Source organism: Hippopotamus amphibius, chromosome 10 (assembly GCF_030028045.1).
Source record: "Hippopotamus amphibius kiboko isolate mHipAmp2 chromosome 10, mHipAmp2.hap2, whole genome shotgun sequence".
In the NCBI taxonomy this organism is placed as follows: domain Eukaryota; kingdom Metazoa; phylum Chordata; class Mammalia; order Artiodactyla; family Hippopotamidae; genus Hippopotamus; species Hippopotamus amphibius.
This window is the reverse complement of record NC_080195.1, coordinates 95,744,991-95,817,079: the sequence shown is the minus strand read 5'-3', so window position 1 is coordinate 95,817,079 and position 72,089 is coordinate 95,744,991. Positions and strand designations below refer to the sequence as shown.

Sequence of the window (72,089 nt, the reverse complement as noted above, 5' to 3'; positions counted from 1 at the left end):
CTGCTTTTTTATTTTCTCTATCTTTCTGTGGCTGTGGTTTTCAGTTCTGCGAGACAAAATACTGCTGCTACTTCTTGCTACTGATGTCTGCCCTCTTGTGGAGGAAGCTATCTAGGAGGCTCCTGTGTGCTTCCTGATGGGAGGGACTGATGGTGGGTAGGGCTGGGTGGGTGGAGCTCAGTAAAGCTTTAATCTGATTTGGTGGGTGGAGCTCAGTAAAACTTTAATCTGCTTGTCTGCTAATGAGTAGGGCTGTGTTCACACCTTGTTGGTTGTTTGACCTGAGGCCACCTAGCGCTGGAGCCTATAGGCTCTTTGGTGGGGCTAATGGCGGACTCTGGGAGGGCTCACACCAATAAGCACTTCCCAAAACCCCTGCTGCCAGTGCTCCTGCCTCCTTGGTGAGCCACACCTTCCCCCACCTCTGCAGGCAACCCTCCAACACCAGCAGGTAGGTCTGGTTCCGTCTCCTATGGGGTCACTGCTCCTTCCCCCTGGGTCCTGGTGAGCACATATTTTTGTGTGCCCTCTGAGAGTGTAGTCTCTGTTTCCACCAGTCCTGTGGAGGTCCTGCAATCAAATCCCACTGGCTTTCAGAGTCTGATTCTCTAGGGATTCATCCTCCCATTGCTGGACTCCCAGGTTGGGAAGCCTGATGTGGGGCTCAGAACCCTCACTTTAGTGGGTGGGCTTCTGCAGTATAACTGTTCTCCAGTTTGTGAGTCACCCACCCAGCATTTATGGGATTTGATTTTAACACGTTTGTGCCCCTCCTACCTTTTCATTGCATCTTCTCCTTTGTCTCTTGATGTGGGTGTCTTTTTTGGTGAGTTCCAGGGTCTTTCTGTTGATGATTGTTCAGCAATTAGTTGTAATTCCAGTGGTCTTGCAAGAGGGAGTGAGCACATGTCCTCCTACTCCGCCATCTTAATCCTATCTCTTGTATGCACTCTTAAGTGATACTTCTCATGTATTATGCCCATTTTCAAACTGGATATTTTTTAAATGTTTTGTATTGAGAGCCCTTTAAATCTCAATTTTGATTTTTATTATTTCTCATCTTTTCTTTTTCTCAGTATTTTGTTTCCATTTTTCTTTCCTTCCTTTAGATTACTTAGACACTTCTAAGATTCTGTCTTCATTTGTTTATAGTATTTTCAAGCATACCACTTTATGTAATTTTGTCAATGATTGCCCTAGATATTACAATATATACGTGTAATATCACAGCCTATAGTAGCTATACTATACTGTGCAGCATACTGTTTTACTACTTGAAGTGTAGTATTAAAATCCTACTTCCATTTAGGTCTGTATATTTGCTCCACTTTAAAAATATAATTGTTCTAAACATTTCCTCTATTTACATTTTGCACCACATTGAATATTAGAATTTTTGCTTTAAACATTTAGTGTAATCTAAGAAACGCATGAGGAAAAGAAGAAAATATTATATTTACCTCTACTTTTGCTTAACCCATTGTTATTTTCTTCTGAAGTTCTAAGCCTCTTATGTTATCATTGCCTTTCTGTCTTAAGAGGTTGCCTTAGCAGTTATTAATGAAAGATCTCTTTGCAGCAATTTCCTCCCTACCCCCCCATCACAGATTTGGGAATGCCTTGAATGCTCCTTTATTCTTTAAGTATAGAATTCTGGGTTGATAGTTGTTTACTTTCAGTACCTGAAAAACATTGCATCACTTCTTTTTTTTTTAATAAATTTTATTGGAGTATAGTTGATATGCAATGTTGCATTAGTTTCAGGTGTATAGCAAAGTGAATCAGATATATATATATCTCCACTCTTTTGATTCTTTTCCCATATAGGTCATTACACAGTATTGAGTAGAGTCATTACACAGTATTGAGTAGAACTCCGAGTAGATCTCCCTATTCTACACAGTAGATTCTTATTAGTTATCTATTTTAAATATAGGAATGTGTATATGTCAATCCCAGTCTCCTAAATTATCCCTCCCCCCGCCCCATTTCCCCCTTGGTAACCATAAGTTTGTTTTCTACATCTGTGACTCTATTTTTGTTTTGTAAATAAGTTCATTTGTTCCTTTTATTTTTTTTAGATTCCACATATAAGTGATATCATATGATATTTGTCTTTCTCTGTCTGATTTACTTCACTCAGTATGACAATCTCTAAGTCCATCCACATTGCTGCAATTGGCATTATTTTGTTCTTTTTTATGGCTGAGTAGTATTCCATTGTATATATGTACCACATGTTCTTTATCTATTCATCCATCAATGGACATTTAGGTTGCTTCCATGTCCTGGCTGTTGTAAATATTGCTGCAATGAATATTGGAATTCATATATCTTTTTGAATTACAGTCTTCTCCAGACATATGCCCAGGAGTGGCATTACTGGGTTATATGGTAGCTCTAGTTTTAGTTTTCTAAGGAACCTCCGTACTGTTCTCCATAGTGGCTGTACCAATTTAAATTTCCACCAACAGTGTAGGAGGGTTCCCTTTTGTCCACACCCTCTCCAGCATTTATTGTTTGTATTTCTTTTGATGATGGTCATTCTGACCAGCGTGAGGTGACAACTCACTGCAATTTTGATTTGCATTTCTCTACTAATTAGTGATGTTGAGCATCTTTTCATGTGATTTTTGGCAATCTGTATGTCTTTTTTTGGAGAAACGTATATTTAGATCTTCAGCCCATGTTTTGATTGGGTTGTTTGATTTTTTTTGATATTGAGATGAGTGAGCTGTTTGTGTATTTTGGATATTAATCCCTTGTCACTCACTTCATTTGCAAATATTTTCTCCCATTCTGTGGGTTCTCTTTTTATTTTGTTTATGGTTTCCTTTGCTGTGCAAAAGCCTTTAAGTTTTATTCGGTCTTGTTTGTTTATTTTTGTTTTTCATTACTCTAGGAGGTGGAATGAAAAAGACCTTTCTGTGATTTATGTCATAGAGTGTTCTGCCTATGTTTTCCTCTAAGAGTTTTATAGTATCTAGTCTTACACTTAGGACTTTAATCGATTTTGAGTTAACTTTTTTGTATGGTGTTAGAGAATGTTCTGATTTCATTATTTTACATGTAGCTGTCCAGTTTTTCAGCATCACTTTTTGAAGAGACTGTCTAGTCTTCATTGTATATTCTTGTTTCCTTTGTCATAAAGTAGGTGAACATAGCTGTGTGGGTTTATCTTTGGACTTTATATCCTGTTCCATTGATCTATATTTCTGTTTTTGTGCCAGTACCATACTCTTTTGATGACTGTAGTCTTATAGTATACTCTGAAGTTAAGGAGCCTGATTTTTCCAACTCCATTTTTTTTCTTTTTTTTTTTTTTTCCTCAAGATTGCCTTGGCTATTCTGGGCTTGTGTTTCCATACAAATTGTTATATTTTTGTCTAAATCTGTGAAAAATGTTATTGGTAATTTGATAGGGATTGCATTCAATCTGTAGATTACTTTGGGTAGTGTAGTCATTTTTACAGTATTGATTCTTCCAATCCAAGAACATGGTATATCTCTCCATCTGTTTGTGTCACCTTTGATTTCTTCTAGTTTTCTGAGTACAGGTTTTTTCCTCAGGTAAGTTTATTCCTAGGTATTTTTTTTTGACGTGATGGTAAAAGCAATTGTTTCCTTAATTTCTCTTTCTGATCTTTTGATGAGCACTAGTAGTTTTCTCGTAGCATCTTTAGCACCCTGATACCAAAACCAGACAAAGACATCACAAAAAAGAAAATTACAGGCCAATGTCATTAATGAACATAGACACAAATATCCTCAAAATCCTAGCAGACTGAATCCAACAACACATTTAAGGGATCATACACCATCATCAAGTGGGACTTATCCCACGGATGCAAGGATTCTTCCATATACATAAATCAATCAGTGTGATACACCACAGTACCAAACCGAAGAATAAAAGCTATATGATCATCTCAATAGATGAAGAACAAGCTTTTGAGAAAATTTAACACCCATTTATGATAAAAAAAAAAAACTGTCTAGAAAGTGGGCATAGAGGAAACATACTTCAATATAATAAAGGCCATATATGACAAACCCACAGCAATCATCATTCTCAACAAAGCATTTCCTTTAAGATCAGGAACAAGACAAAGATGTCCAGTCTCACCACTTTTATTCAACATAGTTTTGGAAGTCCTATCCACAGCAATCAGAGAAGAAAAAGAAATAAGAGGAATCCAAGTTGGAAAAGAAGTAAAACTGTCACTGCAGATGACATGATATGGTACATGTTACCGAACACAAGCTTATTCTGCTTGCTGCACGGCAGGCCAATAAATCAGGAAAGCATTGTTGAAACAAGGATTAATGATTTTAATCAGAAAGCTAGCAGACCAAGAAGATGGCAGAATCCAGTCCAAATTCAGGCTCCTTTTGTATACAAGAGGGCAAGGGGGAGGGGACCACTGTGGCACTGATCAGTGGCTCAGGAGGACCACTAATGGTTGCTGTTTGAGAGTTGCTCACTAAAGATCACTTGCTTGGGGGAGGGGCTCACTGTGGCACTGACCAATGGCTGAGCAGGTCTGCGATAGCTCGGGCCTGCCTCGCTATTACACCCTGAGTAGAAAGGTGCAACACCAGAAAGCAGCCAGGTCTGAAGAAGTACCAGGTCACTCCAGCAATATCATCTTCCAGCTCTCAGTGGAGTGTGGTGCGCAAGCTGCAGAGACCATGGTGGCCACATGGAGGCAGTTGACAGGTCCATCACTGGGATTGCTGTCTGAAGTGTTAGAAGCCATGGGCTCAGCCTGCCACTGGCTTCCCTGATCAATTCATGAACGATGAGGTGGCCCAGCTGCTGCTGTCCCCAGAGCAGAGCTCCTGCTTACCAGCTTGCACAGTGGGTTGGTGGAGGGCACGGGGTCAGTCTGGTGGGCTAGGCCCAGCCCTCGTGCCACAACTGCACATGGGCAGAGCCAGGCAGGCAGGAGGGAAGGGCCCATCCCATTTCAGGTTTGGACGAGGGAGGCCGCTATTAGACATAAAAAAACCCTAAAGATGCTACCAGAAAACTACTAGAGCTCATCTGTGAATTTGTACCACTTTTTTTGGTCTCTGTGGTGTGTGATATGAAACCCACTGTCATTCAACTTGTTTTTCCCTTACAGATAAGGTATCATTATTCTATTGCTGTTTTTAAGATTTTATCTTTGTCTTAGCTTTTTAGCTGTTTAATGATGACATGGCATAGTTTGGGTTTCTTTGGGCTTATTCCATGTGGATTTTCTCAGGATCATAAATCTCTAGGTTTATGTCTTTTGCCAAATTTGATGAGTTTTCAGCTCTAATTTCTTTTAGTAACTTTTCAGCTTCCCTTTTTTCTCTTGTTGTCATAGTATACCAATGACACAAACAAGAGAGTGTTACATTTATTGTTACAATCTCACATGTCCCTGAGGCTTGCCCTTCTCTTTCTTTCTCCCTCCCTTCTTCCATGCTTTCTCTCTGTTGTTCAGATTGAGTAAATTCTATTGATCTATTCTCAAAAGTTGACTGATTCTGTTCTGTCATCTCTGCTCTCCTAAGGAATCCATCCAATGAGTCTTTTTTTTTTTTTTTTTTAATTTCTGTTACTTTATTTTTTCTGTTCTATATTTTCCACTTATTTTTTATAATTTTAATTTACTGGTAGATATTGTCTACTTTTTAATGTTTGTTTCAAATAAAATTTGTAATTATTGTAGCAACTTCATCATGGCTGCTTTAAAATATTTGTTAGGTAGTTCCAACACACGACTCATATGATTGATCTCATTTTGGGCATCAGTTGATTATCTTTTCTCATTCTGTTTGTGATTTAATGGTTCTTGGTATGACAGGTGGCTTTATAGAGTATCCTTAAAATTTTAGAAATTGTATTAGGAGACTGGATCTTACTTAAATCTTGGCCAGCGTCCCTGATCAGGTTTAGTATGTAGGTTCTAGAACACTTTTGAGGCTGTTGATTCCAATCTGAGATTCTAAGGCCTGGCAGTGTTACTCCAGTCTGCTTTATTCTCAGTGCTTTACTGGAGCACTTACTGAGTCCATGCTGGTTCTGTCTGTGTTGTTGGCAAGGTGCTTTCCTTGGGCACCACGTTGTTGCTGAGAGGTGAGGTAAAAGCTCGACTTACACAGGAGAGCATGTCCTCTGACCAATCATCCAACCACTGAGTTTCTGTAGCTTCTCTATCTATTCTGATGCCTCAAGGGAGGGAAGCAACTACATAAGTTGCTCCCTGACATGGGGAGGGGAAATGCCTGGCATGGGTGATCTTATGCTGCTTGTTGGATGGCAAGGAGTACCTGGATCAAGATAACTTTGTCACTGAGTGGAGAGCCATTAGGCACTGGGCTTGGTTCACCATTTACTTCTGGGTAGAGGTCTGGAAGATGATGGGCCTAGGTTGCCTCCATAGCTTGGGTCAGAAAAAAACTAGGCCTTATGGTAATTCAGGTTGAATCCAATGTGCCTGCCTCTTTCTGCCTATTGTAGAATAAGATATGGTTCTCCACACCTGGTGTCAGTGGCTCTGTGGCAGGCACGGATCAAGCTTACCACAATCACTATGTGTTACATGGAGAATGGATTGTCCCATGTTGTCGCTGGTGATATTGCCTGCCACTGAGAACACAGGAGAGCTGCCACGTCATCTAGTATGAGGCAAAGGATGGATTGGTTTGCTTGGAGTCCACTGACTCTACAGTTGCAGAATGATGGCGTTTAGTGCAGCTAGTGGAAGGAGGGAAGAGTGAGGCATCAGCCTAATTTGCCCCAACTGATGTTGCCCCTGAGAGTAGATTAATCACCTCTGCTGGTGGCTTTTCTACATGGGAGTAGGTCACTCTAGACAGGATCTGCTGGCACCAATCTCTATGGGAGGCTTGGGCTTACAGTTTCACTGGATATGGTAATAAAATGTACACCCCTTCCAGATCTCCTCTGGGCTTTATTCTGGTCCTTAGGTCAAAGAGACTTGGCCTCTCTTGGTTTTGTTGTGTTTGTTTTAATTTATTTTTATTGCAATGTACCTGACAGATACCATTATATAGGTTTAAGGTGTACAACATTTTGATTTGATACATATATATACTGTAATATGATTACAATAGTATTGTTAGCTGACAACTCTATCACATCACATAATTATCATTTCTTTTTTGTGGTGGAAACAATTAAGATCTAGTCTCTTAGCAACTTTGAATGTTATAATACAGCATTGTTGTGTATAATCACTATGCTGTGCATTAAATCTCTGGAGCTCATTTACCAATTAATTTCCAGTTTGTAGCTTTAAACAACATCTCCTCACTTCTCCCACTCTCAGGCTCTGGTAACCACCATTTCTACTCTTTTACAGGTTTGGCATTTCAAGTTTGCATACACACCCACACACACATACACACACACATATATGTATACACACACACACACCATATGATACTATATGGTATCATACAGTATTTGTATTTTTCTTCTGACTTACCTCACTTAACGTGATATTTTCAAAATCCATCTACCTGTTGCAAATGGCTGGATTTCCTTCTTTCTCATGACTTAATATTATTCCATTGTATGTATGTGCATGTGTTTATGTATACAATATGTATGTATTTCATGTTTATATTATTTATGTTTACATACATATATACCTTCTTTATCCATTCATCTATTGATGAACACGTAAGCTGTTTCCATATCTTGGTTAATGTGAATAATGCTGCAATAAACACAGGAGTGCATTTATCAATTCAGTATCCCTTTTTAATTTCCTTTGTATATATATCCAGTAGAGGAATTCCTATATAATATGGTAGTTCTATTTTTATTTTTTTGAGGAGCTTTCATATCATTTTCCATAGTGGCTGAATCAATTTATATTCCCACCAACAGTGTACAAGCGTTCCCTTACCTCCATATCATGGCCATTCTTGTTGATGGCCATTCTAAACAGGTGTAAAGTGATATCTCATTGAGGTATCGATTTGCATTTTCCTGATGACCAGTGATGTTGAGCCTCTTTTCATGTACCTGTTGACCATTTGGTTGTCTTCTTTGGAAAAACAGTCTATTTAGATCCTTTGCCCATTTTAAAAATCAGATTGCTTCCTTGTTTTTTAACTTAGTTATATGAGTTTTTATATATTTTGAATATTGACCCCTTATCCAACATATGGTTTGCAAAATTTTTATGCCATTTTATGTTGCTTTTTCATTTCCTTGATTGTTTCTTTTGTCTTGCAGAAGTTCCTTAGTTTGAAGTACTTTCACTTGTTGATCTTTGCTTTTGCTGCCTGTGCATTTGGCATAAAATCCAAAAAATGCATTGCCCAGAATTATGCCAGGCTATTTTTGTTTTTTAAAGTATAATTGACTTACAATATCATATTAGTTTCTGGTGTACAACATAGTGATTCAGTATTTTTAGGTTATACTTCATTTAAAGTTATTATAAAATAATGGCTTTATTTCCCTGTGCTGTATTTATTTTATACATACTAGTTTGTATCTCTTAATTTCCTACCCCTATCTTGCCAGACTATGTTTCTTCAGGAGTTTATAGCGTCAGGTCTTTTTTTTTGATCTGTTCTTTATAAATTTTTATGAGTTTGGAGTACTCTCAGGATCCTAATTTCATGAATATGGAAGATGAAACGGGAGTTAAAACAAAAAACAAAAGACAGGAATATTACCACAGTGTCACTGTTTAAGTCTTGAGCATTCTAGCATTTTCCCCTTTTTGCCCCACATGTCAGAGTCCTTTTCTGTTTTTCTTTTGAATTATTTTCAGGGTACTTAATTGAATTTGTGGTTAGACACATCAAAAACTGAGTGTGTGCCACCCGGTCTGAGACTAGACACCTAAGACCAAGTAGAATTCATTCTAAATCCAAGTGTAGCACTTCTATTAGGTCCTTACCTTCTCTTGTCTTTCTAATCACCATTCTTTCACTATCTTTTTTTTTAATCATAGTATACTCTTTGGTTTTCATATGGTCCATTATACTGAGAGCTTTATTAATCTTCTCCACCTCCCCTGATATACACATCATGCACAAACCATTTTTTTTCTTATATCTCCAGAGACATTTTTCCCAGAGCCACAATCCTCCTGCTCCAATATTGACTGTTCTATCCAGCTTTCCTCCTGAGGCTTTCCCTTAGGGCATTCATAAGTTTAGTCCAAAGTAATAATACATAATCTTATTTTTGTCCTTATTTTATTAGAGAACATTCTTAATTATCTATGTGAGAATAAAGTAGATCCAAATCACATGTATATGTATAATTTCAATCCTCTTCAATTTACTCTTTTGATAATGTCTTTTATTTCTTTTTCTTTCTTCCCCCCTGAATATCATAATAGATACATACTTTACTTCCCAGTTCTCTAATTCTCTCTTTATCTTACTTTTCCTCAGTGTTTTATTTTCCATCAAGGTATATCTTTTACTTGACATTCCAACTCTTTGTTTTATGACCATTGCTATTTTATTTTTCCTATTATAATTCCTGTAGTATTGCTTTAATAGTGTCTTGAAAGTTGATAAATAACCCAATGGAACTAAAAGCCTATCATAGAAAATAAAATACACACTTCTGATGCAAATAAATCAAAGATGGATATCAAACGTATAGTAAAGTGGAAAATGGCAACAAGCAGTAACAGTCATAAAATGATAGTGATAAACTTTATTACGTTTGAGTCTAGAGTAGGTCATCTGAAAGACAAAAGATACAATAGACTGTTGTGTCAGTTTCTGCTGTACAACAAAATAAATCAGCTGTATTTATACATATGTTCCCATATCCCCTCCCTCTTGAGCCTCCCTCCCACCCTCCCTATCCCACCCCTCTAGGTCATCACAAAGCATGGAGTTGATCTCCCTGTGTTAAAGCAGTTGCTTCCCACTAACAGTGTAAAGCTATTATATGCCAATAAAGATCAGGAAAAAAATTACAATAGATAAAATAATAAGCTATATTTTTTTGCATCTTATGGAATTGGTCAGCAAATATAGAATATTTCAAATATTTGATACTCAGTGAATGGGTTAATGAAGTTTTTATTATATTTATTTCATTCTTCAAAAAACACCATTGTATTGACTTATTTTGGCATCTAGTAAGCAGAAATATGTCACATTGCTCATATTGATAAGGTGCATCATAATATTTTAATATGTAATGCTTTATTCCTTTTAAATATATGATACTTGTGAATAGAGGATATTGAAATAAAACTAAAAACTAATGATAACATTTTGTTGAGTCACCTTTATAAATAATGATTTTTGTGGCCGTTTGCTTATGTTTTTGCTGTTAACATTTTCCCATGTCAGTAAGTTTGTTTGAACACATTGTTTTTGATAAATGTGTGCAATTTTGTCATATATATCAACCTTACTTTTTTCCCAATATTATTTTCACATTTTAAAATCCTTTTTATCATCTCCAAATTTTGCATTATAAATAACAATCAGAATTACACAAATTATAATGAAACATATCCTATAATATTCATAAACACATTGGATAAAACTTGTTTCATGCATATTGGTGTATTTGCCAGAGATTATAGGACAAAGGAAATGTTATCTTGCTTTAAATTTCTTGGTTTATATGCAAAGTACCAGGTTATGCGTGCTTCTATGTCACCACACCACCATCAGAATTGAATATAATTACATGTAATTGTATTAGGAAAACAACACCTTAATTTAAATCACTTCATTGCATTTTCTATGTATATAGATGTAAAAATATATTTATTAAAATATATTTTAAGATACAATTTTAATTGTAACTATTACTTCCTGAAAATAATTTCAGGAAAATAAATACATAAAATATCTAATCCACAGTATTCAAAGAGAATTCTTACTAGTTTCCTTACCTGAGCAATCATGTATTTAGTCAGGAGTCGAGTAAAAGTTTATGGTGGTATGCTTCTGTGTACAAGGCTTTTTTTTTTTTTTTTTTTTTTTTTGTACAAGGCTTTTTAGAATACCTGGGCATGAAGTTTTTTGGTTCATTTGTAAACATTTGTACCAGAGATGCAAATTTTCATAATTAAATTAAAGAATTTTACCAGAGAGATAATGAAAAACAGTAGCACTCTCACATCTCTCACCTAATTTACATTTTCCAGAGGTAAAGACTTTATAATCTTTAGCTAACTTCTGTTTGAATTTGTCCCTATTTCTCAAAAAGTGTATCTTAATGCTTTTTGGTTTGTCTCTTGTGGGATATTTCTACTAAGGGAAACTGAGTTTCCACTAAGGAAAAATACAGCTAGCTCCCTTGTAAGTGTCCCCACATGTACACAATTCCTCATATATTTTTGATATAACTGTATCATAATTTTGTGCTACTTCAGTATTACGTGATAACATTGTAAGGACCAGGTAGTTATTACTTATAGATGTAAGTCTATCGTATTATTTTATTCCCTATGTGTACAGTTTGTATTTTCTCTAAATTAATAATACTCTCATTTACTCTTTGCCTAATTTTCTACTTATCTGCAATAAAATAGACCTTAACTTTCCACCTGTATAACTCTCTAATTAGTGCTTTCAACTAGTTTAGCAATTTTGTCTTTTTCTTGGAGAAAGTCCTATTCTAGTCCTCCTTATTGTTTCTTTGTAGAATCTATTGGTGTTTTGCATGAATCATCTAATTAATATTCTTTTTGTGGTACATTGATGTTATTTAATTAACTGTAATATTGCTTTTTTTCTTTTCCCTGAATTTTCTTTCTTTTTTGTGTGTGTCTGCTTGCTCTGGTATCTGTGTTTCATATTAAAGGTTTTCTGCAAATGTCTGATGAGACTGGGCTCTGCATATTAAAGAGTAAGACCGGATCTTAGCTAATTGGAGTTCTATTTGGGTTAATAGAGTTTGTTGATTTTTAATTGTATTGTGATCTTTCCATACCCAAAAGCTGTATTTCTGCATTTTTTTTTTTTCTTTCTCTCTTAGACAGATAATTGTTACCAGAGAGGAATTCTTCAGTGTCTTGTGTGAGATTTTAAGCCTGGCTACCATGTTCTCATAGTGGAAGAAAGTGTCTTGGGAGAAATTCTTATCTGTATTCCGAACATAGACTTTATAATTATTTACATGTTTAAAGTATAACATCTTTAATCTCCACTGTGTCTTAGAATCCCTTCTAAGATTTTCTGTTTCAGTGTCTCCAAAGAGGAAATTTATAGTTTACTCTTCAAGGGGCAAAGGGTAATTTACCAGTTGAAAAGGATGGTAAAGAGTATTATGAGTCTGTTTTCTGCTTTTGTATATTTTATATGTTTTCTCCTTCTGTCAGCTTCACAGGCACCCCAAAATTTCAGAGGTTCTTGGCTACTTGGCTCATCTAATTCCTTAGCCATTCTGAGAATTTCAGCATTATTCACATTTTTGCATAATGTTATTTATTTGTTTATTTTTATTAGCTCTGTATTTCCCTGTTTCCAGATCTTGTTTTCCTTTTCTCATTTTCTTAGTATTTGAGATTATCTATTGTTTAAACCCACTTATTTTACATAAGTTTGTTTTTAAAAGAGCAGCTGTAAACTGGTATGTTCATTCCAGAATGCTTAACCAATGCCCTTACACTTAGAGTGTTTTACTGATTTTTTTAAAACAATAATAATCTACCTTATTCTAAGATTGTAACACAATAAATGAGGATTTTTATGGGATAAAAGATACTTCTTACTGTAAAGAATGGTTATTAATTCATTGGGAGGTTTAACATCAGTTGCATTTCCATATCTTCCAAAAATCAAGTGAACTATAATGTAAGAGATACTAATTCACTTAATAATTAATTTATTCATGACCATTTGATCATCTAATTAGCAAGCACTAAGGAAATGCTATAGATATATTAGTGTAGAAGGCATCTCCCCTACTTCCTAGAGCATATACTCTGCTATGATAGGCAGTCAAATAAATTATTATGTTATAAATTTTAAAAAATGTAGAATGCAGCATGTTATGAGTCCATATAGTCTGGCTACTCAATCAGTTTTAAAAGGTATTAAATGCTTAATTATAAAGTAACTTTTAAGCAGATACTGAAGTGGCAAATTAGAGCTAGCCAAAATAAAAATACAGAAAGACTATTTAAGATAGTAAGCAAAGCATGCAGAATCCAGAAAGAACATACTATTTTTTCTCATAAGGAATACTTATAAGACTATATCATGGAATACATATGTGTGAGAAACATGAAAACACACTGAGAAGGTAATAATTATTTTTAAAATTATTATTTTAAAGTAATGAGAAGCCCTTTTATTATAATAAGCACAAGGGTGATAAAATTACATTTTTGCTCAGTAAATATTGATGTTGTGTAGCTAGGAGAAGTATGAATTCATTGTAAAAATGTATTCAGTAAAAAGCAGCAATTATAGTGGTCAGGCCACAGGATTTGGTGATTTGGGCCAAAACAGTGGAATAAAGAAAAGTAGATGAGAACTGTAGGTTATTATGAAATGGAATCTATAAGGATTTTTTTGGGGGTACAAGGGATGAAGGAGAAAGCATCAACAAGGATGACTCAGCTTTCTAGTTTGTGCAGGGATGAAGGCAAAGATGATATGAAGAAGGAGCAGCTAGAGGGGCAGAAGGACAATCAGGAGAGTGTAAGGACTGTGCATCCCAGAGAAGAGTGTAATCTGAGATGGAGTAAGAGGTCTGCTAATAAGTCAAATGAGAAAAGCCCTGACACATATCTGTTTGACTAGCCAAGAGCCAGTGACCCCAATTTTCAGCAATCAAATGACTGACTGTGAATTCATTTTCTGCCTCCTACATTTTCTCTCTCCCCAGTGTTTTATGTCAATAAATAAAAATACAATAAGTAATTAAGAAAATTTAGTAACATAAGAAAAAGAGGTTGGTGATTGACTACTATTGTCTTCATGCATATTAGGCAAATGTGGAATATATTAATATTATTTTAGCTTATTTGTGCATTAATGAGAGGCCTAGCTAGTTATTTTCTAATGACCCACTTTCATTAACTGATCAGCCCTGAGAATATTAAAACGCTGTGGTTTTAGTTTGAATGCTAATATTCCTTTCAGACATTTGAAACACTATTTAAATTATCATTTCTACATTTCTAGTTGTTCAGAATTATGACAAATAATCAGCTCATTCCTGAGCATGATGGGTTTTTTTTTTTTTTTTTTTGCCCTTAAGTAAGAAGAATTTCTATGGTTAAAGGAAAAAAAACAAAAATCAAACAAAAAAATCTATTGAGACATAACTTCAAAATATGAAAATCTAGAAATGCAGTGAGATTTAGTTAACACTTGTAACAATGAAATGGGAAAATCACTAATCAAGCCAATAATTGATACAGATAGATTAAAAACAGACATCTGTAACATTAGATTTTTCAAATGTGATTCTATCCTTAATCAGCCCCCCCTTGCCTCCAAATCCAAAAGGGACATTTATGAACAGATGATGAAGCATGACCACATCATATCTTGTTATTTTACTCCTACATTCAATATAGAATGTTGCTGGCCTATAATTTTGCATGGAGAGGCTTGATGCCATGCAGGCAATATTAACCACAGTAGGCAGGTTTGCCTTCATCTATTTCAGGGCCACAAGATTAAATTTTGAATCAAATTCCATCACTGTAAAGAAAACAAATCCTAAATACATCCAACAGCCAAAAAAAAACCTTAGGAAAATGTGAGTGTAAACCACTTGCATTCAGAAGTCAACTTCAATGAAAAATTCATCTCAGAAAGAGAATACCTAGTCAAGGCAAGATGAGATACAAATATTCTGGACTATCATTGCTGCTAAGTAATAGAAAAAGAAAATAGATGAAATAGGAACCTTAACTGGAAGCCCAAACTTATCCTGACTGACTGACAGATTGATTACTGATTTGTCTGATTTTTTTCCCCTCTTTTTTCTTTTATAATCTTAATGGGATTATCATCTGAGCCTATTGTCTTCCAGAACTGTGGCTAACTTCTAGGGGTTGGGATGGGGCAGGAAGAATTATGGAGTGTCAGAGAATTGTACACTATTTGGAGACATTTCCTTGTTGGAATCACTGTTGTGTTGTAAGAATCAATTCTGATGTTGCTCCCAAAAGCCTATCAATGAATAAATTAATCATAAGGCTTATTTTAGCTACGATAGGCATCTCTTCTAAAGAGTCACATAGTACAGGTCAGATTAAAAAAAAGAGCCAATTTCTTGTCCCTGCAGAGACACAAAAGTCCTACAAAATATTTTTCACTTTCCTTATACAGGTAGATGTACCCTAAAAGTCTTCATTCTCGGTCTATCTTAATATTCTGCTTTAATAATAAATGTACTTCCCCATTTTCAAGTTATATTACTCCAGAACTGTCTGTCATTATGCCTTCATTTTTCAAAATGCCAAATAATTAAATATAACTGTTTCCTCACCAGTCCTCAAACTTCTTTAAAGAGTTTTCAGTAGTCTCATTTTTTTTTCAAACTCATTCTCTTCTCAAGCTACTGTACTTTGATATTCATTTGTCCCTTGTCATCAACATTATTTCCTGATCACCGATTGCTTCCATGTTGACAAGTCCCTGTGGCCTCCTTTCTGATACAGTATTAGTCAACTTCCCACCACTATTTGATACAGAAGATAGCTCATTGATCTTGAAATATTTTATTATACTTGTTTCCAAGACACCAAAATTGTACCTTCCCTTGTCTTCCTTTACAGTGTTTATTTCTAAACACATTAAGCACTACTTTGCCATGAAAGCTAAGCATATGTTACAACTCTTAATACTATTCCATATGGAATATAATACCCTTACAATGTAATATAAACCCTTATAATAATATATATCAATATTATCCTTATAAACTATATGTATATTATATAATACCTTATGTAATACCTATATATATAACATACCTAATGTAATATAATATTTGTCTGAATCAACATGCATTAAAATAAAAATTTAATACATTTGCAAATACAAGAATTCTAAATCAGAAGGAAAGAAGTTAAGGTAGAATAATGAACACTGAGCTCAGTAGATACTGTCTACATGTTTTCTACCTTTATAAAATTAGAGCCTGATAATAATCTTAAGTATATTGTTAAAGTAATATAGTTTTGCCCTGATACCATTAGCCACAATACCAAGAGGTAACTGCTACTAGTTAGCCTCAATTTCTCATTTTCAAGGTAACACTGATGTTAATTTAGTTTTCTGCTAAGTTTGTAATTAGAATTCTTGTTCACATTATTTGAGGGTTTTTTTTTTTTAAGTTTGAGTTATATTCATATCTGAATATCTAATCTTAAAGTAGTAAAAGCAGAAAATGTTGATTTAAAGCCTTAATCCTACTGCTTAGTGCATGTAATAAAAAGTAATGTAAAAAGATACTGTATATAAACAACATTAAATATTTTTGTTATACTTTTTCCTTTTAACTTCCAAAATGAACTTTAAAGGTATAAGAACCATGAATTTCCTTACTAGAAGGCTTTTTTTCCTTCAAATTTCCTGTTAGGTTTACTTTGGTGTTCCTCATATCCAGTGATAAATGTAGTCACTCACTTCCACGTGCTATAAAGGTTATTTCTCCAGTAATGGTATTTGGCTAAACTGGTCCAGCATCCTCCGTGTAGATCATACTCGGCAAGCTTTTTATGAACAGTCTCTTTATCTGGTACCTTATCCGTTGGAAGGCAGATATTAAATATTGTAGTTGGCTCATGCGTATATAATCCTGCAGAAAAAGACCCACTCTGTGAAGATTTGAGTGGCATGGTCACAGAATGTAGAGAATAAAGTATGATAGGTCTTGTAATCTGTAAACTAATCTTTATATCCAGAAAGAGCTTGTGTTTTCATATTTGCACTTCATACTTTATACATTTGTATTGTGGCACCTCGGAAAGCTATAGGGGATAAGAGAGTTGGTGGAAGCCTTGCCTTACAGATGTGAGTTAGAAATTAAGTTCTTACAGTTGATCAAAATATTTAGCAATGTAAAAGTGTTTACTCCTTTCACCAACACAGCAAACTCAGGTCTGTAATCCATGTTTCTCTTTCCTCAGGTTGATATAAAATGTCTTGTTTTTAAATTTTATCTTTCACTCCCATCTCTTCCAGCTAGGAAAATATACTTCATCTTCATCACTGAATGTTTGTCCTGTGTCCCAAGCTTGTTCCAGATGCTTTCTTTGTCTTATAGCCATTTTATTTTATTCAAGAGAGAGAGAATTCAATATCTTCATTTCTCATAGCTCTTCTTACACCTCTAGTTGTAGGAGATATGAGAATCATGACTACATAATTTCCTACTAATCCTGCTGCACAAAATGGGATGGCAGACTAATAGGTACAAGTGTAGTTATGGGCAAAGTTTTGTCTTCAGTAGATTATATAGAGAAGTAAAGCGTACAGACCAGTCACCAATTTAAGTGTGTTGCTGGGCTTCATCATTTGACTAAGGTCTTGTCTCTCCAGCCATTTTTCTATCAGCTTCAACACAAGGGAACAGTGGTAGCCAAGGCAAGGTGGCATTGGAGAATGTACCTGATAGATAAGGCTCTGCTCGAGGCCCTCTGGAGCTCTGTGAGAGTTTGGGATTCTGTTTATTGAAATAAAGTAGCTCTGTTGACCTACAAAGCTGGACAAGACCTTGAGTTACTTCCTAAGTTTTTAAATGATCTGCCTAGGTAAAGAGCTGACAAGGAGTGAAAAGGAGTGAAGTTTTAATACTCCAGTCCACAGGTAACTCAGTACTTGAAGATGGTATATCATATTTGGAGAAGGATGTCTGGAATCTGGAGGAACTGAATAACTGTTTAATCTTCTGAGATCTATTTGTAAATATTGAGAAAAGGGAGGGCTCAATCCTCCCTCCCCCCCCTTTTTTTTTTTTTGCTATTTTCTTTCCAAAGGTCCTTCCCTAAGCCTTGTGTTATATTCCAAGAACTTCAGATTTATATCTCAAACTCTGTGAAACTTGTGTATCCTATACACTACTTGATATACTTAAATGAGAAATTTTAATCTTTCCCTGACCTCTCTTTGCAAATGTTCATTTTGGGTAACTGTACCCGCACTCAGCCAATTATCATATCTAAAATAAAACCATTTTTAGAAATTATTTCCTTTCTCTCACAAGCCTATAGTGTCTTTAATTTCTATTCTAATTAGAAAATATGCCCTGATTGTGTGTGTTTCTCTCTCTATCCTTCTTTGCAACTAAGTCCAAGTTTAAGTCACTTATGGATTGCTGAAATAGTCACCTAACATGGGTCTCTCCTTTTACTCATTATCCTTTATAGTCAGTGGTCCACCCAGTAGATAAAAAAATCTCAAAAGTACATACAATGTCATTGTGATATCAAAGCTGAAAGAAGGAACTTTTTGTATAGAGAAAATTAAAAATTGCATCAAATGATGCTGACTAGCTGATAAAGATGTTTTCAGACTAGCAACCAAAAAATTCAGCAATATAAGGATCATTAGTGATCTTGGTAAAAGTAATTTGAGTGAAATGGTATGGAATAAAGTGGAATAAGAAGAGAAAGAAGATAATAAACTAGAGATTTGGGTGAAAGAAGTAAGGAAATGGATATATAGCTGGAGAGGAATGTGAAGGAAGAGATGTTTGTCATGAGAGCATGCATGCATGCACATGTGGCTGTGATACATTTCATTGTAAAAGACATCTGTGTGTGTCTATATAATGAGGGAAGCAATCCAGAAAAGGGATAAACTTGAGATGTAGAAGAGAAATGGGATGAGGAAACTGACATATGAGTTCATGAGACAAAGCAGCTGCATCTAGAGGATAGAATCATGGAGAGGAGAAAACTTTGATGAAATTAACCTCAAATTAGGCCAGCTCCCCTTCCTTTAAATATTTGCTTACCTGTCAACTACTCAGATGCTAGATGAGACACCAAGAATTACATCAGAAAGAAGTAGCAGGGAGACTAAAGGCTTAGCAAAAATAGCTACATGTAAAACATTGATGAATCTCACAGATACAACACGGAATGAAAAAAGTAAAAAATCCCAAATCAGGCATAACTAATCACGGGTGATAGAAATAAACATAGTCATTATCCTCACCAGGGGAATTGACAGCACCACAGAGTGGTCATGAGATAGGTTTCTGCTTAAAATGTTATATGTTTTGATGCAAGGGGGAATTACATGGGTATATATCAAACATCAAACCATACACTTAAGATTTTTGTTACTTTCTGCATGTGTGCCACACAGCAATTGAAAAACAAACAAATAAACCTTGCAGATCTTATAATTCCCTTGGATTAGTCAGGCTACGATCATTATTTGAATTAAGTAAGTAGCTAAATACACTGGTTTATTCCTCCTTTTATCACATGCAAACAAGCCACTAAACCCTGAGCCACAAGAGAGCAGGAGGTTTGTTTGCTTTGTTCCTTGACATACTCCAGTTATTCAGCAGTAAGTTTTAACAGGTGTTATCAAGTGATGAGTGTTTTCATGACTCAGTATTTTGGGCAAATAACTCTGCCTGTTTACCAGCCCCCAGCCCCGGATTTTACTCTATATAGGGTGAATATGAATAACCCTGAAGATGTCTAAAAAAGAAATTTTCTCAAGAGTTCAAATGTATCCATTGATTAAGTCTGTGAATTTTGGGACACACATGAAACAGAAATCCTACAAGATACTTTAATTCTGGCTACATAACTGGCATGTTACCTACCCATTTGGTAAACTGCCATCCCGTATCAAAATTAGTATCTTTTCATCATTTGGAGTACTTTGTCTATTGCTGTAATATTAATATGTTTGCATGATCTTCAAACATCTAGTGTTACAAACTTTATTTCAGGAAGTGTATAATTTCCATAATTAAGGCTGGAGATATTCAAGTTTGGGGCTATAAAAGATGGCAAATGAAAGCAAGAAGGAATTCCTGAAACTTCCCTAAATCCAACAACCTCACATAAATCAGGAGCTCCAGACCACATTCCATAGATCTATGACAATGACTGGGGTCAAGACCAGGGCTCTGTCTTTTATATATCTCTTAAGTCTTCCCTGAACTAGAGGGAGTTGTCCTGTGGTGTGAACCCTGAACCACCCATCAGTGTGACAGTTCCATATTTACTTCTGCCGATAATGAGCTACAGAAATAATATATAATAGGGATATAGAAGTCTGTAGGTGGGTGGGACCAAATAGCACATAATAAGTGAAAAAAAAAATCAGTAGTCTTCCCTCTGAGCTGTACAGATGCTATCATTTCTTGCCAAGTCATGAGGATTTAATTTTCTCCGGTAAAAAATCTGTGACTGGATGCAATATTACCAAGAAAATTAGGCAAATCTCATGTGATTTCCAGTAATTCACTTCCAACTCAGAAACTTTTGTTTATACACTTATCACATGTAGATGTGTCTCTGAGATGCTCTAACACAAGTGCTATTTTACTTCTCGCAAGTTTTCCCCCATCTTTTGACAGTAAATGTAGGTACCCTCTCAAACTCATATTCAAAATTAATATAATTTTAGACATAAAGGATACTGACCCTGAAACTTTAAGTCTTCATCTCTCTTGTGTTCCTCTGGGTTCCCTTACCTGCAATATCCAGTTGATATCTTTTATCTAGAACAGCAGGTGAATTGTGTGTTCCTTTAGTCTGAAATGGGATTTGACTTAAAAGTCATATAAGCCTCCCCAGAGGGTCACTTAGTAAGTATTTGAAGATGCGGGAATTATAAACTGTACTTGAATTTGACTTGTCCTGTCTCCCTTGTTTCCTAACTTAATCATCTGACTTCATTACAGATCACTAAAACCCCTTACATAAGGCTAGTATTAATCATGTTGGCAAAACTACAATTACAGTACCTTGCATTTCTATGACTTAAAATGTTCTTTAATTCACCATGTCTGGCACAGGGGATATTTTTGGCTATCTCAGTCCTAAACTTTATTTATGCCTTTTCTCTCAGTGCCACTGTGTGTACCTTAAAAGAAATGTGACTATCAGTTGCCCAGGTTTCCTTGGAGAGTTTATCTCCCAGACATGTTCAATTAGCTTCACAAGTATAACAGTCTCTCCTGAGACTGTTTCAATACATTTTCAGTACACATTCTAGGTGTGCCATTCTTGTTCCTATCTGCACCTCTGCCTCACACCCAGATAAAAGTTACACTCACATAACTAAAAACATTTTTCATTTGTTTCCTTCTAGAATGGTTTTGTTCTTGCAGAATTCCTCTTATATATTGTTTTTAATTTTTGCTTTAAAACTCCATTTTATTTAAAATTTGAATTTTTAAAATTTGTATATTTGTGTAGGTTAGTTTGGGCTTAAAAAATTCCAAGATGGTATGACATTTTTAGTAAACATTTCTAATTTTCTTTACTATTTTCCATTTTCCATTATTCTTAATGGCAAAGAAAGAAAGAAAGAAAGAACCACAGAGAAAGAGAAGGAGGAAGAGATGAAGGGAGAGTGGAAAGAAGAAGGGAGGCAGGAAGAGATACAGTTGAAGCAGAAAGATGTCCGAGCTACAGTGCATATCAATTGTCAGGGCCCTTTGATGGTTGTGGCGTGCATGAGATAATGAGGTCTGACAGTGTTTATTTTAAAAGGACTTACTGCTACAGTGAATATTGGGGTGCATGTGTCTTTTCAAATTATGGTTTTCTCCAGATATATGCCCAGGACTATTTATAACAGCCAGGATATGGAAGCAGCCTAAATGTCCATCAACAGAAGAACAGATAAAGAAGAATGTGGTACATATATATGATGGAATATTACTCAGCCATAAAAAAGGACTAATGCCATTTGCAGTGACACTAATGGACCTAGAGATTGTCATACTGAGTGAGGTAAGTCAGACAGAGACAAATATCATATGATACATAGCACTTATATGTGGAATCTAAATAAAATGGTACAAGTGAACTTACTTGCAGAACAGAAATAGAGTCACAGTTGTAGAAGACAAACTAATGGTTACCAAAGGGGAGAGGGGGAGAAGGGATATATTGGGAGATTGAGATTGACATATACACACTACTATATATAAAATTGATAACTGATAAGAACCTACTTATAGCACAGGGAACTCTACTCACTACTTTGTAATGACCTACATGGGAAAAGAATCTAAAAAAGAGTGGATATATGTATGTGTATAACTGATTCACTTAACTGTACAGCAGAAACTAACACAACACTGTAAATCAACTATACTCCAATAAAAATTAATTAAAAAATAAAGGACTTTAGGAGATAATAGGTATGCAGAGTTGTAAGGATCATGTGCTTCCAATTTACATAATTTAGGTAACCTGAAAAGATCAAATTTATTACATAATCTACCTTTGCCGCAATACAAGTTTAATATTGACCCTTATAATGTGTGGATTTCAAAAAATAAAAATAAACATTACTTAGTATAGACTATACAATTTTTGTCCTGTCTTAATATCAAAATTAGCTCATTGTATTAAAAGAAATCAATCACTGAGACTTTGGAAGGAATAAAACAAAAAGCAGTGAATCAATGTCTGCATATAGAAATGACTTCAGTTGAAGATATGTAGCCTCTTTAAAGTGCATGCTGAGCAATTACCCCATTAATGTGATGAATGTAGACAGTAATTTGTGATGATTTAAGCTTTGAAGTTCTATTTTTCTCTCAGATGCAGAGGGTTTGTTTTACTTTAATTATTTGGGTCATTGCCTTAATTCCTCATTTAACATTATTTGTAAAAAGACCTTCTAAAATGTGGCCTTTTTAATGAAGTTCTTTCTACTACTGACTTTAACCTTTAAGCTCCCCATGTTATGGCACTATATGTAAATAGCCACTTTAATAATGACATTTGGCGCAACTCCAGAAAGAAGAGTAGCAAGAAAGTAGTGAACTCGAGATTTTGTTCCTTCAATTGTAAATGTATATTGTACTGTAACATCATATCTCTTGGAACCAAAAAAAATTAATCCTGGATATTTTTCTTTTAATTTCTCTTTTGCTCTCTCTTTCAATGCCTTTCACTCCCTTCCTCTCTCCTGTTACATTTTAGAGAGCATTTTTGAAAAGACTAAATTATATGCAAAACTTTGGACTTTTATTTGCACGTCTTAATATTATTTCCTGAGCAATGTTTTAATTATTACACTTATTAATTCATAAGTTGGTATTGTTTAAAATTTAAGTGTACTTCTTTATTAAATGTGTTTAAAATATGACATTGAATTTTTGTTTGTTATAAACTAAAACACCTGTATATATGCATTTACAAGATGAGAAAAAAAATTGAGTTTAGTAGTTTAATGAAATGTGAGTTTTGAGGTGAAGTTAATATTCCCCCAAAACAAAATTTCACTTTATATTAAGTTCTGTTTTATCATGATATACTTACATGTCATTAGCCTTTAACCCTATTCAGTTTAAAACTTTTGTCTTAGAAAATTTTTATTGCCTTTTTTTTTTGTCTTTTTGATTGATAGATGTTCATGCCTTGAGGACAAAAATAATGAATTAATTTTTACATTTAATTCTAATTTAATTACCAATGATAAATTGACAGAAAACATTAGCTAAATTTGGATTCTCCATCTTGTTATAAGATAGAACAGGAGAGTAATTTTCTTTGAAGTTATTAAGCAAGATTTTGCAATATCTAGGGTGATGTTTATGCTTTAAGGGTCCATGTCGATCATTTTGGCTTATGTTTATAAGGGGCTTGGGAATCTTCTGGTAGGAAGTTCACTCTAAGCAAAATAGAAGCAAAGAAATCTACATGTGCTACAGTTTCAGAGATTATGCATTCTCAAATCCTTGAATTTATCTCCAAATATATTTTCCTCTTGTCTACCCAGCCATTATGTCATGGTGAAATCCTAGATCTTGTCATTACCAATAATAGCACCTTCCAGAGTGTCCAAGTGTCCCAAACTCCAGACTGTACTCATGGCTTTCCAGTACTCTAACCCTGTAGTATTTCAATTCCAGAAGTTTTTGGATAAAAATGGAGCCATGCTTAAACACACAAAAGTACCAAAATTCTTAGCTGTCTTCTGCCCACTTGATTGAATCATGAACCATCTATTGGCCTGTGTAAGGAGAGATGCTCTTGTGTACTGGATCCAATGTATGTTTGATTATTTGGTCATATTACATATGCAGTTGTTCCTTTGTACTTTTTCATGATTGTGTCATCTTTATTAAATCAGTCCTGTGAATGTTCAAGCCAGTGCATAAAAGAAGAAAAAGCAAATCCTTCCAGTGATCCTGTATCTCCTTCAAATATAACTCATTTCTCTGCTCATTTTTACAGCTATAATATTTCTATTCTTTCTTTTTTGAATCTGCACTAAACAGGCTTTTGTCACCACCATTCCTCTCAAGCAGCTATTATCCTCTAAATGTTGAATCCAGTTGTCGTATCTCAGAAGTCATCTTACTTAGCTTGTGAGCAACATTTGAAACAATTGATTCTCCCAGTTAGGGGAATACAACCATTTATAACAAGATGACTGTGTTCAAAGCCATCTTGTGGTACAAGATATTCCTGTTCCATTACCACTTCATTGTGGCACAAGATATATTTTCCAAATTACCTTTCCAAGGCCTCTTATGGCATGAGATGTGTCTAATTCTGTTCTACAGCACAAGATAACTCTGCCCACAAACTCACCTGTACTAAAAGAAATCTCTCCCCAGAGAGTAAATAAGATCCATCAAACTACAATGAAGTGTAATCTTAAAGAGATCCTTTATTAACTCCTCATAACCAGTGTGTCAGAGATTTCCAAGTATTTATTGGTTACTTGCTATTCATGATCAGAAAGGATAAAAATCTTTCTTAGCTTTTCTGTGCAGTGAATTTAGTGCCAGATGATTGCATTCTGGTCAGTATTGTGTAGGAAGAAGCAGAGTTGAACAACACGGGCTTGAACTGTGTGGGTCCACTTTGAAGTTGATTTTTTTCAATATATGCGTACATTGCTATGCGAGGTTGGTTGTATCTGTAGATGTGGAATGGCAAGTACAGAGAACTGACAGTGGACTTAAACATCTGAGGATTTTAGATGCGGGGAGGTTCTAGAGTTACTGCTGCAGGTACCAAGGGATGGCTTTCAGTCCTGGGCATAGAGATCCCTACATGCTATTCTCTTCCATCTCCCCTTCTGTGAAGGCTGCATAGGTCATGTGTCTAAGATGGTAGCGTCGCAGAATGACAGGAGACAAGAACACAGTGCCGTTTCTTGGAGAGTCATGCAACATGTACTGAACTGTGGTTTAAGACATAAAATATTGGAAGACACAGATTTGGGATTTATTTCAGTAGCCAAATGTAAACACACAATCTCATACTTCTCTTCTATGTTGACATACATATCTATAATCTGAAATTCTGCTCTTGGAATCCTGGTTAGCATCTGCAAATTGGATTAACCAAAACCTAAATCTTGATTTTCACTTTTTCCAAAAACTAGGTTGTTCCCACAATGTTCCCTCATTTTATGTGTGCTTTAGGCCAAAAATCTTGAGTCAGCCTTGACTATTCTCTTGTGCTCACATGCTGTATTTAGCGTAATCCATTTATTTTGGTTAAAACTTATAATATTTATAATTTCTATCCAAAACTTTTCCTTCCCATTGTTAACACCATAACCATATTACCTCTTACCTAGAACATTACAATGGTCTCCTAACTAATGTTTGTTTTGAATACATGATACTTCTGACCGGATCTTTATAGTGAATTTTCATCTTTTCAGACTAGCCAAACCAAGACCTAAAGGTCTGTGCTGGATTTAGCCCTGATCTCATAAGGAAGCTTTGGAAGGAGTCATAGGAAAAGATTTTTGACCTAAGAATTAGCACCTACTTGTATCAGGTGGTAGAAGTTGACTTAAAGAAGATGGCTAGAAGCAGGCAGCATGGATTCTTTTATTCTTAGAGATGCTGTATAAATGTGAGTTTCCCGTTGCTTCTGAATAGAAAGCTCCTGCAAACATATAATAAGGAATATTGAAGATTCTAGTGCAAGTGCTTAAATAACCTTATTTGTAACAAGTTAGTGACATTCCATGTATTGTCCATGATATCAAGGACCATGGTTAATTATGGCAGAGGCCACAAAAAGAGCAGTTATCATGAAGCAAGGATATTTTTGGAGATACATAGCTAAGAAGGGAAATAGTGTAAATCCTTGCATGTGACACTATGGTTATAAAACATATTAAAATAAAAAAGCGACCTATTTTATGAAGATAATTTTGTCAGCTGGGTCGGTGAGATAAATTGAAAGCGCTAAAACTAATGATGAGAAAAGAGTTAGCAATATACTGGAGGAATCCAGATAAGAAATAATGAAGATTCGATCTCTGTATAGCAGTGGTGGTGTAGAGGGGGTGATGGATCGTAATGAGGGAAAATTATAAGAATTTTGTGCTTTGGGGAAAGATTGGACATTGGACATAAAAAAAGAAGGGGATACAATATATAACAATACCAACTTTTGGAAATTGGTGACTTGTGCAATCATCATCTGATATAGAGTTTATAAGAAGTAAAGTGTAGTTTCCCACTTACATATTACCAAGGATCATTTTAAATTGGACTGCAAAAATCAACTTGCAAATTTAATTGCTGCTGATAATCTAAATTTCAGTAGTGGCAAAGGAGTATTGGTAATATGTGTTGTCTGAAAAACATGTTACCCATTACAATGATTTTTTTTCTTATTGTTTTAACCACATGAATGAACAGCTTAATGTACCAAAACAAGAAAAACACAATATTGAAAGAAACATCATCAGGTCCATGATTCTAATAAGAATTGGATAGTTGTTTTGCCTATAGCTTTTAAATTAAAAATCTAATATATTTTCATCTACAGTTAAGTGCAATTGCTGGGTATAATTGACTGTAGTGATATAATAACTGATTTGGGGACACACACAGACACACACACACACTCTCTCTCTCTCTCTTTCTCTCACATTTCAGAAAGTATTTAGCCTTACACCTGGAAATCGCATATAGAAGATGTAATTCAGGCCTCTGTCATACAGCTGGAAACAATTGTGAAATAAAAATTCTCTAAATACAACATACAATCGGGAAAAAGGCTGAAACTAACATTTTCATTTTGTAACATCAGGACAACACTTGGTTACCTTGATTTTGTTAATACATGTTAATAATTAGTACCTTCATTCATAAGTTAGCTCCTACTTAATTCTCTCAGCTGGCTAGAGGGCCTCATTACTCTCTCAGGCTCTGTTATCATTGTATTCAAAAAATTGGGAATTCCCTGGTTGTTCAGCGGTTAGGACTCTGCACTTTCAATGCCCAGGGCCTGGGTTCAAAACCTGATAGGAGAACTAAGATCTCGCAAGCTGTGTGGTGCAGCAATAAATAAATTAATTAATTAAAAAAAAGAAAATATTAAGGCAAAATCAATTGAATTACTCTTGGAAAATATATCCCCTGGAAGAAATAGAATTGAAAGTAAAATAATCCTCATAATAGTGGATTCATCACATCATACTCTATCTTGATATTGGAAGAAAGATAATAAAGTACTAGAAATATTCCACTAATACAAATAATAGGTTTGTAAAATTTAATAAGCAGAAACCTCAATTAAATAGATTTGGGAAACCAGAAGGAGGAGCTATCACACCTTGCAGCAATAGCAGAACCCAGCAGAAAGGAGAAAGACTCCCTTTCCTTCCTGGCAGGGACTCAGCCAATCAAAAGACATGTTTGTTTACTCTAGCCCTCCCACTTTCCTCTCCCCCTCTATAGAAGACCTCTCCTTCTCTGTTGAGCCGGGACTTCCATGTGGTTCGCCATGTTGGCACACCCCAAATTGCGAATCTCTTCTGATCCTGAATAAACCGATCTTTGCTGGAGAATTATCTGACAGTTTAATTTTTTAGGAAAATAGATATTAATATTAAAAACTGTCTAAATGTCAAGTATGCTTTTAATTTATGTTTATTATATGACAATTCTCAGAACATTCTTTGGAGGTAATTTTTTATATGAAGAATGGAAATTTGTAATTTACTTTAAGGACACACAGCTGGTCAGTGATGGAGCTAGATTTCAAACCCGATTATAATATACTGGCTTCCTTTATTTGGAATGTTCCTAATATTTTATTGATAGAGATCCTTTCTGATTTTGGCATTGTGACATTTGGTATTAATGATTTTAAGATTTACTTGAAAAATATGCTTCACAGATTTTGTATTGCTATTTAATTGTTCTTTCAAACCTTTAAACAAATGGGAATCCTGACTCTTGTGAGGTGGCTGACATAGTCCTGATATCCTATGTTTTGTTTCATCTGTTGCACTGATGCCCAGGCCCACTCCCAGAAGTTCTGATTTAATTTGTTTTGAGTAAGACTTACACATTGCGGTGTGTGTGTGTGTGTGTGTGTGTGTATGTATGTGTGTGTGTGTGTATGTATGTGTGTGGTAATAAATGGTGTAGGTATTTTTTTTAAAATCCAGATAGTTTATTATATACTTAATAATACATATTATCTACACATATTAAATTATATATGACATATATATAAATTATATGTCATATATAATGTACAGTTAATAATATAGTTTAATTGTATTATTAGAACTATAAATATATAGTTAAACAACCAGATATTAATCAGTCAAAATTGGGAAATTCTGATTTAGAGATTTATTTCAAGATTTATTACACTGCTTACATTCCAGTAACAGGGTAAAGGCACTAAATAAGTAAGGAATAACAAATATCAGAGAGTGACATTGGTGATTTGTATATTAAAAATATATTCATAAGAAACTCTCATGTCTTTTCAAAATCGTTATATATTTTTGCAATTCCACCAGCCACGTATGAGAAAAAACATTGTTCCATATCCTTACAAAAAAATAGGTATTTTCAGTCTTTCAAATTTTATACATCCTGTTGGGCAGGTCCCCATCACCTAGTCTGCGGATTGGTCCTGGTCCACGGCCCGTTAGGAACCGGGCCTCACAGCAGGAGGTGGGTGGGCGAGAGAAACTTCATCTGCTGCTCCCCATCACTCGCATTACCACCTGAACCATTCCCCCGCCCTGTGGAAAAACTGTCTTCTACGAAACTGGTCCCTGGTGCCAAAAAGTTTGTGGAGCACTGCAGTTGGGTGTAGTGGAATCTTACTGAAATTTAACTGGGATTTTCCTGAAGATGAAAGATAATGAGCATACTTTTATGTGCTTATATTTCTGCATATTTAGTGATATGTCTATTCAAAACATTTGTCTATATTTGAGCTGTCTACTTATTACTGAATCATAAGGGTTTTTTTTTATATTTTTGATATAAATTGTTTCACATGTACTTCAGTTACTCTCTCCACAGCAAAAGGCAAGTAGTTTAATATCTAATATAAAAAATATAATATATTCCTCAAGAGCAAAAGGAGGACACGTTTAGTGCCCATGGTAAAAGATTCAGGTTCCCTAAGCTCAGTGTTTCTCTCCTGTAATGCTGCTCCTTGTGGGTGCTGGTAAGCATCGGATCTGCTTTACCATTGCCCTATGGGAATTTGGACTTGAGAAGCAGGTTTAAAAAATGCTGATATTCTGTCTACTGCTATTTCCATGAGGAATAAACTTCTCTTCATTTCTGATTCACAAATTTACAGTTCTTAACTATGACTTTATGATGTATTAAGATCTCTCCATCGATTCTCTCTTCTGATCTCATAGTGATTTCCAAAGAAATTTTGTCTGAGAAAACACAGAAGCACAACTCAGTCTTGGTTTTTAGAAGATTCTGGTACTAGTTGACGAGGTCTGTCCTGCATTATAACCCTATACTTACATGATTATGTAAGAAAATTGGGGAAAATATCCTCCCAATGATTAGAATCTCAAAAGTGGATCTTGCTGCTTACCTTCCTTAGTAGATAATATGACCAAGGATAAAACATACATTGATTTCTACACAGTAAGTAGTAGTTCGGTGTATGATCATGGACTTGTGGACTTGGAGATCTGTGACAGGTTTATATTGATAGCAAAATAGGTATTTCAAGCATATTTTGTGTCCTATTTGAATGTATAACAAATTTCACTATCATAGTGGAGCATCTTGATATTGAAGGGTACCATGTAGCTAGTTCTTTATATGATTGTCAGGTTGCTTTCTCAGCCATACTGTACTTGTTCATTGTCATAATCTGCCATGACGGATTTCTGAGTACCACTTCTGTTAATGGTAGGGACCAGTCTGAGTTCCCAATATGCTACTTTTCCATAAGAGAACACGCTAGCTACCTGGTAGCTAATGGATTACATTGGGGTTTTTTCCTCCCCCAAATTAACAAAGAAAGTATTTTTCTTTATTAGATAAGTGAATTAATCTTAATATCAATTTACCTCCCTTGCTTCTGATGCTTCTGTCCAAATTGTCATATGTGGATTTAGTTATTATCTTGTTCACTGCCCTGCTACCTCACACAACATTTTTTTTGACAAGTCAATAATTGTATAACAAAAGAGGCAATGAGCACCACCTCAAGGAAGGTTGTGGTCTTACTACATACATAACATTTAGAAAGATTTGTAATAGGATATTGAAATATCAGTTACACTGTCATCTAGGTAATAATAGCTTACATGTTTAGGTACTGATCTATAAAAGCATACCATGCACTTGAAATCTGCATCTAAAATATAGTGCTTTATTGCAAACCAGAACTCAAATATAAGAACCAAGAGATAGAGGGCAGAATACACTCTCACTACGACCTTAATTACATTCTCAGTTATCCTTAATTCTTATTTCCTCAATCTTACCCTCTTGTGATTTAGAGGTATTGTTTCTCCAAGGTGAAGTGCTTCTATTGTGGAACACAGCAATGGTTCCACAAAAGTAGAGTTTGATACTATCTCCTTTCCATTTTGATTTCTTCATGCCATCTGGCCATTTCGGGTTCTGAAACATATGCCACTGAAACATCACAAGTGACTGTGGTAATTGATCTTTATTATCATGATCAAGAAGAAATGAAACTGCTATCAGGTAAGGGGTGTATATTTGGAAGACAGGATTCTGTAGAGCACCCAGAGATGGCTCCAGCGATTGACGGGTTTTGTGCCTTTCCTGTTGGGGAAAAGGGTGACCATCTGTTCATTTGTACAATATTTACAGCATACAGTGTAGAAACATGTTTTGGTTGTTGTTGTTTCTGTACTTTAATTTGTATAGAAGGGTGTAGTTGAAAGTTGACCATTCAAAGGGACAGATTGTGTGGGATGTTTTCTTTTTGTATTAAAAATTACCATTGCCTATCAAATATCTTGGTGTGCAGCAAGGGCTGGAAACCTAGCAACTACATGTCCCAGATTCCCTTGACTGCAGGATTCCAAATTATAAGCACGTATTTTAGGTGTACAAATTGGAAGAAAAGCATAAGCTCTTATTCCATACCTGTAGAAATGACTCACTGCTTGGGCAGATGGAAGAAATGATGTTTACAGAGGCTTCCAGGACAGATATGATCAATCACCTTATGTGATGCAGGCAGCTGGACCACTGGAGGTAGCTTCCCATGACTTCTACACCACTGGATTTCCTGTTGGTCCTCATGATATCTGTTCCCCATCCCTTTGCAGTGGTTTTGAGGGCAACACATTTTTTTTTATAAATTCCATTTTAATAAAATACCTGCAGTGTTTTCTATTCTCATAATAAAACTTTGGATTACATATCAATCATCTATATTTTAGGAAATTAATAGTTGCCTTTTGATTTATGCATCATTCTTTTGAGATTGCTTAGCAGAGACAATTATTCTTAATTCTGATGAACTCTGTTAAGATATAATTTAAGATAAACAAAAAATAAACAACAAAGAGGAGCCTGTTTAACCTGCAAGATTTGTTGAGTGGCATTCTGAATTCTATGCACAAAAATCTCTATTCTGTATATCAGTGATTTTTAAACTCTTGAGTAGATTAGAGTCACCTGCAAGACTCATTAAAATAAATTTCTGGACCTCACTCTCAGATTAAATTTCCATAGGTTTGGGATAGGATATAAGTGTTTGAATTTCTAACAAGTTCTCAATTGATGTCCATGCTACCGGTTCATGGACCATACTTGGGAACTGCTGCTCTCTCTTTATTTTAATACTTCAGTGGTTTCTCCTTCTTTGCAAATGCATATTTAATGGGTCATTTTACATTTCTCAGCAGACTTTATATCTTATTTTTCTTTTCTAATTAGACACACGACCTGTCATTAATTCCTCAAAGTTTGCTCAGCTAGCTTGTTTGCCCAAGCCTAATGATCTCTGGTAAATCTTTTCATTATCAACAAGTTATTGTTATTAAATACATTACAGGTGTTCAAAAATATGAAACTCTCATGTTAATAATAAACTTTAAAATGATTCTTGATGGAAAAAATTTAAGCATAAGTGAACAAAACAGAAAATTTAAGCATAAGTGAACAAAACAGAAGACTCAGTTTGGAAATTGTGTGTATGCGTATGTCTGTGTATATAGGTCAGTTTTGAAATCTGGCTCTAATATTCTTTGATCTCTCCCCTTAAATCTGGACTTTGTGATTGTTCTTCAAAGATGTATTTTTGCAAAGACAAATCAACTATTTAAATTGGTCAGTTCAATCTAACAGTCAGTAAAGTTGGTTAGGTAGTCCTATGAAGAACCGATTAATCTTGTGAATATATAATCTGTCCTAGAGCAGTTCACCATTCTTTAGGGAACTTGTCTAGTTGATACTTTCTTTCATACACTTTATTTCATTTCATAGTGGAACAAAACAAACATCAGCTTTGTTGATCAGAGGCAATGTAGCGTGGTGTTTAGAACATAATCTTTGACATTCTGATCAACCAGTTGCCCATTGTCACACAGAGAGTAAAGTTAGTTAATTTATCTACTTTCAGTTCTCTTGCCTAAATGATGATTATTTTAATAACTAATAAGTATTATTAATCATATGTTCTAATGATCCAATAAGTGAGTAGTTATAAAATCCTTAGGGGATTCAATAAACATTAGTTGCTAGATAAAAATCCAGCCTACTCAGATAAGACCATACATTTAAAATATTACGTGGACTTTACAATTTATTTTCCAATTGTAAAAAGGAAATACAGAAATTTAATAGTGGAGCCTTCATGCCATGTTAGCTTGTAAATATTTTATCTCACATAATATACCTTTTTAATTACATGGTTTGTCAAATTTAATCATCATGTTTCACCTAAATTAAATATCTTCTGAATCTTTTAAAATATAGACATCTGGGAAAATTGAGCCTGGATGCTGAGTTCACACCTGGCTGCATTCACCTGTAACTGCTGCCTCTCTAAGAGGTCCTCAATTCTACAATTCATTACCTGCAATCAACTTCATTTATTTTCATTAGTGTCTCAGTTTTCCATGTATCTGCATTTTGGATATGTGGCGTGAGAAGGTTAAATGTTTTAGGCCAGGTTCTATAAAAGCAGAGCCTGAGGCAAGGCCCCAAGTGTGTATGATTTGCTGCGAGAGGACTTTTCACTAAATGCATACAAGGGAAGAAGTAAGGCAGAACAGGAAAGTAGGAGAGAACTGGGCAAGGATTCGGTTTCAGGTAAAGCCTAGCCTTGGCCTTACCCACAGAGGGACTCTCCTGGAGCATCAGTTGCATCACAAGGTTATGCCTCTAAAGGTCTGATCCAGCCTTTGTAACCACAGGTCTGGCAGGCATTGACTGACGGCTGCTGTTGGGAGTGGAACTTCCCTGGTGCCGCAGCTCCATTCAGCAGAGGACAGTTCTCCAGAGCAGAGGCACCACAGGAAATTTCACAGCTGACAGGATGAGAAAAAATGAACTACTGAGATTATGGTTTGTTTCCTGATTGTTTTCATATAATACTTTGCGGTGATGGTTCAGTGTAGTCCTTAAGATCATAAATGCTAAAGCAAATGCCTGAATTAAAATTCAATCTTGAACACTTAGGGATTGTTTGGGGCAAGTTAATTAACCTTTTGTGTCATACATTTTTGAATCTGAAAAGACACAGATGATATTGGAATAATATCTTTATCATAGAACACTTGTAAAGGTTAAATAAGATCATAAATGTTAAGATTTCCAAACTGTGTTTGACCTGCATTAAGCAGTACATGAATGTGTTCCATTATCATTATTATGTTTAATTCTTCATGAAAATATGTGGGAAGATAGGTGGATAACCAAAAAGTATATGAAGTCCTCTCTCTCCTCAAAATAGGATAACACTGAGAATTCTTTCTTACAACCAGCTGTGTCAGGTGACTTTTCATGTATCCATAAATATAATAATTTTGGTCAATTTCCCTTAGAAGTTTATTTTATATTTCAGCAGTTGTTAACAATGTTGTAATAAAATGTTGTCTATAATTATTGTAGAGAAGGAAATTACTGTTGTTTTTAAATACCTAGAAGTAGAATTTCTATGTCTTAAAAAAAAAAGTATGTTTTAAAGTTTTAGATGAATTTTATCAGGTATTCTTCTGGAGTACTTAACAGTATTTTACTATAAATAACTATATCAGAATGCTTGTTTCTTCTCAAAATATATGCTTTTCCTCCAGTACATACACTATATATATTATTTTTCTTTCAGCAAATCTGGGATGTTAAAAATACATTTGACATTCAATATTGTTCTTGATCTTTTTTACTATAGTAATATTAAATATTTGTCTATGGCTTTCTACTCTATTATATAAATTGGTAAACTTTCTTGTCCATAATTTTAACTAATCATTCTGTTTATAAATTTTTAAGAAAGTCTTATCTACTAATACATTATCTCTTGTATATCCATGTTGTAATGCCTCCCATAATTTTGAGAAACAAACAAAACCCAAAAAGCTTTAGTTTCATTACCTCTACAATAACCATGTCTCTTTTTTCTTTAGTGAACTGAGTATTTCTTTAATACTGTTTTTCATACTCACTATTTCAAGTGTCTCACTTTCATTCTCTCTCTCTGTTTTAAGTGCAATTGAATTTTCACTTTTTTATGGTGAAAGAAAGTACAGCTTACTGTATTTATTATCAATTAAACACATGTAATTACCACATGGAAGAAGAAATAAAACATTATTAGGAACTCAAAGCATTCCACATACCTCTTGCCAATCTCACTTCTCCTTCAGTGTAATTAATGAGCTTTTCTTCAGTGTTTTCTCACCTATGTATTTACACCTAAAATTATAGTTTAGGTTTGCTTGTTGATAAACTGTGCATCAAGGAAAGAGTAATGTTTGTTTCTTTGTGTCTAGCTTCACTGATTGCGTTACATCTGTAAGATTTATCTTTTAAATAGCTCAAAGGAGTCCACTATTTTTATTACTAAATAGAATTCCACTTTATGAATATATCTTAATTTACTTTTACATTATAGTATTGATTGACATTCATGTTGTTTCCAGGATTTAGCTACTACAGTTAAGTTGTGCAGAAATTTCTTATCCATATTTCTTGGGGTAAATGCCAATACATGTCTGAATACACGTGTTCAATTTCAGTAGATACTTCTGAACTGCAGTAGAGATTTTTACAAAACAGTTGTGCCAATTTAATTTACTCTTTCACCAAAAGTTCCATTGATCCATATCCTTATGAATTCATTTTATTTTAAATCTTTGGAATTTCAGTGATCAGAGTAGGTTCACAGCATTTTTTTTAATTTTAATTTTCCTTATAAGTAATAATGCTAAGAACTTTTTCGTATTAGAGTTTGGAATATTCTTATTTTAAAAGTGACTGATAAGATCTCTTGCTGAGTTTGTAGTTTAATATTTTCCTCATATATTTAGATACCTATATATTTTATTAACAATATTTTAGTTAAGCTGCATATATTTTCAAAGGATGATATTCATTTTTACTTTCTTTTTGGTCTTTTGATTACATTTTTAATATTAATATTAGTTTTTAATTATTTCATTTGTTGTGGTTTTTGTATATTATATGTACAAATCAAAAAGGCTTTTTTCACATGTTATAATATACAATTTAGTTCTGAACTTAGACATATAATTTATTTAGAATTTTGTGCAGATGGAAGAAATGAGTCAGATTTTATTTTCATATACATACATATATATATGAATATTCAATGGCCCCAGTACTATTTATTGAAAAATATTCTGTCTACTGCTCTATTCAACATATTTTTAAAAATGTATATATGTCCCAATCTACACTGTCTTAATTAGTTCAGATTTATAATAATGCCTGATGTCTGGAAGAAATTATGTTTTCTATTTTTAAAGAATATTTTGACTTCTTGTTCCCTTTTCTCCATATGTGCTTTAGAGTCTACTTGTTAGATTTTTTGTTAAGATTGAGTTGAATCAGAAAATTTTGCAACAATGAGCTTCTTTCTAATATTGAGTCTTCTAAACCATATACATGATATATCTTTGCTGATAACTAGGTATCTTTTTCTTAATTTCCCTCATTAGTCTTTTGTAATTTTTTTGTATGTGTCTTGCACATTTCATTGAATACTTTCTGGTGTTTTATATATATTCCTAAAATTAGAGTTTATATGCATTTACATTCCCAAGTGTGTGTAATTTTATAGAAACTCAGTAGAATTTTCTTTCCTCTTGTATTCTGTAAGATTTCTAAACCCAGTTTTAAATCCCTAAATTTATCCTCAGTCTGTTGTGTGTCTATATCTTCATGTTCTACATTTAGTAAAAAATGGGAGCTTTATTTCTTCTTTTCTAATTTTTATAGCATCATTTGTTTTTCTTGCATTAATGTCTGGAAACTTTAGGTCAGTACTGAATTAAAGTGATGGTAATATCTTTATCTTTATTATTTTTTCATGGCATGTATCATTTTAGTCTTTAAAAAATAAACATTTGAATTTATGTTCTCTAATATAGTTTCATTAATTTCTGCTTTTACCTTTTTATTTTCTTCCATCTAAAGTTTTCCCAACTTCTTAATATGGATATTAATTCATGAAATTAAAACTATTTTTTTCTTACTAATATTTGCCTCTAAGATTATATAATGTCTTTTTATAGTAGTGTACAGCTATTCATACATATTTCTTTTCTTATAATTCACTTAAATATTCTATAGTTTCAATTAGGACTTTTTCATAATGCTTTATTTAATGTTATTTTCTTAATTTACCAAATCATAGGTATTTTCTAGTTATATGTTGGATACTAACTTCAAACTATTTTTTAATTGAGGCATAATTGATATATAACATTATATTAGTATCACATACAAAATATAATAATTCAGCATTTGTATACACTGTGAAATGGTCTCCACAATAGATCTCGTTATCCATTACCATACAAAATTATACTATTTTTCTTGTGATGAGAAATGTAAATATTTACTCTCTTGGAAACTTTGTATGTTCTACCTTATTACTGACTACAGTCACCTTGATGTACATTGCATCTGTGTACCTTACTTATTTTATAATTGGAAGCTTGAATCTCTTGACTCCTTTCACCCATTTCACCTAACCTCATCCTGCCCCCAGCAACCACCATCCTGTTTTCTATATCTGTGATTTTTGTTTTTTATTTTATTTTGTAGGTTCCACATATAGGTGGAAGCATGCAGTATTCTGTCTTTTTCTCTCTGACTTACTTCACTTAGTGTAATTTCCTCAAGGTCCTTCCCATGCTGTAGCATATGACAAGACTTCTTTCCTTTTTATGGCTAATACTATTCCATTACATATGTATACCACGTCTTCTTTATTGCCTCACCCATCAATGAATACTTAGGTTGTTTGATATCTTGGCTATTGTAAATCATACCACAGTAAACACAGGGATGCATACATCTTTTTGAGTTAGTGTTTTTCTTTTCTTCGGATAAGTCCCTCGAGTAGAAGTGCTGAAACATACAACAGTTTTATTTTTATTTTTTTGAGGAACCTTCATACTGTTTTCCATAGTGGCCTCACCAGTTTGTATTCCCACCAACAGTGCATGAGTGTCCCCTTTTTTGCATATCTTTACTAAGACTTGATATTTCTTATCCTTTTGGTCATATCCACTCAAACATTTGTGAGGTCTTATCTCATTGTGAATTTGATCTGCATTTCCCTGATAATTAGTCATGTTGAAAATCTTTTCATGTGCTTGTTGGCCATCTATATGTCTTCCTTGAAAAAAATTCTATTCACACCCTCTGCGCATTTTTGAAATTGGATTTTGTTTTTTGTTTTGGGTTTTTTTTTTTTTTTTTTTTGCTATTGAGTTGCATGAGTTCTTTAAACATTTTGAACATTAACCCCTTATAAGATACCTGGTTTATGAATATTTTCTCCCCCTCAATAGATTGCCTTTTCATTTTGTTGACAGTTTCCTTTGCTATACAGATACATACTTTGATGTATTTCCATTTGTTTGTCTTTGCTTTTCTTGTCTTTGATTTTGCAGTCAGAAAAAAAATCATTAAGACTGATGTTAAGGAGCTAATTGTCCATGTTTTCTTGTATGAGTTTTATGGTTTCATGTCTTACATTCAAGTCTTTAATCCATTTTGAGTTAATTTTTGTCAATTGTGTAAGATAGTAGTCTATTTTGCATGTGGTTGTCTAATTTTCCCAGGCCCATTTATTGAAGAAACTGTCCTTTCCCCATTATATATTCTTGCCTCCCTGGCTGTAAATTATTTGACAATATATATGGGTTTATTTCTGGGATCTCTATTCTGTTCCGTTGACCTATGTGTCTGTTTTTATTCCAATATCATACTGTTTTGATTACTGCAGACTTTGTAATATAGTTTGAAATCAGGGAGTATGGTGCCTCCAGTTTTGCTTTTTCTCTCTAGATTGCTTTGGCTATTCAGGATCTTTCATGTTTTCATACAAAGTTTAAGATTTTTTTTTCCATTTCTGTGAAAAATGCCATTGAACTTTTGATATGGAGTGCACGAAAACTGTAGATTGCTTTGGATAGTATGAATGTTTTAACAGTAGTAGTTTTTCCAGTCTATGAGCATGAAATATATTTCTGTTTATTTATGTCTTCATTTTCTTTCATAAATACCTTATAGTTTTCAGTGTATAAGTCTTTCGCATCCTTGGTTAAATTTATTCCCAGGTTTTTCACCTTATTATTATTTTATTTTATTTTTTTGGGGGGTACACCAGGTTCAATCAACTGTTTTTATACACATATCCCCATATTCCCTCCCTTCCTTGACGCCCCCCCCTCGATTCCCCCCCCCCTCCCTGCCCCAGTCCTCTAAGGCATCTTCCATCCTCGAGTTGGACTCCCTTTGTTATACAACAACTTCCCACTGACTATTTTACAGTTGGTAGTATATATATGTCTGTACTACTCTCCCGCTTCTTCTCAGTTTCCCCTTCACCTCCCGCCCCCTCCCATACCTCGAGTTCTCCAGTCCATTCCCTGTATCTGCTTCCCTGTTCTTGTCACTGAGTTCATCAGTACCATTTTTAGATTCCGTATATGTGAGTTAGCATACAATATTTGTCTTTCTCTTTCTGACTTACTTCACTCTGTATGACAGATTGTAGTTCTATCCACCTCATTACATATAGCTCCATCTCATCCCTTTTTATAGCTGAGTAATATTCCATTGTATATATATGCCACATCTTCTGTATCCATTCATTTGTTGATGGGCATTTCGGTTGCTTCCATGTCCTGGCTATTGTAAAGAGTGCTGCAATAAACATTATGGTACAAGTTTCTTTTGGGATTATGGTTTTCTTTGGGTATATGCCCAGGAGTGGGATGACTGGATCATATGGTAGTTCTATTTGTAGTTTTTTAAGGAACCTCCAAATTGTTTTCCATAGTGGCTGTACCAACTTACATTCCCACCAACAGTGCAGGAGAGTTCCCTTTTCTCCACACCCTCTCCAACATTTGTTGTTTCCAGACTTTGTGATGATGGCCATTCTGATTGGTGTGAGGTGATACCTCATTGTGGCTTTGACTTGCATTTCTCTGATGATGAGTGATGTTGAGCATCTTTTCATGTGTTTGTTGGCCATCTGTATGTCTTCTTTGGAGAAATGTCTATTTAGGTCTTCTGCCCATTTGTGGATTGGGTTATTTGCTTTTTTGGTATTAAGCTGCATGAGCTGCTTGTATATTTTGGAGGTTAATCCTTTGTCCGTTGTTTCATAGGCAATTATTTTTTCCCATTCTGAGGGTTGCCTTTTAGTCTTGTTTATGGTTTCTTTTGCTGTGCAAAAGCTTTTAAGTTTCATGAGGTCCCATTCGTTTATTCTTGATTTTATTTCCATGATTCTAGGAGGTGGGTCAAAAAGGATGTTGCTTTGATGTATGTCAAAGAGTGTTCTGCCTATGTTTTCCTCTAGGAGTTTGATAGTGTCTGGCCTTACATGTAGGTCTTTAATCCATTTGGAGTTTATTTTTGTGTATGGTGTTAGGAAGTGTTCTAATTTCATTCTTTTACATGTTGCTGTCCAATTTTCCCAGCACCACTTATTGAAGAGGCTGTCTTTTTTCCATTGTATACTCGTGCCTCCTTTGTCAAAGATAAGGTGCCCATATGTGTTTGGGCTTACTTCTGAGTTCTCTATTCTGTTCCATTGATCTTCCTTTCTATTTTTGTGCCAGTACCATACTGTCTTGATCACTATGGCCTTGTAGTATAGTTTGAAGTCAGGAAGCCTGATTCCACCAACTCCATTTTTCCTTCTCAAGATTGCTTTGGCTATTCGGGGTCTTTTGCGTTTCCATACAAATCGTAAGATTTCTTGCTCTAGTTCTGTGAAAAATGCCATTGGTAATCTGATCGGGATTGCATTAAATCTGTAAATTGCTTTGGGTAGTACAGTCATTTTCACGATGTTGATTCTTCCAATCCAGGAACATGGTATATCCCTCCATCTGTTTATGTCATCTTTGATTTCTTTCATCAATGTCTTAAAGTTTTCTGCATACAGATCTTTTGCCTCCTTAGGCAGGTTTATTCCTAGGTATTTTATTCTTTTGGTTGCAATGGTGAATGGGAGAGTTTCCTTAATTTCTCTTTCTGCTCTTCCGTTGTTAGTGTATAGGAATGCAAGAGATTTCTGTGCATTAATTTTGTATCCTGCTACTTTACTAAACTCATCAATGAGTGCTAGCAGTTTTCTGGTAGAGTCTTTAGGGTTTTCTATATATAGTATCATGTCATCTGCAAAGAGTGATAATTTGACTTCTTCTTTTCCAATTTGGATTCCTTTAATTTCTTTTTCTTCTCTGATTGCTGTGGCTAACACTTCCAAAACTATGTTGAATAACAGTGGTGAGAGTGGACACCCTTGTCTTGTTCCTGTTCTTAGAGGGAATTCTTCCAGTTTTTCTCCATTGAGAACAATGTTGGCTTTTGGTTTGTCATATATGGCTTTTATGATGTTGAGGAAATTTCCTTCTATGCCCATTTTCTGGAGAGCTTTTATCATAAATGGATGTTGAACTTTGTCAAAAGCTTTTTCTGCATCTATTGAAATGATCATATGGTTTTTATCCTTCAATTTGTTGATATGATGTATCACGTTGATTGATTTGCGTATATTGAAGAATCCTTGCATCCCAGGGATAAACCCCACTTGATCGTGGTGTATGATTTTTTTAATGTGCTGTTGCAGTCTGTTAGCTAGTATTTTGTTGAGGATTTTTGCATCTATATTCATCAGTGATATTGGTCTGTAGTTTTCTTTTTTTGTGACATCTTTGCCTGGTTTTGGTATCAGGGTGATGGTAGCCTCATAGAATGAGTTTGGGAGTGCTCCGCCTTCTGCAATATTTTGGAAGAGTTTGAGAAGGATAGGTGTTAACTCTTCTCGAAATGTGTGATAAAATTCGCCTGTGAATCCATCTGGTCCTGGGCTTTTGTGTGTTGGGAGATTTTTAATCACTGCCTCAATTTCTGTACTTGTGATTGGTCTGTTCATGGTTTCTATTTCTTCCTGGTTCAGTCTTGGAAGATTGTATTTTTCTAAGAATGTATCCATTTCTTCCAGGTTATCCAATTGATTGGCATATAGTTGCTTGTAGTAGTCTCTCATGATGTTTTGTATTTCTGAGGTGTCCGTTGTGACTTCTCCTTTTTCATTTCTAATTCTGTTGATTTGCATCTTCTCCCTTTTTTTCTTGATGAGTCTGGCTAATGGTTTATCAATTTTGTTAATCTTCTCAAAGAACCAGCTTTTAGTTTTATTTATTTTTCTTATGGTTTCTTTCCTTTCTTTTTCATTTATTTCTGCTCTGATCTTTACGATTTCTTTCCTTCTGCTCACTTTGGGGTTTCTTTGTTCTTCTTTCTCTAGTTGTTTGAGGTGTAAGGTTAGGTTGTTTACTCGATCATTTTCTTGTTTCTTAAGGTAGGACTGTATTGCTATAAACTTCCCTCTTAGAACTGCTTTTGCTGCGTCCCATAGGTTTTGGGTTGTTGTGTTTTCGTTGTCATTTGTTTCTAGATACTTTTTGATTTCCTCTTTGATTTCTGTAGTGATTCCTTGGTTGTTTAATAGTGAATTGTTTAGCCTCCATGTGTTTGTATTTTTTGCAGTTTTTTTCCTGTAATTGAAATCTAGTCTCATGGCGTTGTGGTCTGAGAAGATGCTTGATATGATTTCAATTTTCTTGAATTTGCTGAGGTTTGATTTGTGACCCAAGATGTGATCTATCCTGGAAAATGTTCCCTGTGCACTTGAGAAGAAAGTGTAGTCTGTCGTTTTTGGATGGAATGTCCTATAAATATCAATTAAGTCGAGATGGTCTAATGTGTCATTTAAAGCTTGTGTGTCTTTATTTATTTTCTGTTTGGATGATCTGTCCATTGATGTAAGTGGGGTGTTCAAGTCTCCCACTATAATTGTGTTACTGTCGATGTCCCCTTTTATAGCTGTTAGCATTTGCCTTATGTATTGAGGTGCTACTATGTTGGGGGCATAGATATTTACCATTGTGATATGTTCTTCTTGGATGGATCCCTTGATCATTATGTAGTGCCCTTCCTTGTCTCTTTTAATAGTCTTTACTTTCAAGTCTAATTTGTCTGATATGAGTATTGCTACTCCAGCTTTCTTTTGACTTCCATTTGCATGGAATATCTTTTTCCATCCCTTCACTTTCAGTCTATATGTATCCCTTGGTCTGAAGTGGGTTTCTTGTAGGCAGCATATAGAAGGGTCTTGTTTTTGTATCCATTCAGCCAGTCTGTGTCTTTTGGTTGGAGCATTTAATCCATTTACATTTAAAGTGATTATTGACATGTGTGTTCCAATTACCATTTTCTTCATTGTTTTGGGTTTGTATTTGTAGGTGTTTTCCTTTTCTTGTGTTTCCTACTTAGAGAAGTTCCTTTAGCACTTGTTGTAAGGCGGGTTTGGTGGTGCTGAATTCTCTTCACTTTTGCTTGTCTGGAAAGCTTTTGATTTCTCCCTCAAATCTGAATGAGATTCTTGCTGGGTAAAGTATTCTTGGCTGTAGGTTTCTCTCTTTCAGGACTTTCAGTATATCCTGCCATTCCCTTCTGGCCTGCAGAGTTTCTGTAGAAAGGTCAGCTGTTATCCTGATGGGTTTTCCCTTATATGTTGTTTGTTGCTTTTCTCTTGCTGCTTTTAATATTTTTTCTTTGTGTTGAATTGTCGTTAGTTTGATTAATATGTGTCTTGGTGTATTTCTCCTTGGGTTTATTCTGTATGGGACTCTCTGTGCTTCTTGGACTTGGTGAATTATTTCCTTTCCCATGTTGGGGAAGTTTTCCACTAGAACCTCTTCAAATATTTTCACAGACCCTTTCTTGTTTTCTTCTTCTTCTGGGATGCCTATAATTCGAATGTTGGTACGTTTAAGGTTATCACTGAGGTCTCTGAGGCTGTCTTCTAGTCTTTTTATTTTTTTATCTTTTTCCTGCTCTGTGGCCTTTATTTCTTCCATTCTATCTTCCAACTCACTTATTCGTTCTTCTGCCTCAGTCATTCTGCTGGTTAGAGCATCTAGAGTATTTTTAATTTCAGTTATTTTGTTATCCATTGCTGTTTGTTTTTCTGAGTTCTTATGAACTGTTTCTTGTACTTTCTCTAATTTGTTATCGAGATTTTGTATCATTTTTACTATCATTACTCTAAATTCTTTTTCAGGCATTTTTCCTATTTCCTCCTCATTTATTTGGTCTTGTGGGTTTTTTTCCTGCTCCTTTGCCTGCATGGTGTTTCTTTGTTTCCTCATGGTTGTCCAAGCTTTTGGGGTTGCTTGTCCTGGTGATAGAGGTGTTTATAGAAGACTGTCCAAGCCTCAGACTAATGTCCAAGTATTGGATTAGACGAATATTCAGTCTAGGAAACACATACATGTATGAGACACACAATTATTGAATCCGTTAGGACATAAGGCTCTAGAAAGACCTGACAGAACCCCAGTGTGCTATCAGATATTCAGAGAGAAACCCAGCAGAAATTGACAACTGAAACAGAACAAATCAGAGACAAAAGCAAAAGCAAACAAACAACAAATAACACCCTACACATACAAACATCAATCCAGGGAGATTTTGTAAGCTAGGATCAAATATAGAAATGAGCTGGAGTACCACCAGAGAGAATGGAGATTCTCAGAATGTAATTAGACAACTGTACTAAGAACTAAGATAAAGACAAAAGCCTAATATTAATACCAAGGCAGTGCATCATCTGGAGAATAGAGCAAGGAGTCTGAGCAGACCGATAGTGTTGCTTATAAGTATGTTAAGATAAAATACACTTAAAATGGCTGGAAGAAAGGGGAACAGAAGAGCGTAATGTGGTTGGAAATATGCAAAGAAAAAGAAAGGAATAGAAGTGTATAAAAGAAAGGGATGAAAGGAAAGTATGAAAGATATTTTGTCCGTACTACCAAAAACTTAGCTAGATATAGAAGTATTTTAAAAGGCAAAAAAAAAAAAAAAAAAAAAAAAGAGTAAAAAATATCCTTATAAAATTATGTTGTAAAACTTGTAGATCCCTTAGGGCTAAGATCGTATTTAATAAATCAAAAAAAAAAAAAAAAAAAAAAAAAGAGAGAAAGAAAAAAAAAAAAAAAATCCAGAACTGATCCCCGAATGGACCAGTTCAATAGGTATTGATACTACTATTTCTGTTTCCTTAGCGTCTCAGCTGTAAGTGTCCTTCTCCTTGCCTTGGGTTTTTTTTTTTTGCGTTATTCTGTGACCAGCAGAGGTTCCTTTATTGTTCGTCTGTAAGCCTCGGTGTGTGGGGAGGGAGAGGGTGCAATAGTGGCTCCTTCTCCTGGGAGGGAGTGAGCAGTGGCGCACTGTTGCTTCAGTCAGGCTTGGAGGTGCCTGTTGCAGAGGGCGCTGGTGGCTCAGGCGTACACAGAAAGTCTTAGAGTTGGGCCTCTCTCGGGGTTTTTTCTTTTTGATGCTGGTTTTTTTTTTTTTTTTTTTTCTCTCGGCAGCCTCCCTGCTGCTGGTGTTGCAAGGAGTTTTAATCTAGCCCCGCCCGAGCGCCTGAGGGTGCTTGTTATCCCTGAGCGCCTTATGTGGCCCCGCAGGGCGTCTCTCCGCTGCCTGTTGCAGAGGCGTAGAAAGAGAGAGAGAGGCTATGCGCGCGGCTCCTCCCCCCCGCCCGGGAGCCCGCAGCCTCCAGCCGCCATCATGGCCGGGCAGCTCTCAGGGATCGGCACTCCTCTCCGCGGACCTCCTCCCTCCTGTCCTCTCGGTCCGTCACCCTACCGGCAACAATGTTTCTCCCCCTGAACCAGCTCTCCGGTTCCTACGCTCCCGCTCCTGGACCCTCCGTTCAGCCGCGGATCGATGTCTCGGTCCGGGAACGCTGAGCTGCGCTGCGGACCCTCCTTATGTTTCTCACTCCCTCCCGTCTGCCACAGCTCCGCCGCTTCACCCTCTTTGAGCCCTCGTAGATGCCTCCCTACCGGCTATGTCAGGTTCTCCGCAGCCCTTTCCGGTGTCCGAGGCCGTCTGCTGGTGTTCAGCTGGTTCTCTGTGGGAATGACTGTGTCCTTCCGTGCATTCCCAATGCATCTGTGGAGAGGGATGCACTCCACGTCTCTCTACTTCGCCGCCATCTTTTTCTCCCTCCCAGGTTTTTTTGTTTTGTTTTGTTTTGCTTTTTTAAGCAGCTGTAAGTGGGACTGTTTCCTTAATTTATGTTTCTGATAGTTTTCTGTTAGTGTAAATAAATACAACACATTTTTGTATATTGATTTTGTACCCTGTAAGTTTAATGAATTCATTTATTAGTTTTAAAAGTTATTTGATGGAGTCTTTAGGGTTTGTGTATACATACACACACACACACACACACAATCTTATCACTCACATGTAATGACAGTTTTAATTCTTTCTTTACAATTTGGATGTCTTCTATTTGTTTTTCTTGCCTAATTTCTCTGACTAGGACTTCCAATACTATGTTGGTTAAAAGAGGTGAGAGTGGGCATCCTTGTCTTATACCTGATCTTAGAAGAAACGCTTTCTGCTTTTCACCTTTGAATATGAAGTTAGCTGTGGCCTTGTCGTGTATAGCCTTTATGTTGAGGTATATTCTCTTTATACCCACTTTAAGATTAATTTCTATTATAAATGAGTGTTTAATTTTGCCAAATGCTTTTTATGCATCCATTGAGATAATTAAATTATTTTTATCCTTCATTTTTAAAATATAGTTCATCATGTTGATTGATTTACAGATGTTGAAAAATGTTGTATCCTGGAATAAATCCCACTTGATTTTGATGTTTGATCCTTTTAATGTATTGTTGAATTCAATTTGTCAATATTACTTGAGGATTTTTGCATGTATGTTCATTAGTGATGTTAGCCTATAATTTTCTTTTTTGTGAGGTGTCCTTGTCTGGTTTTGATATCAGGATAATGCTGGCCATTGTAAAGTGAGTTGGGAAGTATTCCCTCTTCTTCAATATTTTGGAAGTGTTTGGGAAGGATAGGCATTAAATCTTCTTTTAATGTTTGGTAGAAGTTGCCAGTGAAGCTGTCTTGTCTTGGGCTTTTGTTTGTTGGGAAGTTTTTGATTGTTGATTGAATCTCCTAGCAAGTAATCACTCTATTCAAATTTACTAATTTTTTGTGATTCAGTTTTCAAAGTTTGTATGTTTCTAGATATCTATTAATTTCTTCTAAGTTATCTATTTTGTTGTTGTATAATTGTTCATAGTAGTCTTTTATGATCCTTTGTACTTCTGCAGTATCAGTTGCAACTTCTCCTCTTTTATGTCTGATTTTATTTATAAAAGGCCTTTCTCTTTTTTCTTGGTAATTCTAGACAACCATTTTCCAACTTTGTTTCTCTTTTCCAAGAACCAGCCATTAGTTTCATTGATTTTTTTTTTCTATTTTCTTTTTAGTCTCTTTTTATTTGCACTCTGATTTTTATTTTCTTCCTTCTACTAAACTGGCCTTTATTTGTCTCTCTTTTTCTAGTTCATTTAGATGTAAATTAGGTTGCTTATTTGAAATTTTTTGTTTCTTTCTTGAGGTAGGCCTGTATTGTTGTGAATTTCCCTCTTAGAACTTCTTTTGCTGCATCCCATAGGTTTTCATATGTTATATTTCCATTTTAATTTACCTTAAGGTACTTTTTGATTTCTCTTTTGATTTCTTCATTGACTCATTTGCTGTTCATTAGATGTTGTTTAATCTCCACATATTTGTGATTTTTTCCAGTTTTCTTCTTGTAATAGATTTTTAGTTTTATATCACTGGGGTCAGAAAAGATGCTTGATATGATTTCAGTTTTCTTGGACTTATTGAAACTTGTTTTGTAGTCTCACATATGATACATCTTGGAGAATGTCTCATGTGAACCTGAGAAGAATATGTATGCTGATGTTTTGGAATGTAATATTCTCTGTCTACTTGGTCTAATATGCTATTTAAAGCTGCTGTTTTCTTATGTATTTTCTGTTTAGATAATCTATCCATTTATGTAAGTGAGGTATTAAAATTCTCTACATTATTGTATTACTGTCTATTTCTCTCTTTATAGCTGTTAATATTTGCTTTGATGGTCCTATATTGAGTGTATAAATATTTACAAATGTTATATCCTCATGTTGCATTGACATTTAACTATTATATAATGCCCTTCTTTTCTTTTATTATAGCCTTTGTTTTAAAGTCTATTTTGTCTGATGCAAGTATAGTATTCCAGCTTTCTTTTGTTTTCCAATTTCATGGAATGTCTTTTTCTATGCCTTCACTTTCAGTCTATGTGTGTCCTCATATCTGAAGTGAGTCTTCTGTAGAAGGCATATAGTTGGGTCTTGTTTGTTTTGTTTTGTTTGTTTGTTTGCTTTTTTGTTGTAATCCATACAGCTACTATGTCTTTTAATTAGAGAATTTATTCTATCTACATTTAATGTAATTATTGATAGGTATGTAATTATCACCATTTTGTTACTTGTATTCTGATTGTTTTGTAGTTCCTCTCTGTCCCTTTCTTCTTCTCTTGTTCTCTTGTGACTTCATGACTTTCTTTAGTGTCATATTTAGAACTTAGATTCTTTTCTCATTGTCTTTTGTGAATCTACTGTAGGTTTTTTCCTTTTTGGTTACCATGAGACTCACATATACCATACTATATATGTATATGGTATGACTCTTTCTCTCTTCTCCTTCTGGGACCCCTGTATTGAAAATATTAGCCTACTTAATGCTGTCTCTTAGGTCCCTTAAACTATCTTCACTTTTTAAAATTATTTTTTTTCTCTTTGATGCTCTGTTTGGGTGAGTCCTATGGCCTTGTCTTCTACCTCACTCATCCTTTTAGCTGCTTCATCTAGTTTATTCCTGAACCCCTTTAATGTATTTTTCAGTTCAATTATTCTGTTCTTCCACTCTGTGACTTCTGTTTGATACATTATCTTTTCTATCTCTGTTGAAATTCTCACTGTGTTCATCCATTCTTCTCCCAAGTTTGGTGAACATCTTTATAATCATTACTTTGAACTCTGTATTAGATAAATTATTTCAGTTTCATTACTTTTTTTCTGCAGTTTTATCTTGTTCTTTCATTTGAAACATATCCCTTTTATTCCTCATTTTGCTTGGCTCTCTGTGTTTGTTTCTATGTATCAGGTGAAACAACTGGCTCTCCCAGTCTCGAAGGAGTGGCCTTATGTGGGAGATGAGTCTTTTTTGTTCAAGCTTGCCCTAGCTCTTAGCTGTCTCTCGAAGGTTCGTGATTGTCTAAGCAGCCTGATTTGTTCTTGGTAACTTCCAGTGGTTGAGGGTATGTCAAAATCTGTAAGTGTTCCAAAAGGAGAAATCTCACTAAGGACCTAATTTCAGGCTGATTGGAAGCCAGACACTCAGTCCACAGCTTTTAAAGTGCAAATATATACAGTCCTTTGGGACCATCATCATAAACCCTGCTGATCAGGTGATCTATAGATGTCCCCTGTGAACATTTGCAAAAATCAGGGTACCAGATAACTGTATAAGTTCTTTTCTGGGAGGTACAAATCAGCTGTAGTGAGACCTAGGGAGAGCACAAAGATGGCTTCTCCTGGCATAGGTCGCTAAGAGCAACTCTGTAGACTCTAGATGTGTGGGAAACCTGAAGCCTGTCACTCAGGCTGAAGCTAAGGAGCATGTGAATTGGCCTTTTTCACAGGAAGACTGGGGATAAGGTTCAGTCTGCTGTCTGTATGCTGCCATGGGGGTAGTAGCCTGCTAAGAACTGTCTCCAGTTGTTACAGATCTATGAGACACAGGAACACAAGCTTCTCTGGCCACCAGAGTCAGGCAGTCAGGGAGAGTCCCCTTGTGTGGTCTGAACATGACCACTGACTTTCACACAGCAGTTGAAAGGTGCAGGATGCATGGAACAACAGGAGAGTGCACGTCTACCAGCTTTAGCAGAGCAGTTGGGAAGTACAGGGATGGGGCATGCCTGCCAGCATTAGCATGGCAAGTAGGAGATTGTAGGAATGGTGTGCACTTGCCTGCACTAGCAATGTAGGAAGAAAGTGCAAAAAAATGGCATCCACCACTGCCTCTGTCCAGGAGAGAGTTTCAACAGGCTCTGCCTCCCACTGCACCCCCTCCCCGCAGGCTTTTTAGGATTAACAAATGGATGTCCTTCACAAATAGTTTAGATACTTTTCAAACTGCTGCTTTTGCAATGGGGCCCAGGGCAATTCAGTCTGTGTATAAGCACCTTAAGAGGAGTATCTCAGTTTCCTACAGCCCTTAGGTTCTCCTAGATGAAGGCTCTGTTGTTTTTCAAAACTAGATGTTTGGAGTGCTTTCTGGTGCAGTTCCCAAGGCTTGAGGTACATGCTGTGGGGCACAAACCCCTTATTCCTCATGGAGAGACTTCTACTTTGTAATATCCCTTTTAATTATGGGTTGCTGCTCTGAAGGTCGAGTTTTTGGTGAGATCCCATCTCTGCCTGTCCAACCCATCTCCACATGGATCTTTTATCCTTTGTTGTGGAGGAACTGTTCAGCTAGTTCTCAGGTCTTTTTCAGAGGGAATTGATCCATACATAGGTGTAGATTCTGTGTGTTTATGGGAGGAGGTATGTTCAGGATCGTCCAATGCTGCCATCTTGGACTGCCTCTTCCTATCATCTCAAACTAATTGTTTTCTCTACTAAAGCATATTCTTTATGATTTTGGCCTTGGGAAATGTGTTTAGATTTGCTTTATGACTACTATATGATCATACTTTTTGAAACTATTCTGTGTTTTTTTAAAGAGTATGAATCTGATGATGTTGAGTCTGTATCTCCATGAGTCTCCGTGTAGTTTTTGCTTTAAGTTTCTGAAGCCATGTTAAAAGGCATAGCCAGATTTAGACTGTTTTACCTTCTTTTACTGTTACCAATATGATTTTGTTAGAAATTACATCATCCCTAAATAACCCAGATTTAACAGATCTGCATCTTAATTGGTACTTTTAATATATTCCCAAGCACTTCATTAAGCTTTAGACACTATATCTCCATTATCCTCATTCTCACAAATATCCTATTACTGTTCTATATTTTAATTAAATATATAATTCACATCTCATTTAAATTGTAATAGTCTTCTTATTGCTCATACCATTATAGTGATGGTTTTACATATATATATATGTGTGTGTATATATATATATTAGTTTCTAAGACAGTTTTCAGTGGCATTTCCTCTGCTTCTATTTCCATATGTTTGGACAAAAATTCTATTTATAAGTTGTTTAATTATTCATGTTTTAGTATGTCACAGGGACCATTGAGTGTCTTAATTTTATTGTTATTTTTCAAAAATTTTAGAAAACTTTCAGCTATTATCTCTCATTAAATTACTTCCACCACATTCTCTATTCTGTTTCTTACTAGCAATCCAATTCTATGTATATTAGGGCTTCTGTAACCTTGTCTCCTCATGTCTGTATTACCATCAAGAATGAACTCAAATATCACCTTGAGAAATTGTTCCTCATACTCTTATTTATATAAGCTCTTAATCTTCCTAAAATGATGTCTTATTTATTTTCTTGCTTAAAAATTCTTAGCTCTAATCCAATATCAATTCTATGAGGACAAAGATTTAGTTTTTGTTTTTCAGTGTATCCTGAGGACCTCAGAAAGTACTACACAATATGCACTAAATATAGGTTGGGTTAAAAAATACATAATCCTTATTGTTAAAGGGTAAATTAATTTTAGATCAAACAGGCAGTGAAGTGCAGTATATTTCAAGAGACCATTTCAAATCCCATCTCTGCTACTTAATATATTTGGGCCACTAGCAAATCCCTTACTGTTTGAGCTTCAGTTTCTTTATGTGTAAGATGAGGATTAATTAATAACTATATCATGTATTGTAATAAGCATTATATTAACTTATGTTCATATATAACTTAATATAGTCTGCTACATAAGTAAAATTTTACTTAATTTTGATGAACACTAGAAAAATATACAAGCATAGACTGAGGCAAAGCTGTCATTTAATAATTCAGAGATATGATCAAAGTTTACTTTCCTAATCCTAGAGTTGTAGGCTATTTTTATGAAACAATTAGTTTTAACCAGTTCATTCAGTTCTTATTCAGGCAGACCTTGCTTTATTTTGCTTCACTTGATTGTGCTTTGCAGATATTCTGTTTTTTAACTGAAGGTTTGTGGCAACCCTGTGTCAAGCAAATCTATTGGCACCATTTTCCCAACATTTGCTCACTTTGTGTCTCTGTGTCACATTTTGGCAACTCTTTAAATATTTCAAGCTATATCATTTTTATTATATTTGTTATAGTGATCTGTGTTCAGCATTCTCTGATGTTACCCCTATAACTCGCTGAAGGCTCAGATGATGGTTTAGCAATAAACTATATTTAATTAAGATATGTACGTTGTTTTCTTAGACATAATGCTGTTGCATACTTCCCAGACTACAGTGTAGTGTAAACATAACTGTCATGTGCCCTGGGAAAACAAAAAATTCATGTGACTTGCTTTATTGTAATATTCACTTTATTGAGGTTGGGAAGCGAATCACCATATCTCTGAGGTATGTCTGTATCTATTCCAGAGAATAAAATAAAGAACCAGGGCTATTTTTCTTAATTTAATCTTAGCAGTGTCATGGGCTTTTATTTTCACAAGTGTATGATTTTGTGATGGGCATCTCAATAACATGTTCTATGCTTTCATTTTTTTTTTTTATGTCACAAATGTTATCATTCTAAGCAGGCTTTTTGTCAGTAGTGTTCCAAGACTTGTTTGTGAGGTTAGAATAATAGTATTCAGAACTTTGAAACTTGCATTTCAACCCCAAAGCAATGTTAACGTTATCCATTTCTATAGAGGGCAAATTCTGTAAAGTGAGACTGAAGTTGCTGTTACAATTATACCCCCTTCCAGTGTTTTCTTGTTGGATTTCTTAGAAAAAATAGAAAGTTCAGCACAATAGAGGTATGAAAAAAAAGGCATTTGGTTATTATCATGCAAGATATTAACAGTGTCAGAATAACAGCCATAAAAAAATATGCATCAGGGAAAAGCGAGTAGGTAATGGGATTTATCAGCTCAATGGGCATGTAAAGCCATTTGTTTTAATGGCATATTTTAACACAAACAAGGAAACATATTTTGTGGTGACAATCTTAATTAATTTGTTTTTGGTCAAGCTATATTCCTTTCTAAATTTAAAAACAATGGCCATCAGAATACTTAAAATTAATTATGATGGTTTTACATTATTCACTACCCATTTGAAAATGCCAGCTGTCTTAATCACTGAATCCTTTTTGTGCAAATATAGCTGTGCTGAGAAATGTCATTGATAACAATTTGGATAACCTTAAAACATTCATTAAATATATTGTATATATGGCCCTATACTTTATATATGGTCGTGCTAATAACTACTCTTTGAGTCTAAGAGACAACATTGTTTTGATTAAATTGCCCCATGCCTATCAGCAATCAATCATAAAGGCCTATCAGTGGAAAATGTCTTCAATTTGGAAAATCATACAGTCCAGAATCAGTTTAAAATATGTCAGAAAACAGTAAGTTAATAGTATTTGTGATCAGTTAGTGTTAGGATATAGGTTTCTGTGGAATGAATACAATCTCTTTCAGGTAGCCAATTCAATAAAATATAGTTTAACCATTGTCCATACCATCACAGTCTTATTGGCTGACTAAAAACTGCAATCTGACACTAATTGAGATGAAGTTTCACACTTACTAAATCTCCCATTGCCTGGAACATATTACCACATTTACCCACCCAGATTTTAAATTGCATAATTATGAATATTGATTTCCCTTTTCCTTTTGATACCATAATGTATCTCCTTGCCTTGAAATGGTATTTTCTAAAGTATTTTATTTGATTCTTTATTTTAATAGATTAATTCATATTGTCTAGGCTTATCTCCCTTAAGTTGTAACCAAGGTTATTAACTCACTGATTGAAAATCCTATGTTTGTCATCCTAAAACCTCAATCCTTAACATTTAAATGATAATTTTTTTGTTCCTACTTTGAACTAAGGTAAATTGTGAACCCTTAAGGAAAGAAATATAAAAACTCAACCAGCAGATCACAATAACACTATGCAAACTTTCCCTCTGCTTTATTTTTCAAACCCTTTGAACCCCTTGATCCCCAGTGTCAGAGTGTGCACTTTCCTACAGTGCTTTCCACTTTCTTTTTCCCCCCAGTCCCTCAAATCTGGAGAGGCAAAATGAGAACTAGTAAGAGGTCTTATTTCATGTATACTTCATGTAGGAATGTCTCTGCCTTTTTCACTCCCATAAATCCACTTTCTATCACGAGAGTGATTTTTTTTTTCTGAAAGATTTTTTCTTCCATAAAGCATGTTCAGCCCTTCTCAGGTGTCAGATTTTCAAATATGTCAGCCTTCTTTGATACTGCCTTTTGTCAGTCTCAGGTCCATGGCTCTATTTTTGCACAAGCTTTTGAGATTTCTTAGAGAATGAAGCTGAGAGGTGAAATGGTTTCTTCTCCATACACACAAAAATAATGGTATCTGAAACTCTCTTAACATCTAAATCTATCTACAGTGGAGTGCAGGAGCCAGCTGGCACTAACCAACAAGTGGTAAGATCCAATTTGGAAATGTTAAGGAATTTTGCAAGCCAAATTAGGAATATTTACACCATGTGAATGCCTAACCCCATCCTTCAAACTGGTTTTTGAATCAAACCACTGACCTTGGGCTATTTGAGAGGCTACTTGGGGCCAGAACCTTAAGATTCCTAGAATTCCTTTTATCTGGCTGAGAGGATATAATAGGAAACACCATAATTCTTTAATAGGTGCTAACAAGATATTTTAGTATTACCTTTAATTATTGCACCGAGGCCAGCTCTTACTTTGAGATTGTTTTTTCTCATAAAGAGACTACAAAGAACAAATGTTAGTGCAGGAAGACAGCTAGATATGAGCAGAGAAAGGGGTACATGGGCCAAATTGCAGGAAACCATACATCTTATAAACCAGGGTTCTTGGGCAAAGAAAAACAGACACCACTGGACCAACAGGAAACCACACATTTGGGTGATGTGTGTCTTGGAGGCAGACAAAGAAAGGTGGGACTCTCTGGCATCAGAAAGTAACCTGTTGCTTATTATGCTCTCATTATAATAAAATTAGCCTTGCAGAGAAGGAGTACCCATCAAGCCCCAAGGCCATGACACTTCCGATCAAGACTAAATAAGGACAAAACTCCCTCCTCCCCTCAGGAAGGTGCAGCTGGGATGAAAATCAGGGAATACTCCCCCAAACCCCTCCCTCCACAAGGAATATTACTCCCTTTCATTTCTACACCCCATGTAACTGGCTTGCCAAAGAAACTCACGGCAGCTACTCACTTGAGTCTGCTGCTTTCCCCCTAGAGAGCATACTCTTACTTGGTCCATACTTGCTTTGCTTTCCTTACCTCTGTGTTTTGTCTCTGAATTCTTTCTGTGACTAGATGAAAACCTACTCTCTGGTAACACCGTTTTATTTTTTAACCCATTAAGTCCTGCTTACAACTAAGAGGAGCCAGCTGGCTCTTCATTCTTCCAGAACTGTCCTAAGCCAGGTACATAGTCAATTTGGTAAATTTTCTATTTTCCAAGTTACTTTGGGCAACCATTTTTGCCAGTTTCTTTTTTGTTTTTTTTTTTTTTACCACTATGTAGCATGTGTTGCTTTTTATCTAGGCTTCACTGAAAACGTTCTCCCTGTTCTGTCAGCCTGTAACTATGGTTGACTTGCTGCCCTTTCTAACTCCACCTGCCACATGACCCCAAAGTCACCAACACGTTTTATTCTTATAGCAGCACCAATTTCAATTATCCATTGATGTATAATAAATCAACTCAAAATCTTAGGCACTTAGAAATACAAGTGGTTTATTATTTCTTGTGATTCTGTGAGCTAGCTGGGTGATTCTCTATTGGTTCTACTTGGACCCAGACATGTGACTGGGATGAAGGTTTCAAGATGGCTTCATTCACATCTGTTGTAGTTTATGCTGCCTGCCAGCAGGTGTGCCTCGGTTCTCTTCCATGTAGCCTTTATTCTTTTGTACATAATTCAGCAAACATTCTCTGTAAAGGGTTAGGTAGTAAATATTTTAGGTTTTGTGGGCCATAGAGTCTCTCTGTCACCACATCTCAGTTCTGCCATTGTGGTGTGAAAACACCTTTTCAAAATATGTGAACAAATTGATCATGTTCCAATAAAACTTTATTTGTAAAAACATGTATACCAAATCAGGTTTGCTTGATAGGCTATACTTTTCCTCCTCCCTCTCTAGTAAGCTATTCTAGTCCTACTTGACAGTCTCAGGGCAGCATTCCAAGGGAAAAAGCCCCTAAGAATTCATTTTCTGCTTGAGTCACATTATCCTTTTGGTCTGAATGAGTCACATGATCAAGCCTCAAATCAAGGTATGAGAGGGTTAAAACAGAGTATGGATACAGAGAGGTGTGATTTTTTTGAGGATCATTAATAAAATAAACCACCAAAGATAGTTATTTTAATTTTATTTAAATTATACTTTACATAAATTGTCCTTAAAATCTCCTCTAACATCTACCGTAGCACGTTTTTTTTCTGTATATATGTTGTTTTTATGGCAGTCTTTACAAAATGGCAATATATCATGTTACTATTCACTCATATACTTAAATTTAATACCTTCATTGTCTAAATCTGAATAGTAGGTCTACTATGAAATTAAAATTTATGCTGATTAAAGTTTTTTAATTTTTCTTATTTTTAAGTTTAAATAATAACATATTTATTATCACCTAAGACAGAAGTTGGCAAGCTTTTTATGCAAAGGGCCAAAGAGCAAATATTTTAAGATCGTGGAACATATGGTCTCTGTCACATGCTTTTCTTTGTTTTTGTTTTGTTTTCTACTTTATAACTCTTTGCTAATATGAAAAAACATTTCTAGCTTTCAGGTCATATACAACCAGGCCACAAATTGAAGGTTTGCAGACTATAGTTTGCTGACACGTTAAAAAAAAAAATCCTTCATTCTCATGTCTACTGGTTATCTTAATTTTAAACAATAAAGGAACATCAAAAGCCCCCTATTACAAGTTGACTTTTTTCTATTTTATAAAAGAATATATATGTACACATACATTTTTATATATATTATATATACATAATACACACACACATTTATCATGATTTTATTTAAACTTAGGAATAAATGTTTTTCTTGAAATATTTACATAATAATTCTATTAACTAATTATTTGTTTAAAGTGATGTATTCTGCCTTAAATTGGAATCTAGAAAATGGCAAATTTAGATGTATCCCTTTGTGTGTGAATTAGTCTATATCTGCTCTTCCAACAGTCCAGTGTTTTCCCAGACACCTCATGTATTTGTGGTAGTCCCCTGTCTTACGTAGACATTTGAATTTGCAACCCCTATTATAAATGGGTAATAATTCCTTGCTTGAAACAATTTAGTGCCTTTCTATTTCTCTCTGGGTAAAACTGCACATCCAATTTGTTTTTTCCCTATCTGGTCTTCATTCCAAACTATCCAAGGTCTGTCCATTCTGTGCTATGTCCACACTGGAATTCCTTTAGTTTTTCTAATATGTTTTGCAACCTGCATTCCTCTTGTCTTTAAACAGTCCTCTACCCCATTTGTTTTTCTAGTTAAGTTCTACTGTCTGTATCTTAGCACAATCCCCACAACCTCAAAAAAATTTCCCTGATAACCTAGAGACCATTAACAATAGTAATATTTAATTATTAATAGCATTAGTTAATATTTATATCCTCTTACTAAGGACCAGATAGTATTCTCAGTACTATATTTGCATGAACTCATTTCATCCTAGAAAAATCCCCAACCACTTGACACTATTAACCCCATTTTTCATGAGCTGAGGCTAAAAATAATAGACTGAATTGCTTTCCCAAGCTTTGTAGGCGGTGATTGAAATTTTGAGCTAGAGGTCTGGCTTTGGGGCTCATGATCTTACCCCTACTGGTTCTTCATCATCAGCAGCATCTTTGTCATTATCATCTACATCTGCATCTTTGTCTTCTTCACTAGCAGCCACAGCAGTAGCACACTTTGTAAAAAGCCAAATGATAATGTAACTAAAATAACTAAAATAAATCAAGAGCTTATAATGTTATGGGCACTGTGTTAAATATATTCTATGAATATTTTAACTTCATCTTCAGAAGAACACTCCAGAAATGGGTTTCTAATAAAGGGAAAAATAATGATTCTTTCATGTCTTAGTAATTCCTATTAATTTTTCTCAAAGACTTCAAATTCACATTGTTATAGGAAAACAAAAAACTTGATGTCTATTTTTGTGAGGGATTTTTTGCTTTGCTTTCTTAAATATAGTGATGTTTGCTCTCAATTCACATTAAGCACTAGGATTAATGACACATGTTAGATCTTACCATCCCAATAACTATAGCATCTTTTAAATGTCAACTCCTTCACAGTAGCCTAAAAAACCCCTTCAGCAGCAGAATATTCTCTTTACTTTCTCCATACTTTTTCCCAAGCAAGTGAAATTTCCTGGATAAAAGCCCATTCTAAAGCTGATAGTTTCACCCTAAATTCATAATCACAAGATTCAGCTTAACATTTGATCCTTCTTATACTGTATGATACGTGAAATCATATAAGATCATTTGAAAACTGTTTTTGAGTTATGAGTGGTCCTGCACTCAGTTACTTAAAATAGCTCAAATCTGGAGAGAAATGTGTGCATCAACAGGAAAACATGTATCAACAGGAAAATGATTACATGCGTACTTTCCTACAATGAAATAGTGCTCAGCAATGAAAAAGAATAAACTAATGAAGACCATAGTGATATTCATGAATTTCAAAAGCCATATGTCCGGAGGGGAAAAAGCTTTATATAAACTGTATGATTCAGTTTTTTTATGGAGTCCCAGGAACTGTAACACTGGTCTATTGTGATAGAAATCAGAAATTGGAACAAGTAGTTTCTGTGTTGGGATTTTGAGGAAGAGGACTGAAAAAAGAGATAAGAAGAGGTTTCTATAAGTTAATTTTGGTGTTAGATCAATGATTCTATAACTTAATTTGGTGGTTGTTTATATCCATGATGGTAATCATCAAGCCATTGTCCATTTTATTTTATTTTTTAAATTAATTTATGTATTTATTGACTGAGTTGGGTCTTCACTGCTGTGCATGGGCTCTCTCCAGTTGCGGCAAATGGGGGCTACTCTTTGCTGTGGTGCGTGGACTTCTCACTGCAGTAGCTTCTCTTGTTGCAGAACACGGGCTCTAGGCATGCAGGCTTCAGTAGTTGCGGCACGTGAGCTCAATATTTGTAGCTCACAGGCTCTAGATCACAGCTTCAGTAGTTGTGGCACATGGGCCTAGTTGCTCCGTGACATGTGGGATCCTCCTGCACCAGGGCTTGAACCCATGTCCCCTGCATTGGCAGGAGGATTCTTAACCACTGCACCACCAGGGAAGTCCCATTGTCCATTTTAATTCTGTGTATTTCACTGTGTGTCAATTATAATACCAGGAGTGGTTTTAAAAGTGAAAGTGTTTCCACCATTCCCCTCCAGTTACCGCTCCTTTTTCTGCCCTACTCATAGCCAAATTCCAAGAAGAATCTTCTAAAAAATACCATATTCACTACTTCTCACTCATTAGAGCACTGCAGTGAGCTCTCAAACAGGCCAATAATCTCACATTGCCAAATCTTTGTCTCACTTTACCCTTCATTAATATTCTTCATGGTTGATCTATATTTTGTTGTTGTTTTAGTTTTGATATAACTTTTCATTTAACTGGTCTTACACCACAGTCCTCCCACCCCCATCCCATCCTGGCTCTTCCTTCTTTTGTTACTTTTTGTTTTTACCTACATCTACCTCTGTTCTTCAAAATCTGTCCTCATTGTCAGTACTGTACTTCTTTTAATTTCTGTATTCTATTTAGATTATCTCATCTACTTTTATGGCTTTAAGAATACTCTCTATGAAGATGACTACTGCCTTGCACTTGAAGCCTAGAGATTTAGAGTCACAGAACTTGTTGATCAGTTGCCATATTTGGATTCCAGACTAATAGCTCAACTTTTTAGCATATCTAAAGTTGAAAACTTCAGATCTCCCTTGAATGGACTTGGTCCCAAACTACAGTATTACTGTAAATATATCATCTACATAGTTACTCAAGGAAGACAACCAGAAGTCATCTTTGATTTCTCCATTTATTTTGCTAATATTTAATTAATCCAATCATCTTAGCCATATAGATAGATGAAAGATTGATTGATAGAATAAAAGAGGGAAGCACTAACAGTATTCAACCAAGTCAAAATGTAGTTTCACATTATTCATATTTTTAGAAGAAGGATAAAAATGATATGGTGTGCTTTCACCATGGGTACATAAATATACAAATATTTCTGTACCTTCATATTCCTAACATAGAAACTATCTGTATAGACTCACCTAGTTCTGGATTAATGGAATGCTCAGTTTCTGTGTTCTTAACAAGTGCAATATGTAATGCAATTTAGCATACTTGTAGTTCTCGTGATAACCAGAAGCCATTTCAGATTAGAGTAAAACTTTAAAATATTGTGGTGATATATGAAGCAAAATAATTGCTGCTCAATAATGCAGAAAATAATGTCTATCAGGTGCATAAATTTTAGACTAACACCTGAAGCACATTCCTTCACTCTCTAATTTATTAGCACAGTTTGTGCATTATGCCATGGTTAAATAGCATTAAGTAAATTGCTAGGCTCCAAAACATAAAAATAGTTTTAATTTACACCTGTGTTATATGCACTGTATGTTTGCTTCTGTTTAGTATGATTGAGAACATGGAAGTATGGAATTATCCTGTAGTACCAATTTTTATGAATTCAAATCCCATAGAAAAAAAAAAGTGACCTTTTTCTGAAGTGTAATTAAAGGTTTATAAAAACCAGAAGACATTCAAGGGCTGTTTTGTTTGATGTATATTTTGGTTTCATTTTTCATGTGAAGAGTTGCTCTTTCTCATGTAACAAGCAGCAAGAAAAATAAATTATGAAACCTAAACATATTGAAATTGCAAAATCAATATATATAAAATAATGTCAGGCTATGTGGTTAAGAAAAATAAACGCTCTTTTGTATCTGTGAAACATATTATTCTGCAAGATGAAAATTAACAACTGCTAGTCTTCAGCGGCACTAGCATGAATCCATAGAAACATTTAACACACTTAACTGCTCAGACTAATACTTTCATACTCATACATTCATATTTTCATGAAATTAACACTTTATAATAATTATTTGCTATTTGAATATTTCCTTTGGGAATTGTGATAGTATCAGAAAATGTTTTCCCTTTTTTCTCCGTCATAGGATGTATCACTTAGAGGAGATGGGCCTACACACTAATTACTTTGTAGATACAGAAAATTAGGGTCTATATCTGGCAAACATTAATAAAATATACAGTAGCTTAAAAAGGAATTTTAGGTTGTAGGGAAAAAATTAATTAGAAAAACTTTGTCTCCTTAGGGAAATTAAGTTGAGCAAAATTTTAGGTTTTCCTAATTTTAATGACTTTCTATACTTTAAAATAAATTTCATAAATTTATTAAAAGTTACTTAAAACCCAACTTTGTTTTAAGAACTTTAATTGAGATACAGTTAACATACAATAAACTGCATATATTTAGAGTGTACAATTTGGTATCCCAATCTCCCACTTCATTCCCCCACAACCCTCCCCGCTTTCCCCACTTGGTGTCCATATGTTTGTTCTCTACATCTGTGTCTCTCTTTCTGCCCTGCAAACCAGTTGATCTGTACCATTTTTCTACATTCTGTATATGTGTTAATATATGATATTTGTTTTTCTGTTTTTGACTCACTTCACTCTGTATGATAGTCTCTAGGTCCATCCATGTCTCTACAAATGTCCCTGTTTCATTGCTTTTACAGCTGAGTAATATTCCACTGTATATATGTACCACATCTTCTTTATCCATTCATCTGTTGATGGGCATTTAAGTTGCTTCCATGACCTAGCTATTGTAAATAGTGCTACAATGGACACTGGAGTGCATGTGTCTTTTTGAATTATGGTGTTCTCTGGCTATATGCCCAGTAGTGGGATTGCTGGGTCATATGGTAACTCTATTTTTAGTTTTTCAAGGAACCTCCATACTGTTCTCCATAGTGGCTGTATCAATTTACATTCCAGTTGTGGTGCTCGGGCTTAGTTGCTCTGTGGCATTTGGGATCTTCCTGGACCAGGGCTCAAACCCGTGTCCCCTGCATTGGCAGGCAGATTCTTAACCACTGCACCACCTAGGAAGTCCCCCAACATTTTTAATGCAAAAATAAAAGCATTACTCTGATGTTTCTCATATTATCCTTATAACTTTGTGAAAAAAATAATTATGAAACAAAATAAACAAATGTCAATGAATGAATGAATGAATGAATACTGTGTTTCTAAATCTTCCCTGTAGATACCAGATTTCTCACTCCTGGTCTTGTTCCAGCATTTTATCTTAAGTGCTAGAGCAGTAAGCTGCTGAATGCCATACCATAAATGCATAAGGCAAATGAAGTAAAGAGATATATAAATAATTCAGAGTCATAAAATTAGTGAATGGCAGATAATTTTTCAAAGACATGACTGACTTAAACTCCTTCAACTCTCTAAACACTAAACTGTATCATCTTCATATTCAGGAAAGGCCCTAACCTTTTGTGGCCATTAAAAGACTCCACCATATTTTTGATCATTGTCAGACTTCATGATTTGTTATAAAGATCCTAAATTTCATGGTTCAAGTCAATCTTAGTTTCTAGACTGCTCTTTGTAAGGTAGAGATTTTCCTATAAGTTAGCAATGACTCCTGAAAGACCCTAAAAGTAAAATTCTCACTGACAAGCACTATAGAAATTAACTGATTTTCACATTTCATTTTTTTTCAGAAAAATCACCATAGATGATTATATCTAATCCAATACTTTGACAAACCAGTTTACAATTAAAATCCCTCCATATATATTAGTTATTTTGATAGGCCTTATTACTATAAGTGCGCACCTCCCTAGATTTCAAACTTTTATGTTTCCAATAGCAACCATTTTTATAAGTGTAATCAAGCCTATATAATATATTTGAGGACAATGACAGAGCAAAACAGACTGCTTTCAGTTTAATAAATATAATTCTTCATTATGCTATTATCTTTATGACTGTTCTATAAAAGTTGAAATCTAGCTGGGACAAGCTGTGTAATTACACCACATTTAAATGTACCTGTGAAAGATGATTCCAGCTACTCTGCAAACCAGGTTACAGCTGCTGCTATTGCTTTTGCAGCTGCTGACCTGGAATTCCATTGCCTTGAGATTGGTAGGTGGTATTTATTGTTATGCAAACATTAATTCAGAGAAAAATGGGAATTATATTTTTAAGATATATATATGTATATGTGTATACACACACACACACACACACAATTGTTAAGGAGTTTTTTTAACCTCCCTGAATAGCAACAAACTAACAAAGCATAATCAGCATTCCTCAGTTGTCTATTGAAAGCCCCCAAAATGGATTACTTTCAGCTATTGGTTTCGAATAAGTTTTTAGGAGCCTTGAAATGATTGAAAGAAGGCTTGAATGACAGTGAATATTGATATTTTAATACTTTCCAAAAAATAAGTGAAAGGGTGAAGAGCTATATGATCTTTAAGTGTTCTGCTCTTTGGCACTTGTCTTTGGCCACAGCTCCTGTTTTCAAACAAAGGTGAGGGTGCATTGTCAGGTCCTTGGTGAGAAGCAGGAAGAGGAGAGTGAGAAGAACTGAGAGGATGGCAACAAATTTACCATTTCCCAGAAGAAACACATTATTGGAAAAGGTGCTCTTGTTTTTGAGCCATACTGCTGATTCTGAAGTCAGCATGAGTCATTACTGAAAGTATTTGTAGTCAAGAGTTATTGAAAATGGAAATAAGGAATGTGGGAGAAAAAAGGCACAGATTAAAAGGGAATTAGAAAATGTACTTGTAATTGCCTCTTGTCCCTTTCATTTGGCAAAAATTATGTTGGAATATAACCACTCAGTACTGAAAACATTTTACTTTATATTTCTTTTGTCTATTGATTTGCAAAAGCATATACTTATATTATTTGCTACTTCAACTGTGATTAGCAGAATAGAAGCATTGGAATCACCACCGAGTTGGAAAGGAAAAATCTTCCCCTCCTCTCCCTACTTGTAGAATCAGAATTTGCCTTTTACCAGGATCCCATATGGTTCATATGCACATTACTAGTTGAGAAATACTTTCTGTAGACCTTGAGGGGCCTGCAATTAAATAAACATGAAGTTCTACTCTAAAGTAAACTATATACTTTTTTATACCATTTTTTATAACATGTGGATTAAACTGTATGTTTTATCTATAAAAGCAAACAAAAACCAATTAGTGCCATGTTATTAGGGACACAGTTATAATTGGTATGTTTATCAGTTATAGATACAATTAAAATGATTGTAATGATAAAAACAACATAATTTTTATAACCAATTATAATCTCAGTATATGTCACTGGCCTTCATTCATATATCAATACATATTAATAAAATAACATACATCACATAACAGAAAGATAATGATGGCTAATATAAAATTAAAGAACTGATAGTAGAGAAAATATAACACATTCATGCAAGAGGTGAAATATATGTGATTAATGCTCAAGGACTTTTTTCATGAAGTTATTCTGACTCATTTGCCCTTGGTGTCCGTACCCATGTTGACCACAGAAATAAGTCAAACTTCACTATGGTAAGGTGAATGATTTACAGTTTTCACCCTGCAATGTAATACCTGAAAGTGATTGCATTGTCACAATAAACCATTCTCAGACCATCCCTCTCATCGAATGCCATATACCAATTGTTTATTTTACAACCAAAGCCATTTAAAGTTTTGACTCAACTAATAACAGTTCTCTGAAACAGTGAATCTAGGAAGGACTGTCCTCAGTTGTTATAGTGGAAACTATTAAGATTTGAGAGAATGCCCTTATTTTAAAGCACTCTTTCTACTCTAGAAACCATGTAGCTATTATTATTTCAGTGACTAGAATGCAGATGAACAAAATGTTAAGCCCCATTCTCTCATTTCCTCCTCTCAATAGAAAAGAGGAAATCCACACAGATAGAGAGCTAAAGGAGATCAGTGATCTCTTCCCCACTGGAGTATAATTCATCCAGGTGCACTCTCTCTGCCTGAACATTCCTAGAGAAATGTGTGTTGCTTTGACCTTGTGAAAAGAAAGGAGTGAAGTTTGAAAATACTATAATAATTTTACAGCAAATGCACTTCAGAAAGTACACAACTCTCTATTATGTTCAGATTGTATTTATTTTTTAATGATAAAATCGTCACTACCCTCCATCACAGCTGCTATCTTCCTCTACTTTTACTTTTATCAGTTTCAACCATACAGTTAGCAGAAACCTAAAGCCACAGTTCATCAATTTAAATATTTTAGTAAAAGGCCTCAAATTCTCAAACTTTTTGATCTCTGTTTTTTTAAGTTAATTTTTATTGGAGTATAATTGATTTACAATGTTGTGTTAGTTTCTGCTGTACAGCAAAGTGAATCAGTTATACATATACATATATCCACTCATTTGGATTCTGTTCCTATATAGGTCATTACAAAGTATTGAGTAGAGTTCCTTGTGCTGTACAGTAGGTTCTTATTAGTTATCTATTTTATATATAGTAATGTGTGTATGTCAATCCCAACCTCCCAATTTACCCCTCCCCACTCTATCCCCTTGATAACTGTAAATTTGTTTTCTACTTCTGCGACTCTATTTCTGTTTTGTAAATAAGTTCATTTGTACCATTCTTTTAGATTCCATGCATAGGTGATGTCATACTTGAATTAACAAGGCTTGAAAAGAAAATTAACAATCATTACAAACAACAATTATGAGTATGTTGCTATGACAGAGCAAATTAGCAGGTGGAGAGAATTTGGAGTTGGATGGAAACATCTGGAATCAGAACCCATCTCCATCCAGGGACACTGAGGACAAGGCCAGCCCTTAAAGTTACAACACATTAGTTTCAGTCTGCACAACATTCCCTGGTAAAGAATTCCCCTTATCTCCTTATTACCACATCTACCCAAATCCCTTAAACTGAATCCACACTTGTCAGCTTCTTTTTGTTACTGTGAATCAAGTATTCCTTCTACTATAATATTTAAGTCCAAGCACTTCTTGTGTCCCAGCTTTTCACCATCCATTATTTGCTTCTCAAAGACCATCTTCCATCACTAGACTTTTTCAACCTTTTCACAGTCATAGAAATATGTACCACATTCCCTTCAGCTACTGTCTCTATTTCTTTGTCTTTTCACAGCAAAACTGCTCTGAAAAGGGTCCATAATCAATGCTTATATTTCTTTTGGCCTGATGATATAAAAAGGTGGGGAGGGAGAAAATATAAGCATTTTCCTCATTATTCCAATTAATTTCCTGGTCTTTGGCACCAGAGACCTCCAGATTTCAGTGGTGACTTCTTTGTGTTCTACTTATCTGACCAAAAGTCGCATGGGATACACTTCCTTTTATTTTAATAACTTTCTTCTCTTAGATACCATAATACTTCAGTTTCTAGGTTTTTCCCCTCCGTATCACTAGCCACATAGTCTAAATCATCTTTACTACCTTTTACTTTACTATAAAATCTTGATTGTAAAGTGCCTAAAGTTTTGGTGCTCAGCCTTAATGTTTCCTGTATTTACTCTTCTATGTAATCACATGTAGACATGATTTTGCATACAATCTGTATGTCATTGTTTCCCTATTTTATATCTCCAGCCCTCACTGAACACCAGACTCATATATTCTCCACTCATATTTCAACCATATTCCACATTAGCATGCCCACAATAAAATTACTACCAATAAACTTTTGCATGCTCGGAAATTTCTTATTTCAGAATATTTCAGAAATAGGAGTTAGCATTTATTCCTTTTTTTCCTCTTACTCCCTCCATCTGCTACATCAGCAATACCCACATCTCTTTCTACCAGAATGTATCCTGAAGATGTTTACTTTTTTCCTCTGCCCTCATACTTGCTCTTGCACACACTGTTATTGACAACCATCTAGGTTATGCAGTAGCCTGCTGACCATCCTTCTGGCTTTCACGTTATTCACATAGAAGTTAGAGGAACATTTGAAACCATAAATTATATATTTTTGTTTGTTTGTTTGTTTTGTTTATACCAAATCAAAACTATCCATTACAATGGATTCAAATGCATTCATAATCAAAATTCAAAATCTTCAACTTAGTCTGTTAGATCTAATACAACCTGGCCCAAGAATTCATCTCTGAAAATTTCCTTTTTATAATTCAGTAAACCATAGTTTGATAAACCATCCAGCTACATTGGCTTTCTTTCTGGCCCTTGATTGAACTGAATATTTTTGTCACTTTAGGGCCTTCATCCTACTTTTCTTACCTGAGAAGTTACTCTGTTTAAAAAGCTAATTCCTTTGTCCCAGCTTCCCCTTCACCCCCACCCCGTGTCCTCTAGTGAGAGCGTAGCATTGACATATATATGCTGCCAAATGTAAAATAAATAGCTAGTGGTAAGCTGCTACATAAAACAGGGAGATCAACTCAATGATGGGTGATGACTTAGAGGGGTGGACAGGGAGGGTGAGAGATAGTTGCGGAAGGGAGGGGATATGGGGATATATGTGTAAATACAGCTGATTCACTTTGCTGTACAGCAAAAATTGGCACAACAGTGTAAAACAATTATATTCCAATAACGAGCTTAAAGAAAAAGCTAATTCCTTTTAACAATTGTTTAAATGCCACCTTCTCCAATTGGCCTTCCCTGACCATGCAACATAGCATAGTGCTTGCTTCTCTCTATATCTATTAGTTGATTCCATTTATCACAGCAATTATTATAACTGGTGTTTTCTCACTTACCCAGGTATTTAATTTATACAGTGACTATCTCTTTTAACTAGACAGGAGTATCCAAGAGAAGAGGGATTTTTCTGTTTTGTACATGGGTGTATCCTAAATGCTTTGAAGAGACCCATCACATACTTAGTGCACTACAGACATTAACCAAATAAGTGAACAGGGTGTATTTAGTATTTGAGCTTCATACTATTATTCTGACTTGGGTACATATTAAGCCCCCAAATGAAGCATTTATCCAGCTGAAAACTGTTCTCTATCTGGTATAAATGTTCTTCATAGCATCCATATTCAAGTGATATTACAACCCATCTTTTTTTTTTTTTTCCTGATAAAAATGCAGTTGTCACTCCCCTAGTAATGAGAAAGTCAGTCTCAATTGTGTTATTTTGGGTCCTTTCCTGGAGGTGTAGAAGAAAGAAATAGCTAGATAATTTGAGAGTTTCCTGGTACTTTATCATGATCCTTACAAATAATGCACACTGAAAGCTTTGGTAATTGTAGGAGCTGTCCATCCCAAGAGTTTTTCCTAATGAATGCAGGTTCAAAATCTAAACTAGGTGGTGGGGAAATTTTGCTAATTTGTAGAATTTTCAATTTTTCACTTATATGACACAAAAGATATTGGTAACTCCTAAATCTATGTCCTTTTATCCAAACACCTAGGCTTAGCCACATTTTTAGGTAACTAAGAAGAAAAAAATAAATACCTCATTATTTTATATTCCTATAGCAGAAAGAAACAAATAATAACATCTATATAAATTACCTTGTTATGATTATTAAAATGTCTGGATGTAATATCCAATGCAATTTGGTTTATAAAGCATAAAATTCTTAGTTTTGTCCATTAATAATAATCTTTTAACTTCTTATCCTTCATTATTAAAATGTTAATATCCCAGTGCTTTTTGCATGAATGTTTACCAGTTTTATTTTTATGATTTATGCTTAAATGGTGAAAAATGTGATCTACATCACTTGTGTCTCCAAGTGACTATTTAAAGTACAGGAATATGAATTGCAAAATAGCCAAGTTTTATTGAAGCTACTGCTACATCTGCAGAAGAGGTCAGTAACCTGTGAGAAAGCAGTTGACTGATAGAGATCATCTAGGATATTGGGGATCATTTCTAGTTACCACTCAGACTAGGAAGTACATTCTGTTCTACCCAAAAGCTAAAGAGGCTCAATAATGATATCAAATTCCTGCCCAAAATCCTTGCAGAAGAGGAGAAAGATGATCCTTCTAAGCTGGAATGGATATCAGTAGAAATTTACATAAGGGCAGGGATCATGTGTGTCTACAAGGATGGCTGGCACTTGGCAGACGTAGATAACATTTGTTCAATAAAGGAATGTGGGGGTCAACAAATGAACAAATGAATAAAGGACAAACACATATGCAGCATTTATAGAAATCAGTACAACAAGAAAAAACTGAGCAGAAAATGCAAAGTACAGAGAAAGAAAGGCAAACAGTTGCTTTGCCTTAGAGTCCACTAGTACCTACTTTAATGCTCTTTCTCCTCCATAAGACCATATGCTGTTTGTCTTGTATATTTCTATTGGTTTACATCTATTTAAACTTTATATTTTTTAGTTTTACTTTTCATTTTGTAATTTCTTTCAGAGTATTACCAATGTAATTTGTAAATTAATTATCTTACATATGATAGGCCTAAAACATCAGAAAAACAACTCAAAAATAAGTTTAATTATTTTAAGGACTTCTGCATTATGAACCTACAATACAATAAGTTCCATAAGTGATTTTTATCTCTTTTAATATATACAATATCCCAGTCATCTTGTGGACATATATATATGTAATTATTAAAATTATTTATATATGCATATCTAAAATGCCTCACCTTCAGTATTAAAGTTTAATGACTTTTCAGTAGTAATTATAAAGTACCAATTATTGTATTAGCCACTTGAAAGGAAGATGCAACATAATTGATTTAAAGTAATAGTGATGATATAAATATAAAACTTTTAGAGAAAGTAAAACAAACACTATGGTTTAAACTATGTTCAAAGCCAAAACTAATATAGCCTGTTATTTATTTTTTAGTAATTTCCTTTTCATCTATTCAAAGAGACATGCATTATTTGTTATCTTAATGGCATCTTTGGAACAGTGTGAATCACTGTCTATCCTTATTAAATCTATTTTCACTTAGTGTTTTATCTAACTCTTAGAGAAATTGATGGGTATGATTAATAACTGAATAACTACATTTTTGTGGATATATTAGATATAGTAAAGAGAGACCAAGATTGTTTAGTAAGCAATAGAAACAGAGAAAAACCATCAACAATTCAGGGTTAAGGGAGACTGTAAGAAACAACAATATTTGCCTGATATTAAATGCTGAAATAAAGTTACTGAAAAAGCTCATTTGTATACATACAATATTTATTCATCATTTTATTCTTAATAAAAATAGTCAAATTATACATTCATAATAAACTACATTTTAGAACAGTTTTTGATTTAAAAAATTATTGAGAATATAGTACAGAGGCTTCCTGTATACCCCATACCCAGTCTCTCCTATAATTATCTTACATTAGCATACTGTATTTGTCATAAGTAATGAACCAATATTGACGTACTGTTTTTAAAAAGACTATACTTCATTCAGATTTCTATATTTTTCCCTAATGTCCTATATTTGTTCCAGGATCCCATCCAGGACACCATATTACATTTATATCATATTACATTTAATTATCAGTGCTCCTTAGGTTACTCTTGGTTTTGACAGTTTCTCAGACGTTCATTGTATTTTATGACATTGACAGTTTTGAGAAATACTGGTCACATTTTTTGTAGAATGCCTCTCCATTGGGGTTTGTATGATCTTTGTTTAATGATTAGGTTGTAGTGATGGTTTCTGAAGGAAGAATGGAGAAGTAAAGTGTAATTCTTATTACATCATATTGAGTACCTACAATAAACATTACTTTCACTTTAAAAAAATTTTATTGGAGTGTAGTTGATTTAGCAATACAATGTTGGTTTCTGGTATACAACAAAGTAAGTTATACATATACGTATATCCACTCTTTTTTAAATTCTTTTCCCATATGGGCCATCATAGAGTATTGTGTTGAGTTCCCTGTGCTATACAGTAAGTCCTTATTAGTTGTTTATTTTATATATAGTACTTTCACTTTTGACATTGACTTTGATCACCTGGATGAGGTAGTTTGTCAAGTTTCGGCATTGTTAAGTTACTCAATCCTCTTTCCATATGATACTCTTTGTATGGAAGTCAGAATATGCAGCCCACACTTAAGCAATAGGGAGCTATGCTTCACCTCTATAAGGACAGAATATCGACATTAACATTTGGAATTCTCCTGCACAGGTTTGTCTAACCCATTCCATTTATTTGTTTATTTATTCCATGATTTATTTATATTAGTATGGACTTGTGTTATGTTTTCTTAAATCTCCAGCTTCATGATTCTAACATCTCTGCCATGCCTGGTTCTGATGCTTGCTCTTTCTCTCCAAATTGTGTTTTTGTCTCGTGGTATGCCTTGTAACTTTTTCCTGATGGCTGGGCATGGTGTACCAGGTACAAGGAATTACTGTAATTAGGCCTTAACATGCTGATGAAGTGTGCAGGGAGAGGAAGAGTTGTGTAGCCCCATGGTTAGGTCTCAGGTTCTGTGAGTCTGTGTCTCTGGACTGTGAACTTCACAAATGTGTCTCAGTTTTTCTGCCCCCATTTAGGTAGGACAGGATGAGTAGAGCAGGCTCTAGTTGGGTATTCCCCTAAATCAGTTAGGCTCTGATAATATCCCAAGAGTTTAGACTCTGATTGACTAGTTTCCCCTTAGGGGGTGCCTTGTTAACAAGAATTGAGTATACTGGGGTATTTCAAAATTGTTCCTTTTCCACTCTCCCTGCAGGAGTAGGA

General features: G+C 34.9%; 1 pseudogene; it reads right to left on the bottom strand.

Annotated features, from left to right (window-relative positions):
• Positions 1-16,572: 16,572 nt before the first annotated feature.
• On the bottom strand, positions 16,573-60,034 carry LOC130829879 (protein downstream neighbor of Son-like; annotated as a pseudogene).
• Positions 60,035-72,089: the final 12,055 nt, after the last annotated feature.